Source organism: Salmo salar, chromosome 19 (genome assembly GCF_965601325.2).
Source record: "Salmo salar chromosome 19, fSalSal1, whole genome shotgun sequence".
NCBI lineage: Eukaryota > Metazoa > Chordata > Actinopteri > Salmoniformes > Salmonidae > Salmo > Salmo salar.
In genome coordinates, this window is record NC_138309.1 from 83,572,692 (window position 1) to 83,644,780 (window position 72,089).

The 72,089-nt window shown below is 41.5% G+C and overlaps 1 protein-coding gene across 1 annotated transcript; it reads right to left on the reverse strand.

The window, feature by feature from the left end:
* Window positions 1-7,925: 7,925 nt before the first annotated feature.
* On the reverse strand, window positions 7,926-40,387 carry LOC106579689 (V-set and transmembrane domain-containing protein 2A). The gene is made up of 5 exons (XM_014159822.3): window positions 39,764-40,387; window positions 37,091-37,260; window positions 17,812-17,862; window positions 17,167-17,497; window positions 7,926-12,101 (listed from the first exon to the last, which is right to left on the reverse strand). Exons 1-5 carry the CDS (start codon window positions 39,840-39,842, stop codon window positions 12,025-12,027), a joined length of 708 nt encoding a protein of 235 aa, XP_014015297.1. The 5' UTR covers window positions 39,843-40,387; the 3' UTR covers window positions 7,926-12,024.
* Window positions 40,388-72,089: the final 31,702 nt, after the last annotated feature.

The following is a 72,089-nucleotide window of genomic DNA, read 5'->3' on the forward strand; positions in this document are numbered from 1 at the left end:
AGTTTAAAACTTTCTGAGATGTAGCCATTATTTAGTATTTTCCCCCTACAATCAAAAGCTTTTTCAAAATCAGCTATGAAAACCAGGCCTGGTGTCGCCGATATTTCATAGTATTCTATGTAAGTAGATCTGGATAAGAGCGTCTGCTAAATGACGTAAATGTAAAAATATAAACGTTTCCAGTACTTGTCTCACATTATCTCCAATGTATCGCCCATGTAAAAAACCTGTCTGATTAGGATGAATAATATCTGACAATACTTTTTTAATTCTATGGGCCAAGCATTTTGCTAGGATTTTTACATCCCAACACTGAAGTGTAAGAGGTCTCCAATTTTTTAAATGGACTGGATCTTTATATATACCATTTGGGTCCTGTTTCAGTAATAATGATATCAGAGCTTCTTGTTGCGTGTCTGATAATCTACCATTTATATAGGAGTGGTTAAAACATGCTAATAATGGTCCTTTGAGTATATAAAAAAAAGTTTTGTATACTTCCACTGGTATGCCATCCAGCCCTGGAGTTTTACCATCCTTAAAGGCCCCAATTGCATCAAGCAGTTCCTCCTCTGTAATTGGGCCTTCACATGAGTCTTTCTGTACAGATGTTCATTTTACATTATTATTAGGAAAAAAATCCATACAATTAGTTTCAGTTAGTGGAGATGGAGGAGCCTGAAATGAAAACATATACCTAAAGTACTTTACTTCCTCTTTCAAAATATAATTTGGTGAATCATGCGTGACTCCATCATTGGGGTCTGCGCATTCACGAGACTTCTCAATTTTTTTCTTTCAGCCGTTGAATGAATACAACGTTGCCCGGTTGGAATATTATCGCTATTTTACGAGAAAAATAGCATAAAAATTGATTTTAAACAGCGTTTGACATGCTTCTAAGTACAGTAATGGAATATTTTGACATTTTTTGTCACGAAATGCGCTCGCACGTTACCCTTCGGATAGTGACCTGAACGCACGAACAAAACGGAGGTATTTGGATATAACTATGGATTATTTGGAACCAAAACAACATTTGTTGTTGAAGTAGAAGTCCTGGGAGTGCATTCTGACGAAGAACAGCAAAGGTAATCCAATTTTTCTAATAGTAATTCTGAGTTTTGTGAGCCCCAAACTTGGTGGGTGTCAAAATAGCTAGCCGTGATGGCCGAGCTATGTACTCAGAATATTGCAAAATGTGCTTTTGCCGAAAAGCTATTTTAAAATCTGACATAGCATTTGCATAAAGGATTTCTGTATCTATAATTCTTAAAATAATTGTTATATATTCTGTCAACGTTTATCATGAGTAATTTAGTAAATTCACCGGAAGATTTCGGTGGGTATGCTAGTTCTGAACATCACATGCTAATGTAAAAGCTGGTTTTTGATATAAATATGAACTTGATTGAACAAAACATGCATGTATTGTATAACATAATGTCCTAGGAGTGTCATCTGATGAAGATCATCCAAGGTTAGTGCTGCATTTAGCTGTGGTTTTGGTTTTTGCGACATATATGCTTGCTTTGAAAATGGCTATGTAATTATTTTTGGCAGGGTACTCTCCTGACATAATCTAATGTTTTGCTTTCGCTGCAAAGCCTTTTGAAATCGGACAGTGTGGATAGATTAACGAGAGTCTTGTCTTTAAAATGCTGTAAAATAGTCATATGTTTGAGAAATTGAAGTAATAGCATTTGAAAATCGCACCACGGGATTACACTGGCTGTTGCGTAGGTGGGACGATTTCGTCCCACCTAGCCCAGAGAGGTTAATCTAACCACACTGTCCGATAAAAAAAAAAAACATTGCTCGTCCCAGTATTTATATATTCTTATTTCCATTCCTATACTTTAGATTTGTGTGTATTGTATGTACTGTTGTGAATTGTTAGATTTTACTTGTTAGATATTACTGCACTGTTGGAGCTGGAAAAAGAAGCATTTCGCTACACACGCAATAACATCTGCTAAACACGTGTATGTGACCAATACAATTTCAAAAGATTTGATTTGATTTAACCTCTCTCGGGTATGTGGGACGAAATCGTCCCACCTAGTCAACAGCCAGTGGAATCCAGTGGCGCGAAATTCAAAAACCTTAAAAATGCTATAACTTCAATTTCTCAAATATATGACTATTTTACACCATTTTAAAGACAAGACTCTCGTTAACCTGTTAGGGCTAGGGGGCAGTATTGACACGGCTGGATAAAAAACATACCCGATTTAATCTGGTTACTACTCCTGCCCAGTAACTAGAATATGCATATAAATATTGGCTTTGGATAGAAAACACTCCAACGTTTCTAAAACTGTTTGAATGGTGTCTGTGAGTATAACAGAACTCAAATGGCAGGTCAAAACCTGAGAAGATTCTGTACAGGAAGTACCCTGTCTGACCATTTCTTGGCCTTCTTTGCCATCTCTATCCATTACAAAGGATCTCTGCTGTTACGTGACACTTCCTACGGCTCGCATGGGCTCTCAGAAGGCCGGGAAAAAGCTGAATCGTGGCTTTGCAGGCTCTGGCTGAAAAAAAGTAGCGCGTTTGGGTAGTGGCTGGTTACAGTACTGTGAGACTCAGGCGCATGCCCGCGTCGACCGAATGCTTTGTTTTCTTTCCTCTGTTTACCGAAACGCAGATTCCCGGTCGGAATATTATCGCTTTTTTACGAGAAAAATGGCATAAAAATTGATTTTAAACAGCGGTTGACATGCTTCGAAGTACGGTAATGGAATATTTAGATTTTTTTGTCACGAATTGCGCCATGCTCGTGACCCTGATTTACCATTTCGGAGAGTGTCTGGAACGCACGAACAAAACACCGCTATTTGGATATAACGATGGATTATTTTGGACAAAACCAACATTTGTTCTTGAAGTAGCAGTCCTGGGAGTGCATTCTCACGAAGACAACAAAGGCAATCAAACTTTTGTAATAGTAAATCTGACTTTGGTCAGGGCTAAACTTGGTGGGTGTCTAAATAGCTAGCCGTGATGGCTGGGCTATGTACTCAGAATATTGCAAAGTGTGCTTTCACCGAAAAGCTAATTTAAAATCGGACACCTCGATTGCACAAAGGAGTTCTGTATCTATAATTCTTAAAATAATTGTTATGTTTTTTGTGAACGTTTATCGTGAGTAATTTAGTAAATTCACCGGAAGTTTGCGGGGGGTATGCTAGTTCTGAACGTCACATGCTAATGTAAAAAGCTGGTTTTTGATATAAATATGAACTTGATTGAACAAAACATGCATGTATTATATAACATAATGTCCTAGGGTTGTCATCTGATGAAGATCATCAAAGGTTAGTGCTGCATTTAGCTGTCTTCTGGGTTTTTGTGACATTATATGCTAGCTTGAAAAATGGGTGTCTGATTATTTCTGGCTGGGTACTCTGCTGACATAATCTAATGTTTTGCTTTCGTTGTAAAGCCTTTTTGAAATCGGACAGTGTGGTTAGATTAACGAGAGTCTTGTCTTTAAAATGGTGTAAAATAGTCATATGTTTGAGAAATTGAAGTAATAGCATTTCTAAGGTATTTGAATAACGCGCCACGGGATTTCACTGGCTGTTACGTAGGTGGGACAAAATCGTCCCACTGGCCCTAGAGAAGTTAAACAACACAATGTAACTCCAAGTCAATCACACTTCTGTGAAATCAAACTGTCCACTTAGGAAGCAACATTGATTGACAATAAATTTCACATGCTGTTGTGCAAATGGAATATACAACAGGTGGAAATTATAGGCAATTAGCAAGACACCCCCAATAAAGGAGTGGTTCTGCAGGTGGGGACCACAGACCACTTCTCAGTTCCTATGCTTCCTGGCTGATGTTTTGGTCACTTTTGAATGCTGGCGGTGCTTTCACTCTAGTGGTAGCATGAGACAGAGTCTACAACCCACACAAGTGGCTCAGGTAGTGCAGCTCATCCAGGATGGCACATCAATGCGAGCTGTGGCAAGAAGGTTTTCTGTGTCTGTCAGCGTAGTGTCCAGAGCATGGAGGCGCTACCAGGAGACAGGCCAGTACATCAGGAGACGTGGAGGAGGCCGTAGGAGGGCAACAACCCAGCAGCAGGACCGCTACCTCCTCCTTTGTGCAAGAAGGAGCAGGAGAAGCACTGCCAGAGCACTGCAAAATGACCTCCAGCAGGCCACAAATGTGCATGTGTCTGCTCAAACGGTCAGAAACAGACTCCATGAGGGTGGTATGAGGGCCCGACGTCCACAGGTGGGGGTTGTGCTTACAGCCCAACACCGTGCAGGACGTTTGGCATTTGCCAGAGAACACCAAGATTGGCCAATTCGCCACTGGCGCCCTGTGCTCTTCACAGATGAAAGCAGGTTCACACTGAGCACATGTGACAGACGTGACAGAGTCTGGAGACGCCGTGGAGAACGTTCTGCTGCCTGGAACATCCTCCAGCATGACCGGTTTGGCGGTGGGTCAGTCATGGTGTGGGGTGGCATTTCTTTGGGGGGCCGCACAGCCCTCCATGTGCTCGCCAGAGGTAGCCTGACTGCAATTAGGTACCGAGATGAGATCCTCAGACCCCTTGTGACACCATATGCTGGTGCGGTTGGCCCTGGGTTCCTCCTAATTCAAGACAATGCTAGACCTCATGTGGCTGGAGTGTGTAAGCAGTTCCTGCAAGAGGAAGGCATTGATGCTATGAACTGGCCCGCCCGTTCCCCAGACCTGAATCCAATTGAGCACATCTGGGACATCATGTCTCGCTCCATCCACCAACGCCACGTTGCACCACAGACTGTCCAGGAGTTGGCGGATGCTTTAGTCCAGGTCTGGGAGGAGGTCCCTCAGGAGACCTTCCGCCACCTCATCAGGAGCATGCCCAGGCATTGTAGGGAGGTCATACAGACACGTGGAGGCCACACACACTACTGAGCCTCATTTTGACTTGTTTTAAGGACATTACATCAAAGTTGGATCAGCCTGTAGTTTGGTTTTGCACTTTAATTTTGAGTGTGACTCCAAATCCAGACCTACATGGGTTGATAAATTGGATTTCCAATGATTATTTTTGTGTGATTTTGTTGTCAGCACATTCAACTATGTAAAGAAAAAAGTATTTAATAAGATTATTTATTTCATTCAGATCTAGGATGTGTTGTTTAAGTGTTCCCTTTATTTTTTTGAGCAGTATATATAGCTGTGGATCATCCTCTATTATGCCTAACATCTTTTACTCCTTCGCAACAGTTGTGGAGTACACACATACACCCACACACACTCAACCCTTTCCCCCCACACAACCATAAGCTCACATTCTCAACAGTTACACCATCCCAGAGCTCAACTGAAGAAAGGTCTTGATTTACAAATGCATTTACAGTTGCAGCTGCGTTAGAAGATCGCGCAAAAAAATGGGCAGACATTGAGAGATTTTATTTACCATTGTCACATCCTAGATGATGGAGATCAAATGTACACCTTTTCCCTGAAACATCCACAATACGGTCACCCGTATTGACCATATTGCCTAGCATCTCCATGCAGTCAGACTTTTGATTTTGTGCCACCAGGGTCACAATAATATACCCCCTCTCTGAATGTCTGAGTGTGACCCCCTCCCCATGGGTTACTGCAGCTAGTGTTGCCAGCACTGCCACTGCCTAGGTGGGGGAGGAACTCTCTAACTACAGATTCAGCAACTTCTCCTTCTTTCTCCTGGATACCTGTAAGTACCAGATTCTCTCTCATGGATCTAGTTTGTATGTCCAGTAAGGCTTCTCTCAGAACGGTGTTCTCCTTTTTAATTTCATTCACTTCGGTTTCAATCTTATTGACTGTCCCTTTTAGCTTGTGTGTTTCCTTCTCCAATGTCGCAGCTTTTTCGTCACTCATCTCGAGGCTTGCCTTCAACTCTTTTATATCCTTATAACCCTTTATACCCAGTTTGTCATTTATTGATTTTAACAGATCAGTTTCGACCTATACCATTCCCGGTGGTGAAAATATTAAATCGTCTGTGTCTGTAGAAGAGTCACGTTTTCGTTTTGAAGTCGGTTCCCGTCTTACTCTCCGTCATGTTTGGGTGTTGCTTGTTTTCGTAATATTTGTCGATAAATGTCTCTAGTCTTAAGATTTGTTTTGTGTTATTATCCAGATTCAAGGTTATCACCCACCAGATTGTGAAGTGCTAATATTTTAGTCTAACTTACCAATATTGAATATTATGTTTTTATCTTGAGGTGCTCTACATAACTTCGTTCAGTCCGCCATCTTCCTTCCTCCTTCCTCCCTAGCACTAACTTACTTGTTTCAGTGTCATTGCTTAGCCTCCTTCACATGATTGGAAGGAATTGATGCAAAGAAACACGAATGCATTGAGGACCCTAAATGGTCAATATCCTGACCAATGAAAAGCATGGATACTGTATAGCACACACGTTCCACATGCATCCATTTATTGTTGTCAATTGGAAATTTAAAAATGTGATTGGCAGGCACACCTCAAGATAGGTTTTGGATCCTGAGTATCTTCTTTTAGTGGGAGAAGATATGAAATTCTGTTTCCATGTCACCCTAATATGGAACAGACGGACAGAAACCATGGGCTTCTGCAATACATGTGGAATGATCACGTCTCTGTAATATAGCATATTTGTTATCAGATTAATACACTTTGGAATCCAGTGGCTGGATTGGGAATGTGCTGCCTATGATTTATTCATATAATAATTTCCCCAGCCATATATCCCTATGGAGATGTAGCAAGCCTGAACCAAAGTGCTGGAGGCTGGGTTGCACTCATTTCCACATAAATAACAGACTTGGTGCTGACGAAATTAACAAACACAATCCAGGCATCATTTTACAATGTTGCTCATCTGGCGTTCCCACCCGTGGGGCCAATGGTTGGCCCCGTCCTTCCTAAATGTCCTTCTTTTCCCATTCCGAATCTTCTGATTAAACAAACCTGATTACACACATAGTTGTACATTTCAAATTTGAATTTAAAAGAGGTTTTTTATCTCGCCACTCAAAATAATGATTGGATGAAATGTGACAAGCTAATTTTTCCGGCAGTGAAGTTGTTATTAGAGCCATTTCCTGCGACAAACAGTGTACCGAGGCGGAGACCAACTTCAAATCAACACGTACAGTTACAGCCCTCCAGTAATAACAAGTTGTTACACTGCATCTCTGCTTGCTCAGTTCTCCAATCAACAACAAATCACACAAATACCTGTGTCTTCTCTGGCTAGGTGCCATGCATCCACCATTGTCAAATTCAAATTTAAGTAAAACTTTAACAATAAGTAACACATAGTATCTGTATTTTCTAACTAAATACATAATAAACAAGTTCTTTATCATGTGTTTAATGCCTGATCCCTCAGAGTGTCAGAAACGGAATTGGATATTAGTATTTGATAACAACCTGACATGAGTTTTCAAAATGTAAACCCGGCTTAGTTATTCAGAATTCAGATAGCTGCTCGTCATATTTGCATGTCAAATTGTCAAGCGGTGTCATTAGCAGCAACCAGGAATCTATGCTTGATCACACCCTCATACAGTATCTCTGATGACTATTATTTTAACTCAGTTACCTTCCTACGATACAGGGGTGAACACAAACTTTCAACTCAATTACCTTCCTACGATACAGGGGTGAACACAAACTATTAACTCAGTTACCTTCCTATACGATACAGGGGTGAACACAAACTATTAACTCAATTACCTTCCTACAATAGAAAAGTGAAGGCAAACGTGCAAACAGCAACTACAGATAGATATGTTATATCAAAACAATGGCAGAAAGAAAGTTAATCTCCATGCTAGTTTTGTAAGTATGGTGTCTATATTAGGACATATCAAGTCACAGTATATTACAGACTTAACAAATGGACTCATCAATGGAAGCAGTGTTTGAATCCAGTCTGTGAAAATGATTTATTTAAATATTATTCTGATATCATCATTACAATACAAACTGTGTCAACGTTCCAGTACAGAAGCTTCACACACACTACCAAATCAAAATAAAATTACAGTTCATAACATTTTCGACGGCTCAACAAACAGACAAGACTGCATGGAGATGAATCATGATAAGGAGACAATACATCTATGTGGAGCTGAAACAATGGATCAGAAAAAAAGAACAGAAACTGATAGTGCTACTCAATTGTCATTGCATTGTACGGAAAATTCCCCGATAACGGAATGACACTGAGACTCAGATTTTTTTTACTTAAAAAATCTATGCCAAACAAAATCCAATTGATTTCAAAGTTTAACACACCATACAACTCCCAAAGTGGGCTCCCGAGTGGCGTGGCGGTGCTAGAAGCATCACTACAGACCCTGGTTCGATCCCGGGCTGTATCACAACCGGCCGTGATCGGGAGTGCCATAGGGCGGCGCACAATTAGAGGAGGGTTTGACCGGGGTAGGCCGTCATTGAAAATTTGAATTTGTTCTTAACTGACTTGCCTATTAAAACAAAAACAACTCTATGCACAATGACTTCTTTTAACAATTTACACAGAAAATTGACAAAAACACATTTACTTGAAGAACAGTGCAGATGCAAAGTTTGGTTACAGAATAACGGCACCAACAGAACAAACCATCATTCAGTTACCATACTTTGCATCAGCACTGTTCTTCAAGTAAATATATTAAGGTCAAGTTTTGAATGTAAATTGTTAAAAGTAGTCATTGTGGTTTCTTAAACTTTGATATCAATTGGACTTTGTTTGGCAAACATTTTAAAGTAAAAAATCTGAGTGTCAGAGTTATTCCTTCATGTGGGATTGCCCGTATCTTGTTTGATGGCTGAGACTTTGTTGCTTGTAAGCCACCACAATTGTCAGACTTTGCAATTACCTTAATAAATGACTTTTGTCGATCCTTCAAATGATATATATTCACTTTGCTTGACCCATAATTCTCTGAAGTGGTTCCATTTCTTGTTGATAAAATCCAGTGAGTTAAAGTACTGTAGGCCGTGCAACAGGTAAGTTGCCATTGGAAGAGGTCCTCCGTAACTGATGGCGAATCCAACTGTCAATAAAGTTTTTTTTAAAGAATTGCGTAATTCCATTTCCTGTTGTTAGCAAATGAATAAATGACAACATTGTTACAAATACAGAACATCACTTGTCTCTGCTTTTAGACATTTTGATTAAAAAAGGTTACATGCTGATTATTTACTTTACAAGTTTTACAGATTTTTTTAATTTAAATTCTATACAGGGATTTGACAAACTGAAGGCATTCATTTAAAGATGCAGTTCGGGATCTTAAGCACTTACAAATTCGTAACATATCATCTGATTTGCAAAACAAAATTAAATATTTTTGCATGACGTAGCATCGTACGAAATGGATGACATAGTACACAACTGTGCACAGTTTTCGGGGACCCGTTTTGGCTCGTGAACACTACTTTCAAAAATGACTGTCTGAAATTATACAAAAGCTCTGGAGCATCACTAACTGTGCACACAAATATGCTATCCATTTCACCAGCCCCTGGCTAGAGAACTTGTACGGTATAAACATTCTACTAGAGATGTCAACTCTTCTTTTACAAAACTGAACATTTAGGATTAATTTAAATAGTTATGATGTTACTTTACTCAATGGACTTTAGCCTAGTATTGATTTGAGGTTGAGTGGCATGACACAGCCTTGCTAGACTGAGTTTTGTCATCCTAGCACCACTGGAACAGTGCAGATTAAATATATCGCCCACACATCTTGTACCCTGACAATACTTTCTGATCAGGATATGTCTCTCGGTGGATCCTGCGGTATGTTCTGTCAGCTAACTCCAATTGCTGAATCAACAGGTTTAGATCAGCCTTTCCCAAACTTGTTCCTCGGCACCCCCCCAGTACTACACACACAGCTGATTACAATTATCAAAGCTTGATGATTAGTTGATTATTCGAATCAGCTGTGTAGTGCTAGGGACAAAAATCTAAATGTGCACCCAGTTTGGGAAACCCTAGTTTAGATCCTCTCACTGATCTCAGCAGTGCTGTGTACAGCAGACTGGACTATGTTAACTGTGGAAAAAGCCTATTGAGACTTTCAGCAAAATGGTGCTTCTTTGTTGCCCCTGGAATTTGTAGGTACTTCCAATACCTAGAATTATTCCATCCCAGTAAATCCAAAATGCTGTTATTTTAAACAGGATTTGAAGAAATTGACAGATGTTGCGTTGTGAATCTGGGTAAGCCCAGATTGGAAATAGATTGGAACAATATGTGAGAGCACTAGGCTACAGTATGAGCAAAGAGATCAATGTTTGTGAACACCATATTGTATGGCCATAGCCAATGTCTTTGGTTGCATGATACATTTTTACAATGGAGACTCTCTTCAGTCTTTGGCTACCCTCTTCAACTCAACTGAATGGCAGATCTGAAGCATTGTTACTGCATCAATGAACAATTCCACCCATTCAAACAGTACAGATGTATGATCTTAATGTGATCACCCCGTAGCAGGGGAACTTACTACTTGTAGTGTATTTGAGGTTTTAAAAAGATTCAGAAATGTATATTTTACACTTTGAAAATGTCCATTAACTATAATCCACATAATAATTCAAATTTCCTGTTGCTGAAGGATTATTTTCCTGCTGTAGCAAACTGGCTCAAATTAAGATCTGTCATCTGTATTTATGGGGGAATATGTCCAGTGGTCAATTTACTTAACAATAATGCGACATAACATCGATGCATCCATTGAGTTAATGGAAATTATTCAAAGTGGTGAATGTCTATGGAACAATGCAGAGATACTTAGAAAGCTCCTATTTCTATTAACAGTTTTGTATAACGGTAAAATACATGACGTCTGCTAACGGGTTCTGAATCAAGAGGTCAGATTGTCAAAGCGTTGTGTCAATGAACATTGTGAAGGGATAAGAGCGAGAGCAATTTAAAACCGTTTCCTTTAATCACAAGACCTATAGAGTCTTTCCTCGTCCTTACGTTTGTGTTACAGATAAGAAACGTATCTTCTAGATATCATTGGGGGGAATCATTGCACCATCAAAACGGTATAAGATGTCTTCTTGGCTAATGTAAGATTCTTACATAAAGATAGTGTCCCTGAACAATAGGCTACAGCAGTACCTTGATACTCAGTCCTTTTTTTTCAGTGATGGTAGAACATTTAAATAGGGGAGCTGTACTGTACGTGAAGCATGACTATTAATGGCTTTGTACAATATTAATGCAGGCCAATTTAGATGAATAGTCTGCTGGCACGGTCATATTATGAACATTTGACATGTTCGTGAATCATAATAGGAAATGATAAGGGTCGGAAAAGTAGTATAATTGTAAACAGAAGAAATACCATGTAAAAAAGTAAAGTAGGTGAGCATTAATGAGAAGTGATCTGTAATAACAACGTTCAAGAACTGTATTTGCAGGTTACACACAATATGGACGATAAAATAATTCATTGTCGAGTTGCCTTCATTTAGCAATCCGACTAGGCCCTAACATCATGTTGTTGTATTTGACTAGCTCTTTTGTTCTAAGAGGACTATGAATAGCCTTGCACGATGTAGTTTCATAATAGTGAAAACATAGCGAATGTAAGCTATATACAGTTCCAGGTGTTTGAAATAAAACAATTATATATACTGATATTATATATACACAAATATAGATATATTTTTTTTACTTTAAGCAATGACACGATAGATTCACTGCAGGAAACTCAAAATAAAGGTCTGTGAAAGATATTCCAAGGAGCCAATGTCAGTTTCCATTTTGTTTCGATTGTTGGGTGCATTGAAGAAACGTCGGCACAACAGGTAATCCCGCCGCTGGCCTTTGAGAAGGTGCCTCTTGTGTACAATGGGTAATAAGAATGCATTGGGTGCAGAGTAGTGGAAAATTAGGGCCAACTGTGTCGTCCGCTTGGTGGTAATAACAGGCCATTTTCTCCTTCGCTTCGAGAAGAGGGAGTGATACTCGGAGGAAAAGTCAGTCCTTGAAACTATAGCAAGTTATCCCTCATGAAGCCACAGGCAAGAATCAGGATGGCAAGTCCAAAGCTTGTAGCTATCCTCGTGCCTGTGAAACAAGGAATACGGTCAACACATATACAGCGTTTATCTTGAATTAATTTTTTAGCACTGACAAAAACACTTATTGTTGCAATGTATGTATTTTGTACTTATAAAGCTGTACATTGGGTGTGAGGTTGGTACTCATCCGTCGTTATATAGATTATGCATTCATTTCACACAAAATATGTGCACAGTTGTTATCTTTCACAATTATGAACTGCTGAGGAGAAATGTATGCAAAAGCTATGACACTAGTCTGAAACATTATATACATTAGGCACATATAGAATGATCTGCTTCTGAAATGAAATATGAAGGCTGGATAAGGCCACTAGCTTCCAAATGTGAGTAAATTAATTTAAATGTATTCAAATGAACACTCACTACACCAAACACCCACAACAACAAAAATTAGGATAGAATCTTTACCCTAAAGTACAGGAAGTACAAATAGTATTTGAACTGACGTGAAAGGATTTACATGGACAGCTACCATTGGCTGAACTTGTCAAGCTGCTGTCTGTTCTGAAGTCAGTTTCCACTGCATTTTGAGCAACCCACACTGTCTGACAACTGTGTGATATTGAATAGCCTGGCAGTCTTATGCAAATTTGGTTCATTTGTGTCTCGGGGACATTGTCCTTGAATTGATAAAAGCAAGAGCTAGAGCACAGAAAAAAGGCATCGAGGCATTTCTGTACTAAGGATAATGATGCAGAACTTAGAGTACAGAAGGGAGAGATGGGAAGATATTCTGAATGGCAATGGTACATGCTCTAGCGTATATTAAGCTTTTATTCTGTTAAATCATCCTGGAACACACAAACTAAAACTGGATCCAAGGTCCAAAAAGCATAAAAAGAAACAAGATGAACTTGTTCTTGTACCTGCCGAGACTGAAAAAGTGTCCGGGAGGGAAAAGAGCAAGAATGTAATCCTCCCGATACAAGGCAGCATTCAGGAAATGGAAAATGAAATATTCCCTAAATCATGATGACATTTACTGGATTTGTCTGTCAGACCAAGCACAGCAATGTTCTAAGAGGAGAATTGTCAGGGGACTTTTTGGTTCGGCTCAATATCAGGAGGAGGAAAAAGACGGAGGCCTGTGACCCGCTGTTCTTCCCTGCCAGATTTAATTTGGCCTGGGGTGATCAAGTGGACAGGAGTGCCACAGAGGAGCTAGGCCAAAACATCCTCCGCATGGAGAATCATTAATCAGCTCACAGCCTGGGAGGGTGGGCTACGCTGCACTGCCGATGGAGACTGCACTGATGATGTGCAGTGAATATCTCACACCATCCACGCTAGCCCCACCTGAAAACATACTCACACCACGGAATATAGCCTAAATGTCATTCTTAGATAAACAATAAAAAGTGCATCACAGGAAAAGCTTAAAAAAAACATGAATTGTCACAACCACTAGTTGATATTTAATACAACCACTAGTCTTATTTAATAAATAAGACTAAAACAGGAGTGAGCACAAGGAAAATACTACACCCAAGGACTGTTAGTTTTACCCTAACAGGACTCAAATGGCTTTAACCTGTTAGGGCTAGGGGGTAGCATTTGCACAGTCTGGATAAAAAAATGTACCCGATTTAATCTGGTTACTAATCCTACCCAGTAACTAGAATATGCATATACTTATTATATATGGATAGAAAACACTCTAAAGTTTCTAAAACTGTTTGAATGGTGTCTGTGAGTATAACAGAACTCATTTGGCAGGCAAAACCCTGAGACATTTTCTGACAGGAAGTGGATACCTGATGTGTTGTATTACCTTTAAACCTATCCCATTGAAAAACACAGGGGCTGAGGAATATTTTGGCACTTCCTATTGCTTCCACTAGATGTCACCAGCCTTTACAAAGTGTTTTGAGTCTTCTGGAGGGAGATCTGACCGAACAAGAGCCATGGAACGATGATGTCCCATTAGACACCTGGCGCGCGAGTTCATGTTGGGTACCCTCGTTCCAATACGTTATAAAAGAGTATGCATTCGTCCACCTTGAATATTATTCATGTTCTGGTTAAAAAAGGCCCTAATGATTTATGCTATACAACGTTTGACATGTTTGAACGAACGGAAATATATTTTTTCCCCTCGTTCATGACGAGAAGTCCGGCTGGCTTAGATCATGTGCTAACAAGACGGAGATTTTTGGACATAAATGATGAGCTTTTTTGAACAAAACTACATTCGTTATGGACCTGTGATACCTGGAAGTGACATCTGATGAAGAGAATCAAAGGTAATGGATTATTTACATAGTATTTTCGATTTTAGATCTCCCCAACATGACGTCTAGTCTGTATCGCAACGCGTATTTTTCTGGGCGCAGTGCTCAGATTATTGCAAAGTGTGATTTCCCAGTAAGGTTATTTTTAAATCTGGCAAGTTGATTGCGTTCAAGAGATGTAAATCTATCATTCTTTAAATGACAATATAATATTTTACCAATGTTTTCTAATTTTAATTATTTAATTTGTGACGCTGACTTGACTTATTGGAGGGAAACGATTTCCTCAACATCAATGCCATAGTAAAACGCTGTTTTTGGATATAAATATGAACTTGATAGAACTAAAAATGCATGCATTGTCTAACATAATGTCCTAGGAGTGTCATCTGATGGAGATTGTAAAAGGTTAGTGCATCATTTTAGCTGGTTTTATGGTTTTGGTGACCCTGTCTTTGAATTGACAAAACATTACACACAACTCTTGTAAATGTACTGTCCTAACTTACTCTAAATTTATGCTTTCGCCGTAAAACCTTTTTGAAATCGTAAAACGTGGTTAGATTAAGGAGATGTTTATCTTTCAAAGGGTGTAAAATAGTTGTATGTTTGAAAAATTTGAATTTTGACATTTATTTGGATTCAAATTTGCCGCTCTTGAAATGCACCTGCTGTTGATGGAGTGCACCACGGGTGGCACGCTAGCGTCCCACCTAGCCCATAGAGGTTAAGTTGCACAGAGTAAAGTCACCTGGTCCACTAGCAATCATTACAGTCTAACTGAGTCTCCAGTTGAATCAATATTTAGTCTAATGGAATGCAGGGCAGAGTGACCTCCCCACTGAGGGAGAGTGCATCACCCTGAGGAAGGGTGCATCACCCTGGCCTTATGCTGCTACCATAGGGAGACAGCTAATCTCCCATGGGCAGATTCTGCATGTAGACCGAAGAATCTGAACGGGACTGAATAGGATGCGTGAGATAAGGAGCAGCATTAGCTCCGGACTTTGGGTTTTCGTCACTGATTATATGGACCTATCGGGATTGGGAGGAGGTAGTGTTTTAACTGACTTTTGGGGAGGGGGGGGGGGGGGGCGACTTTGGCTGAGAGTTTCCTTTTGTGAGGGTGGAGAGTTCGCAAACCGATAGAAATCTCAATTTCTTAAAAAGTATAGACCTAGAAGTTAATCACAAAACTGATCAATCTCCCAGAGATTAAAATTCTGGGTTAACTGAGATTAGGAGAGAGCTGGCCTTGCGCCATCTATCTGCCAACATGATGGCGCTAGCTGTGGATGTGGCCTACTGAAAAAAATGCAATAACAGTCTGATTTGTCTAGTAAATCCCTGCTGGGATTTGGTGATACCAGATGGCACTGCATCTAGGTGTCATTCACCCATTTCACAAATGTTCCCAGTTCTCTGTATAGTTCAACGCTCAGCCATGTCAGATAGGACACAGGGGTATTCGATCTTATGAAAGGATACTGAACAAAAATATAAACGCATGCTGGTCCCGTTTTTAATGAGCTGAAATAAAAGATCCCAGAAATTGTCCATGTGCACAAAAAGCTTGTTTCTCTCAAATGTGTTTACATCCCTATTAGTGAGCTTTTCTCCTTGTGCTGGGGACAATAAAACTCCACTCTAAAATGTGCAGTTTTGTCACACAATGCCACAAATGTCTCAAGTTGAGGGAGAGTGCAATTGGAATGCTGACTGCAGGAATATCCACCAGAGCGGGTTGCCAAAGAATTGAATGTTCATTTCTTTACCACAAGCCGCCTCCTATGTCATTTTAGAGAGTTTGACAGAACATCCTACTGGCCTCACAACCACGGTCCACGTGTAACCACACCAGCCCAGGACCTCCACATCCAGTATGTCTGTCTGTAATAAAGCCCTTTTGTGGGGAAAAACTCACTCTGATTGGCTGGGCCTAGCTCCCCAGTGGGTGGACCTATCTCCTTAGTGGGTGGTTCTATGCCCTCCCAGGCCCGCCCCTGCCAGTCATTTGAAATAAATAAATTAGGGCCTAATGAATTTATTTCAATTGACTTATTTCCTTCTATGAACTGTATCTCTAGAAAATATTTGAAATTGTTGCATGTTGCATTTATATTTTTGTTCAGCATAGTTCTTTTCCCACAACGGGTTGGCGACTTGCCACATAGTTTAAACAAAGTTGTGAAGGCCTTTTGGTACATCTCACTTCTGGGACATTCGTTGTATTTTAATTAAGTGATCCAATAGCTTTGAAAAACCAACAATGCCAAAACAAATGTATGCAAATTGTGAGGTAACGAGACCTGACACATTAGCCTTCTCTGCACAGGCACATAATGCAGACAACACCATGCACTGAATTCCTACTCGGCTAACAATTGCCATGGTTTACAGGTACGGCAATGTGTAAAATCTTTGCAGCCTGGACTGAAAGGCATACAGACAAGAAGACAAGCTGATAGACAGGTAGACAAACAGACAGACTGACATACAGGCAGAAAAAAAAGGATTAAAAAAAAGATACAAAATAGATAGATGGATTGGCTAATGATCAAGTCCACTGAAATTCCATGAAACATGAAACAGCGAGTACCGGAACCCGACGTAGCGTTATCTCACCTGAACTCTGTTTGATTGTCTCACCTGAACTCTGTTTGATTGTCTCACCTGAACTCTGTTTGATTGTCTCACCTGAACTCTGTTTGATTGTCTCACCTGAACTCTGTTTGATTGTCTCACCTGAACTCTGTTTGATTATCTCACCTGAACTATGTTTGATTGTCTCACCTGAACTCTGTTTGATTGTCTCACCTGAACTCTGTTTGATTGTCTTGGCTGATGATGTCTGAGAGCTGGAGGTAGAGCGAACCCTCAGGTCGGGGCTCATGCTGTCTTGTGCTGCTGTGGCGCCTGTCTTGCGTGGCTTCTTATCTGCTGTCAGGTGGGACAAGGGGGATGTCTTCTTGGCCAGCCTGATGCGGGGCCGTGTGCTGTTCACCTTCAGGTAGGCCTGGACCTTGTACTCCAGCAGCTCTCCGTAGTTGGCGTTGGTGACTCTGCACTCGTACAGGCCCTCGTCACTCTTTCCCACCCGGGAGATCTGCAGTTTGTGGGAGATGTCGTTTCCCTGTACCTTCACCGTCTGTAGGGAGATATAGAGATGTTCAACAAACAATGCAGGATCAACCTACATCACAAAGCCACATGACTAGTGGTGCAGTACAGAGAACCATGTAATGACACAACAGTAACACATAGTGATTGTTTTATGTGTCCATACTTATGGAGTCACATACTTATGGTGTCCATATTCTACATCTGCATTGCTTGCTGTTTGGGGTTTTAGACTGGGCTTCTGTTTAAGCACTTTGTGACATCTGCTTATGTAAATACATTTTATTTAATTTGATGTCTTAATATGGACACCATACACATTCTGTACATGCAGTAACTTACACTTATTTTAGTCCCTTCATCGTCTGGATCCGGCTCTGGTATCACTTCCATCTAAGAAAACAGAGAAAGCAAATATACACCTAAAAAACAGGAACAAAGCTGAAAAGACATTTGAAAAGTGGACAGCAATGCATTATGGGTCTCTAAGAGTGTGCCACTCTAACAAATGTTCAAGGAGAAATATTTATATAGCAGTTTAGTCTTTGCAGACACTCAAATATAACTAGTCAGAAAGTCTCTGGCATTCCTTTAGTACAGTGCACTCAAAAGTATATTTGGGTGTAAATGCAGCATCGTTGTCATCCATGGACGACTATAAATGTTTGATAGCTACATCGATAAGTAGTTAATCACACATGGAAGCAGCAAAAACATACCAATAATCACCACAAAAGATCGGCTAAAATGAAGGAAAACCTTATTTTTTTCCCCCCATTCTGTACATTTAGAATGGGGACAAAGCTTTCAGAAAAGAATCAATGAAATACAGTTACTTCGATATTCAGTCAAAAGAAACAGTATGAAACAGAATGTTAATACTCTTTGACAAATTGACAACTGACTGCAACAAACTATTACTCATAAATGACATTGAACTGGCAAAGAACTCTGCATTATCATCATCTAAGAAAAGCCATTGTTTTCTCTACCTGCTGATGAGACATAATGAACTGTCTGGTGTCTTTATACCCACAACAAACCTTCCAATAGGAGACTCTCAAATGAAGTGAAAACACAGAGACATCAAAAAAAGGGACCCAGCTTCAGGTTGAACATGCCCACATTCTGGCTCTGGTGGCTGTATTCTGGCACCACAGCAAACACTCAGCCCAAAGCCTACATCATGGACTGGGCATTGATTTTAGAGGGTATAATTTATTTAATCTTCATCGAAGGCCAAATGGACTTATTTCCGGGAAAGAGTGCTGATGACAGGCTTGAGCAGAGCAGCAGAGCCTCTTTCAAACCAGTCCATGAAAGAAACACCTTCAGAGGTTGAAATATGTCAGCTCCACGAGAGACTTTTAAGGTCGAAAAGGTACAGGAGCTACATAAGAAAATCTGAACTAGCGAGTTTTCTGTCAAGTATATAATGACTTTTGAGAAGCAACTACTTACAATAGAATACTTTCTGTCAACTGTGATCAAAACTATTAATAATAGACAGTTGCGGACGATGATGTCAAGAGAATTGGTGGGGCTTCGGCATGGATTTGACCAAAGTCACCAATCTCAATATTTTCTTTACAAACTGTCCCTTGATTAAACTATAGACTCCATGTAGTGTCCATATAAATCACCTGGGATGGATAATCTTCTGAAAGATAGACATCTATTCTGGGATGGATAATCTTCTAAAAGATAGATATCCACTCACATCTGTCTTCCTGGTTTCCCTCTACATTCAGAATAATTTTGTAGAGTGGATGTACTGTAGAATGTGAACGAGTCTAACAATCATCTAACCATCAATGACCAAAGACTAGGTCCAGCAGAAAGAGATTGGAGCCTGTCTCGCTAGTTCAGTCCTGGATCACAGTTTTATAGGGTACTTTATCCCAATTGGGTCTAGTCAATTTACAGTGGCTTTGCGAACCATAAAAAAATGCTGGGCATTTAATTGTGGAACTCCATTAGTCATTTAGCCTTGTACAAATGCAATTAACTTAATTGTGACATAATGAATTTTTCGATATTCATTCAGGATCCAGGGATTTATCATGAAGCGAAATAGACATTTATAGGCCACTTGCAGACTGGCGTTGTGTGTCATCAGACATTTAACTGTCACGGAAATGTGTTGATTTCATGATGAGAGAAATCTATTAAAATGTACACAAGTGTTAGCCTATCCGTAACTGGAGCGTAACAGAACAGCTTGTTTCCTCAAATGGGAAATAGGCTCCCAGTCTTAGAACGCCTGTTTTCATCAATAATGATACCCTTTTGTCTAAAAATGTGTTCTGTTTAATTTACAAGTGTTCTTTAGAGTGAATTAACGTCTTTTGACTGTGATACAAAAGTTTGCAGTGACACTAAGAAACAAAAGCTCCATTATTTTCTCATTTATTTTTCATTTTTCTACGCCTGGCTGCCTCTGAGCTCCACACACTCTCAGTTTCAATCTCTTGTCTCTTTATTACAAAAACCCTCCACCATCACACACTGCCATTCTTCATGCGAACTGAAATTGACTTCTTGTAAAATGTGTCCCGCAATTACTGTGCATAAAGCAAGGGGCCGCCCAGGTCCCTGCAACCAAATGAATGTCAAAAGAGAAAAATTGAATCATTTACATTGAGATATAGACCTAACTGTACTTCCACCCTTCATTACGATCGTCTGACATATTTCATTATAATGAACTACAGGCTGTTATAATTCTTAGGTTATTGTCTATAGGCCCCCTGTGTTACATTTCATTAATTAGAGGCAATCAATAAGCAGCCTTGATTTAAAAACCAATCAAATCATAAGATCAGCTGCAACAACAAGACTCACGCTTTCATCCTTCAAGAGCTGGGCTAAGGCTCTTGAGCTCAACACGTTATTCCCCTCTCACTGTCTGGAGAAGTGAGGAACAACACAATACACTTCCATTACTAAAGGCTGCCCAGGCCAACAACCAGATGAACGACAGTCAACTTGGATGTAGATTCACTTTCTGTAACACTTGACAAAGTCAACCGGTTAGGGTTTAATAGCAGCCATTTGGTAACACTTCACTTAAAGGCCAGTAAGTGTTTTGCTATAGCATTTACAGCTGCTTTGTCCTGTGCACGTGACAGATTAATTTTGATTTGATTTGATTTGAAAAGTAGAAGCCCTGTGCACAGCAGTACGTCTTCTTCAAGTTGGTTAGGAACAACTTGGGAATCCAAATCAAATGCAAAAACCACACACTTGGAAAGACAACAGTTGATCTTGATGCATTGTCTGAGGCTGTCCTAATATGGAAGTGTGCCAGTTTCACATTTGTTTTGGGAACTGCAAGTGAACTTCCTCTACAAAATCTCTGCCCTTTTAACAAGTCCTTCGTCATAACATCAAGTACCCAATAATAACGTTTGAGTGTGTTAAGCTGGAGTACATAAAATGCCATGCAGCCTTGTAAGTGCTCGCTAATTACAAAGCTCACTGACTCTTGAGTGGGCGCTCAAGACGTTATCTGTTGTTAATGTTAATTATGGCCACTGCAATCATGTTCTTGAGTTCTTCTCAAAATGGAAAAAGCTGGAAATGCTCCACTGCCATTGGTCAAGTGTCAGATGCTGCAATGGTAATTACATGTACAATAGATGAACTGCAGCATCTCCCAATATGAAAGAAAGTGTAGGACTCGGCTTCAGTCGGCTAAACAGCCCTCCAAGTGTACATAGGTTTTAACTGACAGAACAAAATGTAATTTAAAATGAGTTTTTGAAAATACTGCTGTACGTGATCGCATTTCATACATTTTTGGTGTACTGTTTGCATTAAATCTGTATAAGTTATCACCTCTTTCCATTTGAGACAAACTCAAGGGTTGGCAGGTAGCCTAGTGGTTAGAGCATTGGGCCAGGAACCAAAAGGTTGCTGAATCAAATCCCTGAGCTGACAAGGTAAAAAATATGTTGTTCCTCCCCTAAACAAGGCAGTTAGCCCACTGTTCCCAGTAGGCTGCCATTGTAAATAAGATGTTGTTTTTATCTGACTTGCCTGGTTAAATATGTAAAATATCACTGCACAGGACTTGTGAAATGAGTAACTTTGAGATAAATAGTGTAAAGTAACAATCTGAGCATTTCAGGGCTGTTTACAGGGCACACAAGTAAATGTGATAAAAACAAACAAGAGGAGGAAACTCCTACTCAGCCCTTCAGACGCTCCCAGTGTGGAAACAGAAGACAAGATTCCGTTTAAAGAGTTTCTAAAAATGGCTTCAAAGCCACTTGTGGCTCCCTAGTCTCCTCTAGCTCCACACCACCTTGGCAACTATATAAGTGAAGCATGAGACCATGGTGGTGTTTCAAGTATATCATCAAACCTCTCAGTCCAATCAGCAATGCCATCATATAGAAGTCCAATCAGTTCCCATACAAGTGGAGGTACAGAGAAATTTCTCCAATCTTTGATGATCCCCACAGATGTTGAGTTATCCTCTTGTTAGTGCCATCATAGATCACTCCCCACACACACACCCAACACACAACAAACTACTGACAAGGAACATGTCAACGTACGAACAGAGAATGGGACACAATGTCTCAAAAAGAGATAGCTGTAGGTTAACTTAAACAAATGTTTACTGGAGAATATTGGAAGTCAATTGATTGGGCAGTTTTATTTTCAGGCTGACAGTCCTATCCCTCTCTGACACAGAGGAAAGGAAGAGCTGGCATGTTACAAATGAGGAGACTGAGACAGAGGCAGACAATATGAAATGTCAATGTAAAGTAGGCTATTATGAAAAATGGTGAAGTGCTGTGGAAAACAACTGAAGCATGTTTAATACAGTAGAATCATTATGAGAATTGAATGAAAAAGTACCATGGGAATACATTAATTAATCAAGGTTCATGAAGGGGGTTTGACAATCACATCTGATGCACATCACATCCTATTTTCAACGTGAAACTGGTTCACAGTAAATTAAATATTTCAAATCCCTTTTTGCAAAAAACAATCGGTTTTTTTGCATTCTTTCGCTGAATAAATAGTTTAATTGTGACTTCCTTCCCCTCTTTTCCTCTTCTTGTTCATCAGAGATATTCTGAGAAACATGGTGAAGGTGAGACACAACAGTACAGTTCCAAGGACGCAGCACGAACATCCTCTACCATCAATGCCATCTCTGTTGAAATGTTTAGGAAAAATGCATGTTGTAGAAAAGCATTGGCCTTTCAGAATCGGCAGAGGCTGTGAGTTATGACTCACAGTGGAGTAAAAGACAGGAAATGAAAGTAAGCAATCAGAAAGATAGTTCAAGGAACTAATATCAGGAAGACCAACAACTTACAAAATAACTTACAGAACACCTCCATATTTCCATGGAGAGATGTTGAAAGAAAACTTTTTCTACCTTTTCTATATACTATAGATCTCTTCACTGATGTTGTTAATGTCTCTGGGCAAGAAGTGGCTACGCATGGAAACGCACTTAGTGTTTATAAAACAAAACAATACATTATTCACATTCATGTTGAATAATCACTGTAATTATGAAGCTAACTTTAATATGCACAGTCTAATAAGAATCACTTTATCCAATTGGATGGAAGTAAATTAGCACATCAATCAACCATTAAAAACATCTTGAGGTATTTAAGTCAAAATCATTGGCGGATGACAGATCTTGTGATAACATAATATCGTTGTTTTTTTTAGGATTCATTTTTTTAGGATTCATTTTTTTAGGATTCATTTGATTCTCAATGCAACAGACCCCTTTTAGGCAAGAGAGGAGAGAGAGAGAGACAGAGAGAGAGAGAGAGAATCCCAGCAGCATTACAGTTCTCGACACACTCAAACCGGTGCAGGTGCTCCCATGTTGTGTACACTCAGTGAATACATGGTCATAACATACCAGTAAAAAAAAGGCTGTTGCCTCAAACATCCAATAATAACAGAGCCTTACCAATGATGAGAAACAAGCAATCCAATATAATAAAAGTACACTAATTACTAAAGTATATTTCCTGGACTGATAATAATCATTTTCATTACAAACTCCCCTCGAAGGGATTGATACAATCATATTGAATGTAATCAAATTGAAGAGATTCCAGCTGGAAACAAATACACCCATTTCCCTCAACGATACCAATAACACATGCTGTATCCTGTCACTTCCACTGTTTTGTTTCATGTAAAGCCAACCAATGAGTGGGGTATATCCACATATAAACTCAGCAAAAAAACAAACGTCCCTTTTTCAGGACACTGTCTTTCAAAGATAATTTGTAAAAATCCAAATAGCTTCACAGATCTTCATTGTAAAGGGTTTAAACACTGTTTCCCATGCTTGTTCAATGAACCATAAACAATTAATGAACATGCACCTGTGGAACGGTCGTTAAGACACTAACACCTTACAGACGGTAGGCAATTAAGGTCACAGTTATGAAAACTTAGGACACTAAAGAGGCCTTTCTACTGACTCTGAAAAACACCAAAAGAAAGATGCCCAGAGTCCCTGCTCATCTGCGTGAACGTGCCTTAGGCATGCTGCAAGGAGACATGAGGACTGCAGATGTGGCCAGGGCAATAAATTGCAATGTCCGTACTGTGAGACGCCTAAGACAGCACTACAGGGAGACAGGACGGACAGCTGATCGTCCTTGTAGTGGCAGACCATGTGTAACAACACCTGCACAGGATTGGTACATCCGAACATCACACCTGCGGGGCAGGTACAGGATGGCAACAACAACTGCCCGAGTTACACCAGGAACGCACAATCCCTCCATCAGTGCTCAGACTGTCCGCAATAGGCTGAGAGAGGCTGGACTGAGGGCTTGTAGGCCTGTTGTAAGGCAGGTCCTCACCAGACATCACCGGCAACAACGGGGCTATGGGCACAAATCCACCATCGCTGGACCAGACAGGACTGGCAAAAATTGCTCTTCACTGACGAGTTGCGGTTTTGTCTCACCAGGGGTGATGGTCGGATTCGCGTTTATCGCCGAAGGAATGAGCGTTACACCGAGGCCTGTACTCTGGAGCGAGATCGATTTGGAGGTGGAGGGTCCGTCATGGTCTGGGGTGGTGAGTAACAGCATCATCGGACTGAGCTTGTTGTCATTGCAGGCAATCTCAACGCTGTGCGTAACAGGGAAGACATCCTCCTCCCTCATGTGGTACCCTTCCTGCAGGCTCATCCTGCCATGACCCTCCAGCATGCCATTCCCCCCTGAAAGGTCCGGTAACTTGCAGGTGCCTTGGTGGAAGAGTGGGGTAACATCTCACAGCAAGAACTGGCAAATCTGGTGCAGTCCATGAGGAGGAGATGCACTGCAGTACTTAATGCAGCGGGTGGCCACATTAGATACTGACTGTTGCTTTTGATTTTGACCCCCCCTTTGTTCAGGGACACATTATTCTATTTCTGTTAGTCACATGTCTGTGGAACTTGTTCAGTTTATGTCTCAGTTATTGAATGTTGTTATGTTCATAGAAATATTTACACATGTTAATTTTCCTGAAAATAGAAGCAGCTGACAGCGAGAGGATGTTTCTTTTTTTGCTGAGTTTAGAATGTGTAAAAATCCATTACACAACAACATGCCATAACCTGTCACCATATCTCTCAACGTAATGGTCTTGAGGCAACATATTGTCAGTAAGAGCAGCAGGGGTGCATGGATGATTGATACCTCTAGCCCTCAAATATATAGATAGCTGGTCTGCTCTATGATAGACAGCCTGAAATGACTTGTTTCACTCACCGAAAGTGGTTTCTCTCTTCTCTCACCTGAGAGCAAGGAAACCCAAGATTTCTTCTCCAAAGTAGATATTTATTTTGCTCTGACATTGACCCTGCATTTCAGACAGCTAAGAAAACCCCAATTGTGTCCTTGTGAACAGATACAGTATGGTCTTGATGTATGTCTGTTGAGCAAACAAAAACACTACAACTTCCCAAGGCAGAGAAAATTTAAGTGACGAAGCAGCAGCGGTGGAAATTAGGCTAGCACAGGGCCGACGTGAGTAAGACATTTAAGAGTGTTAACCCTCGCAAGGCTACCGGCCCAGACTGCATCCCAAGCCGCATCCTCAGAGCATGCGCAGACCAGCTGATTGGAGTGTTTGAACACCTGAGCCACTGCCTGTTCACCCCGCTATCAAATCAAATCATCCAGAAGGTGAGGTCAGTACAGGTACATTAAAGCTGGGACCGAGAGACTGAAAAACAGCTTCTATCTCAAGGCCATCAGACTGTTAAATAGCCATCACTAGCTGGCTTCCACCTGGTTACTCCACCCTGCACCTTAGAGGCTGCTGCCCTATATACATGGAAATGGGATCACTGGCCACTTTAATAATGGAACACTAGTCACTTTAATATTGTTTACATACTACTTTACTCATCTCATATGTATATACTGTATTCTATTCTACTGTATTCTAGTCAATGCCTCTCCGACATTGCTCATCGTAATATTTATATATTTCTTAATTCCATTGTTCTACTTTTAGATTTGTGTGTATTGTTGTGAATTGTTATATACTACTGCAATGTTGGAGCTAGGAACAAATGCAAAAAAATGTGTATGTGACCAATAACATTTGATTTGATGTTAAAAATTGGTAAAGTTAGATTTTTATATCAAACAAATAACCTTCAATTCATTTCATTGCATTTTCATATTTTATGAACATAAATAAATTAAAAATACACTTAATCAATAACATTTTATTTTTCTAATTATCTTTCTGAAAAAGGTTTGTATATTATCCCATACCAAAATCATTACTCTTCACTGTTAGTTCCCAATATTTTACAGTTACCCTGTGACCCCACTAGGGGTCGTGACCCCGACTTTGAATACCACTGCACTAGCCCAAGGATAGTAATTTTCAGTTACAAGAAAATGTGCCAAACTAGTCCGAGATGCCTTTTCCATTTTCGTGTAGCAGACCTGGGCTAGTAGAAATTGTAGTCTACTAGCCCGGACGGCCAGTGTCAAAAATAATTAAAGTACTACTTAATAAGTCGTTTTTTGAGGTATCTGTACTTTAGTTTACTATTTATAGTTTAGAAAATGTTTACTTTTACTTCACTACATTCCTAAAGAAAATAATATACGTTTTACTCCATATACTTTCCCTGAAACCCAAAGTACTTGTTACATTTTGAATGCTTAGCAGGACAGGAAAAGGGTACAATTCACACACTTATCAACAGAACATCCCTGGTCCTCCCTACTGCTTCTGATCTGGAGGACTCACTAAACAGAGAACATCCCTGGTCCTCCCATTCTACTGCCTCTGATCTGGAGGACTCACTAAACAGAGAACATCCCTGGTCATCCCCTGTCTCTGATCTGGAGGACTCACTAAACAGAGAACATCCCTGATCATCCCTACTGCCTCTGATCTGGAGGACTCACTAAACAGAGAACATCCCTGGTCCTCCCTACTGCCTCTGATCTGGAGGACTCACTAAACAGAGAACATCCCTGGTCATCCCTACTGTCTCTGATCTGGAGGACTCACTAAACAGAGAACATCCCTGGTCATCCCTACTGTCTCTGATCTGGAGGACTCACTAAACAGAGAACATCCCTGGTCCTCCCTACTGCCTCTGATCTGGAGGACTCACTAAACAGAGAACATCCCTGGTCCTCCCTACTGCCTCTGATCTGGAGGACTCTCTAAACAGAGAACATCCCTGGTCATCCCTACTGCCTCTGATCTGGTAGACTCACTAAACAGAGAACATCCCTGGTCATTCCTACTGCCTCTGATATTGAGGACTCACTAAACAGAGATCATCCCTGGTCATCCCTACTGCATCTGATCTGGCGGACTCAGTAAACACAAATGCTTTGTTCGTAAATTATGTATGAGTGTTGGAGTGTGCCCCTGGCTATCTGTAAAAAAAATAAAAATTAAAGAACAATCGTGCTTTCTGGTTTGCTTAATATAAGGAATATTAAATTATTAATACTTTTACTTTTGATACTTAAGTATATTTTAGCAATTACATTTACTTTTGACACTTAAAGAAAAATGAGTCTATTGTTGACACAGTCCCAAAATGTTTTGCTTGCGAGCAATCAAGTTTTCAAGATATGTAACTTTCAAAATACAGAAATCCTCCCCTTATGATGCATTTTACATCATATGATGCAAAATGCATCATAAACGGATGATTTCTATTTTTTTAAAGTTACATGAAAAGTTGATTGTCAATAATGGAGGAATGAAACAAACACCACAACATACTAGTATGTGGTAGAATTTTTCTTTCAGTATAATTAAAACCAAATACTTTTAGACTTTTACTCAAGTAGTATTTTACTGGGTGTCTTTTAACTTTTACTTGAGTAATTTTCTATTAAGGTATCTTTACTTTTACTCAAGTATGAATTTGGGTACTTTATCCACCACTGCTACGTTCCATCACTGAGAAACTTTTTCTGCTGAATACGTTTTTTTTTACCCTTTTTCTCTGTCAGACTTAAAATGCTTGTCACAAAACGAGGCCGCGTACCCTTGAAATGCTTGATATCAAAATTGGTGTCTCGGTCATGATCCGTCAGTAAATACATTTTCCCTGGGAGTCCTAATTAGACGCTTAATTCCAAACTCTTGTTGCTCGCTCATCTCCAAAGCCACCATGGAAAATTGCACTCAATATGAGTCCAACTGTTAAGCAGGAAGCTCATAACAACTAACTGCAGTTTCATCTAGGCGATTTCTGACTACATTTACCATGGTAACCTGGTTGGCAGCGTGGTTACAGGTGCGTAGCAACACAGTACAGTCTGATGTGAGTCAGTCAAGGTGGAGGGACTGTCAGAGGGGATGTGAATTGAGTTTTGACCTGTGTAACCCTCCAGTCCAAGCTCAGCTAAGTATTTATTATCTTGGACGTTTCCTGTTCATCACAAAGGACACAATGATCCAGTCGCTGATAGCTGTTATGTTCAGCGTGTGCCCTGCATCCTGTCCATTAGAGTTAAGTCAGTACAGGTGTGAGTCATACGCATTAACAAGGCACAGACAATCACATTTTTGACTTAACAAAGTATACCAAGGAAGTCAGGAAATGGGCGTTTGTTGAGATCTGACCTAAACAATTGAGGGCACAACTAATACGAGGATTATTGGCAGCGACAACATATGATTACATATCACAGTGTGATCAGTGCCATACTGTTCCGCTAGACCATACATTACTGTGATATCCCCCAAACCAATATCCGCTAAGCAATTAAAGAATGAATCGATGCTCTGAATCAAAACTGTGTGACAGCTGCATTATCTCAGAATACAGGAGCCCCCTCTCTCTCTCTCTCTATCTCTCTCTCTCTCACTCTCCCTGCTTCCCTCCCTCTCTGTCTTGCTCTCCCTTGCTTCCTGCCTCCCTCTCCCTCCCTCTTTTTCTCCCTCCCTCCATCCCTCCATCCTTCCCTGCATCCTTCCCCCCAGAGAGAGAGACAGAGTGAGAGAGCGAGATATATATATATATAGAGAGAGAGAGAGAGAGAGAGAGAGAGGGGTCTGGGAGTGTTGAAGAGGGAGGCTGGCACAGTGGCAAGGTCAATGTCGTCCCACACATCAAGGGGATTGGTCACGTTTAATCTAATCAACCACTTTCATATGCAGACACTCACCTATTTGACGCTTCTGTCAGACGTCCACGAGATTCATCTGGAAAACTCCACAATGGGCTCTTCATTTATCCCATTACAGTTGTGGAGCAGCCAGCCTGATACCACTGGACCACAGTGGGTCACACCTTGAAGTGGAGATATCACTACAATCTCTCAGTAGGGGGACAACTGCTGGGCCGTATTCCTGAAGCATCTCAGAGTAGGAGAGCTGATCTAGGATCAGGTCCCCCTTGTGAATGTTATAGGACTCATTATAATCTAAAAAGACAAACTGATCTTAGAACACCACTCAAAGGGGTACTTACCCCTACTTCACTTTTAGATCTCCTACTGCAGAAAGGCCTCATGATTAATAACTTCCCCCCCCAATAATGTCATTGCAATAAAACTGGACTAATCCCTTTAGATTTTCCTCTCGGCACGAGGTAACAAATACATTTAGGTCAGGTGCCTACAACACTTTCCTCAAGTAAGGAGACCGCCGGTTGTTATAGGCTAAAGGCTACTGCTCAGTGTTTAATCTACATAATTCAATTTAATACTATTCTTAGAAATGTTCCACAAGACTTTTAATATATTATTAAAAGTTACAATAAAGACCAGCAAAAGGGCACTTACGTAGGAACACCTGCACTTTCCATGACAGAATGACCAGGTGAATCCAGGTTTAAAAAAAATTATGACCCCTTATTGATGTCACTTTGTTAAATCCACTTCAATCAGTGTAGATGAAGGGGGAGGAGACAGGTTAAAGAAGGATTTTTAAACCTTCAGACAATTGAGACATGGATTCTGTATGTGTACCATTCAGAGAATGTATGGGCAAGATTTAAGTGCTTTTGAACAGGGTATGGTAGTAGGTGCCAGGCACACCGGTTTGTGTCAAGAACTGCAACACTGCTGGGTTTTCACACTCAGTTTCCCGTATGTGTCAAGAATGGTCCCCCACCCAAAGGACATCCAGCCAACTTGACACAACTGTGGGAAGCGTTGAAGTCAACATGGGTCAGCATCTCTGTGGAACGCTTTCGACACCTTGCAGAGTCCAAGCCCCGATGAATTCAGGCTGAGGGGGGGATGCAAGTCAATATTGCAAAGGTGTTCTTAATATTTTGTACATTCAGTGTATATCAAGATGTCCTTTCGAAGCAGACTTATGACTGACATCTCAAAGCCGTATGAATGTACAGAACTAGCCATTTGAAAAAGCATGTCATATCAGAAGGATACTTGCTTAAATATTGATCAATGCAGTGGACAAAAAAACACATCTCCTCGCGCATCGATTCTCATTGTGATTCTGTCACACTGCAGTTCTGGAACCTATATAACTGTAAACCTCCATTTTTTCCTTCTCCCTGTAATCCTCCCTGGAACCCAGTATCCTGGGCAGCCAATCATCTAAATCCGTGTTTAATTTCCTGTCCCTATGCGATACATATAAGCCCATTCCTGCCTGTGCTTTCTATCCCTGTAGACAATCTGGATCTGAGGGAGAAACATAGTTCGAGTGTCGCTGATGTTTCAAATGGCCATAAGGGGGTCACGAGCAGAATGTCACATAACTGCAGGGGTTCTTGTCTTTGTCGGATTAAATCATCTCTGGAACTCAAAAGGATAAGGCGTTTGTGTTGTCCCTTGAACAATATGTGTTGTAGTGATGCTTGCAACTTTGCGTCACTTGTCATGTCAGATCCAACGGCTCAACAACATCAGTTAGTCACGTATGAGTGTACACACACACAAACACACACGCACACACACACACACACACACATGAATACACCTGCAGCCAATGTTTCCCCCTTCCTTTCGTCTCCCGTTGAGTTGGTGGATCAATTGCTAGTCATTCTCTGACTGTGCCCAATCTCTTCCAAAAAAGTGAGATTGTGTTTTGATCCAGTACATTGAATTGGAGGATGCTGGCTGTGCATGCCAGACAACGCCTTCTCTCTCGAGCTCATGTTTAGACAGAGGTGCCTCGTGCTTGGAAAATTGTCTTTCTCCTTTCTGACCAAATATGTCCGTAAAGCCAGGAGACATCCCTCTCTGTGCTGCTCTACAAGCTTGTCTTAGTTATATTTCTTCCTACAAATCACCTCTGTTTGGCGTCTTTGGACCAAAGCCCCTAGGACACTGCTCAGAGCCATGCAACCAATGCATATGGCACTCAATAAGCATACCCATTGATATGAGCACTGAGTTTCTGCAGGGGATTTTCTGAAGGGATGTTGAAAACAAGATGGCTGTTATATCCTCTAACTTGCCCAATGGCACCTCTAGGTGGTCTAATTAATCTGGCCTAACACATGGCAGGTTTACACAGGAGACGTCCTCACACTCTTGGACTGTCTGTCACACTAGTTAGTTCCTGTGATCCCCCCAGTGGCTCACAAGGCCCGCCCGAGGGGCCCTGAGTGAAAGATGAAATTGTGTCATGTTGACAACAAAAAAAGTACTGAGAGGAAATGATTACAGTACAATAGTTGTAGCAAAGTATTTTTAAAGTATCCGTAAGCTTCGCAACACCAATTGGGACCACACTAGCCATGAGGATAAGTATCTAATGGAACTCTGTGTTGAAAGCCTCTGTTTAGATTAATCTTTTGGAGGACATTTTGCAATGATTACCTGCAATGCCCCCCCCCCCCCATCATTGACTCATTGGTCGAATAATGATTATACTTAGCAAGAACCATCCCACAGCGTGTGGCTCTTGTTATTTCCCAGGAGCCCTTGCAAACTTATCGCTCCATAACGTCTCCATGTTCTCTCACCCATCTCTTTATCAAGCTTCCCTTCAAATTAATTGTCTCCTACCAAAGTCACTCATGGCCCAATAATTGAGTCATTCCAAATGAGAAATCAGTAATGTTATTGGCACACTGTAATAAGGGCTTTCCATTAGGTTGAAGTAACAGGAAAAAAAGACAAGCTGATGGAATACAGGACATTAGGTTGAAGTAACAGGGAAAAAGACAAGCTGATGGAATACAGGACATTAGGTTGAAGTAACAGGGAAAAAGACAAGCTGATGGAATACAGGACATTAGGTTGAAGTAACATGAAAAAAGACAAGCTGATGGAATACAGGACATTAGATTGAAGCAGCAGGGAAAAAGACAAGCTGATGGAATACAGGACATTAGGTTGAAGCAGCAGGGAAAAAGACAAGCTGATGGAATACAGAACATTAGGTTGAAGCAGCAGGGAAAAAGACAAGCTGATGGAATACAGGACATTAGGTTGAAGCAGCAGGGAAAAAGACAAGCGGCTTGAATACAGGACATTAGGTTGAAGCAGCAGGGAAAAAGACAAGCTGATGGAATACAGGACATTAGATTGAAGCAGCAGGGAAAAAGACAAGCGGATTGAATACAGGACATTAGGTTGAAGCAGCCGGTGAAAAAGACAAGCTGATGGAATACAGGACATTAGGTTGAAGCAGCAGGGAAAAAGACAAGCTGATGGAATACAGAACATTAGGTTGAAGCAGCAGGGAAAAAGACAAGCTGATGGAATACAGAACATTAGGTTGAAGCAGCAGGGAAAAAGACAAGATGATGGAATACAGAACATTAGGTTGAAGCAGCAGGGAAAAAGACAAGCTGATGGAATACAGAACATTAGGTTGAAGCAGCAGGGAAAAAGACAAGCTGATGGAATACAGAACATTAGGTTGAAGCAGCAGGGAAAAAGACAAGCTGATGGAATACAGAACATTAGGTTGAAGCAGCAGGGAAAAAGACAAGCTGATGGAATACAGAACATTAGGTTGAAGCAGCAGGGAAAAAGACAAGCTGATGGAATACAGAACATTAGGTTGAAGCAGCAGGGAAAAAGACAAGCTGATGGAATACAGAACATTAGGTTGAAGCAGCAGGGAAAAAGACAAGCCACAAGCGGATAGAAAGCAGGACATAACCTATATGCACTATGGCCAGGCAGGCAGCCTAGCGGTTAGAACATTGGGCCAGTAATGTCACGCCCTGACCATAGAGAGCCCTTGGTTCTCTATGGTGTAGTAGGTCAGGGCGTGACTAGGGGGTGTTCTAGTTTATATTTTCTATACACAGCTTCCCTGTGGCTCAGTTGGTAGAGCATGGTGTTTGCAATGCCAGCATGGTGTGTGCAACGCCAGGGTTGTGGGTTTGATTCCCACGGGGGGCCAGTGCAAAAAATGCATGAAATGAAATGTATGCATTCACTACTGTAAGTTGCTCTGGATAAGAGCGTCTGCTAAATGCCTAAAATGTAATGTAAATGTTCTATGTTGGTGTTTTGTATGGTTCCCAATTAGAGGCAGCTGGTAATCGTTGCCTCTAATTGGGGATCATATTTAGGTAGCTGTTTTTCCACCTGTGTTTGTGGGATATTGTTTTGAGTTAGTGCACGTAGCACCTCTGATGTCACGGTTCGTTGTTTGTTTCTTGTTTTGTTTGGAAGTTTCGCTTTATTAAAAGATGTGGAACTTTAATCACGCTGCACCTTGGTCCGTCTCTCCACACGACCGTGACAAGTAACCCGAAAGCTGCTAGTTTGAATCGCCGAGCCGACAAAGTGAAAAATCTGTCGATGTGCCCTTAAAGCAAAGCACTTCATCCTAATTGCTCCACAGTTGCAACTGATAAAGGCTGGCCATGACCCCATTCTCAGTGGGAGTTGGGATATGGAAAGAAGCACATTTTCAAACAGGACAAATATAAAAACTCACCAAATGATTACTTTATAATACTACATGTTCCCCACCACTGACATCTTGGTCATGTGATCCTGGAAACATTCTATCCATTAGAGCTGTGTGTCTGTCTCATAATGAGACCGGCGTCGATGGGAGGCTGTGCATTGTATTGCCTCTGAATGTTATCACATTATGTGGACAACCCTTCAAACTAGTGGATTCTGCTATTTCAACCACACCTTTTGCTGACAGGTTTATAAAATCAAGCACACAGCCATGTAATCTCCATACACGCACATTGGCAGTAGAATGACCTTAATGAAATGCTCAGTGACATTCATTGTGGCACCGTCATAGGATGCCACCTTTCCAACAATTAAGATTGTAAAATGTCTGCCCTGCTATTGCTGTCCCAGTCAACTGTAAGCGCTGTTATTGTGAAATGGAAACGTCTAGGAGCAACAACGGCTCAGCCGCTAAGTGGTAGGCCACACAAGCGCACAGAAAGGGAGTGTTGAAGCAAATAGCTCGCAAAAATCATCGGTCATCGGTTGCAACACACACTACCGAGTTCTAAACTGCCTCTGGAAGCAACGTCTGCACAAGAACTGTTCGTCGGGAGCTTCATGAAATGGGTTTCCATGGCCAAACAGCAGCACACAAGCTGAAGATCACCATGTGCAATGCCAAGCGTCGGCTGGAGTGGTGTAAAGCTCATGGCCATTGGACTCTGGAGCAATGAAAATGCGTTCTTTGGAGTGATGAATCGCGCTTCACCATCTGGCAGTCCAACGGACAAATCTGGGTTTGGCGGATGCCAGGAGAACGCTACTTGCCCGAATGCATCAAGTTTTGCGGAGGAGGAATAATGGTCTCGGGCAATTTTTCATGGTTCAGGCTAGGCCCCTTAGTTCCAGTGAAAGGAAATCGTAATGCTTCAGCATACAATGACAATCTCTACTCACTAATGCTCTTGTGGCTGAATGGTAGCAAGCTTGCACAGCAGTGTGGAGGCTGATAAAGCAGTAAAGGGGGGACCAACTCCATACTAATGCCCATGATTTTGGAATGAGATGTTAGACAAGTAGGTGTCCAAATACTTTGTGTATTAAGGACAGAGGGCCAGACAGGCTACAAGGTTCATGGGGCAGTAGGACAGAGAGCCAGACAGGGTAGAAGGCTCATGGGGCAGTAGGACAGAGAGCCAGACAGGGTACAAGGCTCATGGGGCAGTAGGACAGAGAGCCAGACAGGGTACAAGGCTCATGGGGCAGTAGGACAGAGAGCCAGACAGGGTACAAGGCTCATGGGGCAGTAGGACAGCGGGCCGGACAGGGTACAAGGCTTATGGGGCAGTAGGACAGAGGGCCAGACAGGGTACAAGGCTTATGGGGCAGTAGGACAGAGGGCCAGACAGGGTACAAGGCTCATGGGGCAGTAGGACAGAGGGCCAGACAGGGTACAAGGCTCATGGGGCAGTAGGACAGAGGGCCAGACAGGGTACAAGGCTCATGGGGCAGTAGGACAGAGGGGCAGTAGGAGCGATGGCCGGTGAAGGAGATAGTAGCTTCAGGTCAAGAGGCTGGAGTACAGCTATGGATTGTATGTTTCCTTTTGAAACAGGAAATAAGTGCTTTCATTACTCGATCCAAGCCTGACAAGCTGACAGGTCTCACTGAGGACACGTTCTGTATGTCTGTGACTTTCACACTTTGTCTTTAACAGAGAGGAAAACAGAAAAGTATCTTATCTCGTTGAGAGAGGCCGTGGCACACAATGGCAATCAATGGGTTTAGGCTTTTTCAATGACCCAGGAAGACACGGCTGTTACCTTGAGAGAGAAATCACATTTTCCTTTGCTTATATTAACCCTTAATCCCACACCAAATAGAATTACGAGCGAAGAGGATTGTAAAGATTTACTCTGCGGACGTGTGGATTAAACAGATAGCGATAGATCCAGCCTTGAGGAGAGATGAATCCCCTCTTCAGCATGAGTAGAGGGATAGACCACCATTTTAGCCCTGTCAAACAAAGCAGAGAGCTTCCAACAATGTCAACCACTACACGTGATAGTGTCACTGGGACTCTATCTCACGGGACAGCTACAGAACGAACACTGTGATGCCACTGTGATATAGTGGACGTGCCCGCCCTTTAAAGCGGGATTCAGTTGTTGTGTTGTTGTCATGGACTGAACCCTGCAGCACCCTGTGCATGTCTGTTTCACTATGAATCCTATTCCACTCTTTTTCTCAGCTCTACTTTTTTTCCCCCTCAGCATCTTTTCATAGTCCTCCTCACGAATCCTTGGCTTGTTTTTTTGTCGAAACCCTTTCCTCTCAGGACAAAACTACTGCTTGTCATTTCAAACAAATACCATGAAAATAACTAGTTCACATGAGCAGCAATGGCGTGGTGAGCACCAACAGCTCCTTCAGCCGACATCTAAGAGTCATAGATCAAACGGATCAAAGCCTTGGCAATGCCAGCATGATGGGTGACAACAATGGACAAGTAATAACTGTTTTAAAGCCATGTGGATATCCAAGAACAAGCCTCTCTCTCTGCATTGTGGTTTCACTGCGAGGAAGACGAGCATTTAACAAAGGAAACATTTCCTTGTTTGATGTCTGTGATGACAAACTGACAAACTCCCCTAAAATGTACCAGCCATTTCAATAGAGGGAGCAAAATAATACACAAACACAAAGTAACCGATCATTATTTGTAAGGAAAAACTGTCATAAGTAGCTATCCAGTGTAGAAATACATTACAAATGCCAGTTGAGGAGGGTCTCGGTACACTGTTCAGGCTTTAATGAGCCAATTTGCAAGAATGTGTCAGCAAAGTTTTTTCCTGCATGGCCTCTGAGGGCCCTATAATGATAAATGATGATCAGTTCTCTTAACTCTGGCAGAATGGCGCTACATTCATACCTCAGACTACATACGCAAGTCACTTAAATTAGCCCTTGGTTAAATCAACTTGGTAAAGACAGGCTGAGATTAAACAGACCAGTATTATTTTACCACTGCATGTTGTGGCAATCTGTTATCAAAGTTTATTACAGTAAGTTTTACAGGATAATCTAGGGATTTTAAAAAGGCTATGGGGCGCTATGCTCTTGGTAATGATAATCCAATCATGCGAGAATTCACTGAGGTTTCTGTGCGGAATGGGATTATACAAAACTGCACCACTATGAAGTCATGATTGCAATGTGCAGGGCCGAGACTTTCCCCTTTTATTTGGAACAAGTGAAGTGCATACCTCTTCGTCATCATCCTCCTCCTCGCTGTTGCTGGGTTCTTCTGGTGCTCTTATAAACCACCATTGAATCTCCAAGTAAACTGACGTGGTTCCACTCTGGAAGGCGCACGCCATTTCAATGTTTTGACCTTCTTTTACCGTTAGATTGGAGGGGATATCCGTAAACTTTCCTGAAAGATAGACAAACAGAGAAAAACAATCAGTATAATCGCTATCTCTCAACAACTACAGCCTACATATAACAAACCTGTCATAGTGTAAGGCACTTCTTTCAGCACATGGTAGTTCAGTAAATAAACCCTTACAACAACAACAACAAAAAACATGAAAAAAAAATCAGATCAAGAGAACACGTGATAAACCTCTGTGAAGAATCACGTGAAAATTTTCAAAAAGGAAAGGAAATATATATATTTTCACAGTCAGACACGTGGTTTTCGTAGATGTGACATTTCACATACGTTTCACATGTTAACAAATCAAATGGGAAATAAAACGTCACATGGGTAAAACAGACACGTATTCACGACTAAGACACGTGGTTTCCCAACATTTCTCGTATTATATTTTACATGAGTGCTTTTGTAACTGGCAGGATTAGAAGCCAGGTCTCCCACTGGAAAATCTGATGTCTTGACCATTAGACCAAGAGGGCCAACACAAACTCTGACCTTGCATGCAGGGCCACATGATCACATGACCATGAGCGACTCATGTCCTCTACACTTTCACATGTGCATTTTCACACTATCAAACAATGAAAAAATGTTTATCCAATTCATGGCAGGATTTCCTCCTGTGATTAATCACGATTTATCGGAATTTCCTAATTTGCTCATATTGAGCTGCAATTTACGATTTTTTTTATACAAAAAATCATTACAAGAAAATTGACGTCTTGATTTTGTTCAAAGTAACAGTTAGCAAAATTAGATAAATTGATAAATACACTTTTGTTTAACCTCAAAGTCAACTTGTTTTGATATGGCATTGTTGCAGCAGTATAGCTGTATAGATCATGTATTTAGGATGCTTTCAGTATATTAACTGGAGTTCACTGATTAACTCTGAGAGCACTAATTCTAACATGTTAAACAGGTGTAATAAAGAGACACGGAACTCTAGCTTCTCTGTTCTTTTCACTGGGCTTCTTTTCACTGGTCACTGACCAACAATTTTTCAATGCACTTGAATTATTATACTCAGGTAGGCTAAGTGACCTTTTTACAGAATGACATTACAGAATTTGCAATTCCATATGTTGAAACATTACTACTGCAACATGTCACGTGTGAGAAGAATAACACTATTTCACCACCACAATTTCACATGTGAAAGTTAAGATTTTCACGTGAATGTTTCCTTACATGTGAAACTGGAAATTTTACTTTGAAATGTGATTGATTTTCACATGTGAAATTGCAATTGAACATGTGAAAGTGACATTTTCACATGAGAAAGATTTTCACACGTGAAACTGCATATCTGATTTTCATGCGAACGTTTTTAGCATGTGGAACTGCAAATTTCACATGTGCAACTGTACGTTTTTTTTTCCTCGAATGTCAAAAGGTGGTTTAATTTAATATGGTTTCACGTGAAATTTAAGCTCAACATGTACAAACAGTTATTTCACATATGGTAATGCGATTTTGTAAGGGAACTGTAGGTTAATCGAATTAGTGAACTATATCATCTGAAATTAAGGGGCTTCCTATGTGTCTAGAACTGTCACTGAGATGGGTATCATACCTTGATCATAACATAATTCCTTATAACATATATCAGCCCCTTCTCAAAGCACGGACATATGAGATAAACGTGATTTAACCTCAACACATTTGCCAGATTCACTCTCCAATAACTACAATTCAAATGAATGTGCATAGTGTAATTTAAATAAGACAAGTATAGTATAGCCTATAGAGCATAGCCTATCTGAATATATATTTAAGTGTGGAACATGTTACACTCTGAGCATCACAATAACTGTCGTTCAATGTAGCCTACAGTTTCCCCCGCAAAACACACTGCGCTTAAAAAAAAAAAAAAAAACATTTTCTGATCATTTTCAAGGGATACAGGCTAGGGAGGCAGTGGCAATACCAATGCAGATGTGTCAGATTTCGTGTGATGAGATCCAAAGGTAGAGAGAAACCACAAAGGGACAGATGCAAACTCTCACCGATATGTCAACAGGGTAACCGTCCATGGTGCTGAAAAAACAACTACTGCTCGTTCTACGCCAATCCAACACTGTTTCTGCATATCCGTTACTTTAAATGCATGTCGCGCTCAGTTTTTCTTCAAAGTTATTCTTACAACGATATTAACCTGTGCCTGGTAGTCCAACATTTACGTTCTACTAATTATAATAGTATTATAAACTACTAAATTATATCCAGGTGTCATTTTATGCAATCAACAGTTGCGTTTTGTTCATTTGGACAACATTGGATCAAAACTAGGTACTTTTTCTGCATTTATTTTATAGCCCAGAAGTATGTTGCATTTGTTACGTCAATCGTAATATATTTATTATTTAATGTCTGCATCTTGAAGTTATACGCACTTTTAACATGAATTCAAATGCGATATATATTGTTTTTAACCCAGAAGCCCAGAGAGACTAACATTGATAGAAGTGTTGTAGGGCGATATGTCTCAGCTTACCTTCAAAGCAGAATCCAAATTGTATACATAAACTAGACAATACAACGAATCCAATAAAGTCCTGAGAGGTCCACATCATCACAGATGGATAATGTCACATCAGCCGAGAGAGAAAAAAAAAACGATCTTCCAAAACTGCTCAGCAAATTAAACTGTTGCCAGGCCGATATGCTTGGACACAGAATGGCGAATGTGTAACATGCTGGAACAATAGCAAGGCTACTGAAGTTGTCAGCTTTGCAGAGAGAGAGAGACTGGTGACTGCGCGCTCTGCACAAGGTGTTGTAAAATAATAGTCTCTGTTCTCTGCTCTCCGTACAGTACGTGGCTGTTCATGCAACGTCAGTGTGCAGTTCCCCTATTGTGTGCTTGGTGTACACACCTCTACACTTTTGCAAAGCCCGTTTTCCACATTCTTTCAAATTGCACTAGTCTAGACTTAAAAATATGTAATATAGAAAAGTCATTATCAAGCATAGCAGCGGGAGTAGCCTACAGACGATTTTGAAAGCTAGTAATAATTTTAGCATTCATGACAAGATTGGTGTGAGAGATTTGTGTGAGAAGAGAGCAAAATAGCTCCTCACTTTTCTCAGCAACCAAAACATGCCAAATCATTTAAGAGACTGTGTGGGTTGTCACTCAAAACCACATCAAAATGGTATCTGATTCTGAAGTGGTATGTGGCATGAAGAATTTACATATGGAATGTAGGTGTGTCCATCTCATTGAGGGTCGGCTCTAGCCTTTTGAGGGCCCTAAGCGAGATTTGGTTGCCCCCCCCCCCCCCCCCCCCTCGCGAGCAAAAATTTGTTTGTGGCCCCCTCTGATGAAGGCAGAGAAATAAATGTACATTTTACAGCTAATTTCCTGGAATTCTACCCATTTTACCATGAGGTGTAGATAAAAAAATAAATAAATCTGTTTTAAAGCTAATTTCCTGCAAATCTACAAATGTTGCCATGACATATTATGTTAATGATTTCTGAGTGAGAGTGACTAACAACATCAATGGGGGCCCCCTGGAGTTTGGGGCCCCCTGGGCACTTGCCCTGTGTGCTCGGTCAGTATTCAGCCATGATTACTACAAGTTCAGATAGCTGGCTAGACTAACTCACCAATCTAAAAAAGTGTTAGCTGACGTGACTAATTGAGTGACTGTCAAGGACTGACATAATAAGAAAGAAAACTGCTGATGCACAACCAAATGTTGAACTTGCACCTATTCTAACTAGACCCAGACTATTTTTTATAAGTGGCTGGGGGCCCTAAGCAAATGCTTATGTCGCTTAAGTTTGGAGCAGGTCCTGATCATGTTTATTAATAGCTATGCAGTCGGACCTCTGAAACAGGCACAGATCAGACCCACTGGTACAGAGGCTATAAAACAATATTGTAGCCATTGAGGGGGAGACAGCTGAGACAGGGCTTGAACCAGAGACCCTGCAAGTACAGGTAAATCACAAAAGGCTACTTCCTAAGCCATTAAAAACTTCTAGGGATAGCACCCTTTTTAAAATTTTCGCCTAAAATGACATACCCAAATCTAACTGCCTGTAGCTCAGGATATGCATATTCTTGGTACCATTTGAATGGAAACACTTTGAAGTTTGTGGAAATGTGAATTGAATGTAGGAGAATATAACACAATAGATCTGGTAGAAGAAAAAAAAAGTTCTACCACCATCTTTGAAATTCAACAGAAAGGTCCCACATCCAGCCATCACTCTGGTTGTAATTCCGATGGTGTCCACAAGATGGAGGCAGTGTATGTTCAAAGTTTCCGACGGATAAATTAAAATATGAGCAAACTACATGACATTTAGTGTGAAGTCACCCAGGTACATTTGGGCAAATCGTGAAGGAGACATTTACATTCACATTATATTTTTCAGCAAGAATATCCTCAAATCTGTATACTTGGACTTTGATTTAGCTTTTCCAGTATTAGTAGCCATATTATAAGTTCAACATTTGCAAAACAACCAGTTTTCATAACTTCATAACTCTCTATATTCTTATATTTTTTGTCCAAAAGGAAAAGGCTTGCTGTCGCACAAGGTTAGCAGCTACATTTTGCGACAGATATGGAGTTTCTAGATACTCCCGTAAAGCCCAGCTCATTTGCTATCTAGCTATCTTTGTTCGACCCCGATTAGTGCTTATTTGACAAAGTTACAGTCGATCAAGTGAAGACCGCCCGTGTCATCGGCGTGCCATGAAGGCGTCGCTCTCTGACCAAATTTGGTGTCCTATAGGATATACTACACCCTTAATGATATAGTGAAGTCTGGTTACGTTCTAGGATCTCAGAGGAATAAATACAAATGTGATTTGACTGGTTGAAACAACGTTTAGGGTGAGATTTTCACAGATTCCTTTCTTTGCAAATTGAATGAGTGGAAATACAAAATCGATCGTGCATGCTATATGCTATATGGACCTTTTTAGGAAATGAAAAATGATTTTTATCTCACAAAACACCACTTCATATTATGTCGGGGACCCTTTGAATGATAAATCAGAGCAAGATTTCAGAATGTAAGTACACATTTCACCTTCAGAGGTGAATTTATCAAACCTATCGCAGTGAAGAAAGTGGTTTGCTGTTAGGAGCTCTCTTCAAACAATAGCATGGCATTTTTTTCGCAGTAATAGCTACTGTAATTTGGATAGTGCAGTTATATTAACAAGAATTTAAGCTTTCAGCCAATATAAGACACATATATGTTCCGACATTTGTTGTTTCTCTAAAATCTGTGATGCTGACACAAGGTGCTGCATGATTTACAACTGTCCCGTTGACAGGACACCTATCCCTATCAAGACAAGCGAGGCTGTCCCGAATCATCCGAAGAGGCTCCACTATTCCTTATATCCTGACAAGCAGGCCAGCACACAAGCCTCAGTACAGACAAGGGCACACTTGCATTGTACACTCTTAGAAAAAGGGTTCCAAAAGAGTTATGTGGCTGTCCCTATAGGAGAATCATTTTTGGTTCCATGTAGAACCCTCTGTGGAAAGGGTTCTACATGGAACCCAAAAGGGTTTGTAAAAGGGTTCTCCCACGGGACACTGAAGAAACATTTTTGGTTCTAGATAGCACCTTTTTTTCTAAGAGTGTAGGCCTGAGAGATTATCACATTGCTGCCACCAGTGTAGTGACTGAGAGGGAACCCGCCAGAGAAGTGCTTTCCTTGTAACCACAAGGTCAGTGGTTCAAGCTCTACTCCGGCTGTTCTCCCTTAACAATAGACAATCAAGGTTACATAAAATCAGGCTAAATCCAGTTATGTACTATACTGTTGCTGTTGTTGATGATCAGCACTATCTAAGCAATAGTCAGTGTGGGGCAGTGAATGGTACTCAAAGGGACTTGTCCAGCGCTGGTTTCTTGCCAGTATCCATTTTCTCAACTGGAGCATTCTGCACGGGCCACTTTGAGTGAAGCAGAGTGCATCTGAAAATTAAACACTTTTCCAGGGCAATGATGTTTGCAATAATTAATGACATTCACATCCAGCCACGTTCATAAGTGCGTGCTCAACGACAACAATACTTTCTCCCAACTCTCTCTCTCTCTCTCTCTCTCTCTCTCTCTCTCTCTCTCTCTCCTCTCTCTCTCTCTCTCTCTCTCTCTCTCTCTCTCTCTCTCTCTCTCTCTCTCTCTCTCTCTCTCTCTCTCTCTCTCTCTCTCTCCATGCATAACATGCTGTGAGCATGTAAAGGCCTACTAGGCATTGAGCACCATAGACACTAGTAATGTTGGTGACTGAGCACCATAGATACTGATAATGTTGGTGACTGAGCACCATAGATACTGGTAATGTTGGTGACAGCACCATAGATACTGATAATGTTGGTGACTGAGCACCATAGATACTGGTAATGTTGGTGACTGAGCACCATAGATACTGGTAATGTTGGTGACTGAGCACCATAGATACTGGTAATGTTGGTGACTGAGCACCATAGATACTGGTAATGTTGGTGACTGAGCACCATAAATACTGATAATGTTGGTGACTGAGCACCATAGATACTGGTAATGTTGGTGACTGAGCACCATAGATACTGGTAATGTTGGTGACTGAGCACCATAGATACTGATAATGTTGGTGACTGAGCACCATAGATACTGGTAATGTTGGTGACTGAGCACCATAGATACTGATAATGTTGGTGACTGAGCACCATAGATACTGGTAATGTTGGTGACTGAGCACCATAGATACTGGTAATGTTGGTGACTGAGCACCATAGATACTGATAATGTTGGTGACTGAGCACCATAGATACTGGTAATGTTGGTGACTGAGCACCATAGATACTGGTAATGTTGGTGACTGAGCACCATAGATACTGATAATGTTGGTGACTGAGCACCATAGATACTGGTAATGTTGGTGACTCCAATTTGAGCAGCAGCAGCTGAAAAATGAGCTCCTACAAATATTGAAATTTACATGGTTTTTAGAGTGAAGTACATCGGAAAAAAGCAAAAGAAAACTGCAAGACTGAATAGGAGAAAAAACAAGCAACAAACAAAGAAGATAGGCTTTTGAAAAATAACTATTTTTCATAAAATTGTAGTTATCTTAGCAAGCTGAATTGTTTACCAGTTGCTAAGCAGTTGCTAGGGACTCTTTTGGAAGAAGCTAGCTAGCTAACGAAGAACAACAAAGAATATCTAGTTAACAGAAGAAAAGAAAGAGAAAATCAGGACAGAAGAAAAAGGATATCAAAGTGAAACAGTTCTCTAAAGACACAGGAGACAATAATACAAGAAACAACACTTCTGTAGCTTGTCAACTATGTGTCTGTCTATCCCTGTTCTCTCCTCTCTGCACAGGCCATACAAACGCTTCACACCGCGTGGCCGCTGCCACTCTAACCTGGTGGTCCCAGCGCGCACGACCCACGTGGAGTTCCAGGTCTCCGGCAGCCTCTGGAACTGCCGGTCTGCAGCCAACAAGGCTGAGTTCATCTCAGCCTATGCTACCCTCCAGTCCCTAGACTTCCTGGCGCTGACGGAAACATGGATTACCACAGATAACACTGCTACTCCTACTGCTCTCTCTTCGTCTGCCCACGTGTTCTCGCATACCCCTAGAGCATCGAGCCAGCGGGGTGGTGGCACTGGAATCCGCATCTCTCCCAAGTGGACATTCTCTCTTTCTCCCCTGACCCATCTGTCTATCTCCTCATTTGAATTCCATGCTGTCACAGTTACCAGCCCTTTCAAGCTTAACATCCTTATCATTTATCGCCCTCCAGGTTCCCTTGGAGAGTTCATCAATGAGCTTGACGCCTTGATAAGTTCCTTTCCTGAGGATGGCTCACCTCTCACAGTTCTGGGTGACTTTAACCTCCCCACGTCTACCTTTGACTCATTCCTCTCTGCCTCCTTCTTTCCACTCCTCTCCTCTTTTGACCTCACCCTCTCACCTTCCCCCCCTACTCACAAGGCAGGCAATACGCTTGACCTCATCTTTACTAGATGCTGTTCTTCCACTAATCTCATTGCAACTCCCCTCCAAATCTCCGACCACTACCTTGTATCCTTTTCCCTCTTGCTCTCATCCAACACTTCTCACTCTGCCCCTACTCGGATGGTATTGCGCCGTCCCAACCTTCGCTCTCTCTCTCCCGCTACTCTCTCCTCTTCCATCCTATCATCTCTTCCCTCTGCTCAAACCTTCTCCAACCTATCTCCTGATTCTGCCTCCTCAACCCTCCTCTCCTCCCTTTCTGCATCCTTTGATTTTCTCTGTCCCCTATCCTCCAGGCCGGCTCGGTCCTCCCCTCCTGCTCCGTGGCTCGACGACTCACTACGAGCTCACAGAACAAGGCTCCGGGCAGCCGAGCGGAAATGGAGGAAAACTCGCCTCCCTGCGGACCTGGCATCCTTTCACTCACTCCTCTCTACATTCTCCTCTTCTGTCTCTGCTGCTAAAGCCACTTTCTACCACTCTAAATTCCAAGCATCTGCCTCTAACCCTAGGAAGCTCTTTGCTACCTTCTCCTCCCTCCTGAATCCTCCTCCCCCTCCCCCCCTCCTCCCTCTCTGCGGATGACTTCGTCAACCATTTTGAAAAGAAGGTTGACGATATCCAATCCTCGTTTGCTAAGTCAAACGACACCGCTGGTCCTGCTCACACTGCCCTACCCTGTGCTTTGACCTCATTCTCCCCTCTCTCTCCAGATGAAATCTCGCGTCTTGTGACGGCCGGCCGCCCAACAACCTGCCCACTTGACCCTATCCCCTCCTCTCTTCTCCAGACCATTTCCGGAGACCTTCTCCCCTTCCTCACCTCGCTCATCAACTCATCCTTGACCGCTGGCTACGTCCCTTCCGTCTTCAAGAGAGCGAGAGTTGCACCCCTTCTGAAAAAACCTACACTCGATCCCTCCGATGTCAACAACTACAGACCATTATCCCTTCTTTCTTTTCTCTCCAAAACTCTTGAACGTGCCGTCCTTGGCCAGCTCTCCTGTTATCTCTCTCAGAATGACCTTCTTGATCCTAATCAGTCAGGTTTCAAGACTGGGCATTCAACTGAGACTGCTCTTCTCTGTGTCACGGAGGCTCTCCTCACTGCTAAAGCTAACTCTCTCTCCTCTGCTCTCATCCTTCTAGACCTATCTGCTGCCTTTGATACTGTGAACCATCAGATCCTCCTCTCCACCCTCTCTGAGTTGGGCATCTCCGGCGCGGCCCACGCTTGGATTGCGTCCTACCTGACAGGTCGCTCCTACCAGGTGGCGTGGCGAGAATCTGTCTCCGCACCATGCGCTCTCACCACTGGTGTCCCCCAGGGCTCTGTTCTAGGCCCTCTCCTATTCTCGCTATACACCAAGTCACTTGGCTCTGTCATATCCTCACATGGTCTCTCCTATCATTGCTATGCAGACGACACACAATTAATCTTCTCCTTTCCCCCTTCTGATAACCAGGCGGCGAATCGCATCTCTGCATGTCTGTCAGACATATCAGTGTGGATGACGGATCACCAGCTCAAGCTGAACCTCGGCAAGACGGAGCTGCTCTTCCTCCCGGGGAAGGACTGCCCGTTCCATGATCTCGCCATCATGGTTGACAACTCCCTTGTGTCCTCCTCCCAGAGTGCTAAGAACCTTGGCGTGATCCTGGACAACACCCTGTCGTTCTCCACTAACATCAAGGCGGTGACCCGATCCTGTAGGTTCATGCTCTACAACATTCGCAGAATACGACCCTGCCTCACACAGGAAGCGGCGCAGGTCCTAATCCAGGCACTTGTCATCTCCCGTCTGGATTACTGCAACTCGCTGTTGGCTGGGCTCCCTGCCTGTGCCATTAAACCCCTACAACTCATCCAGAACGCCGCAGCCCGTCTGGTGTTCAACCTTCCCAAGTTCTCTCACGTCACCCCGCTCCTCCGCTCTCTCCACTGGCTTCCAGTTGAAGCTCGCATCCGCTACAAGACCATGGTGATTGCCTACGGAGCTGTGAAGGGAAAGGCACCTCCATACCTTCAGGCTCTGATCAGGCCCTACACCCAAACAAGGGCACTGCGTTCATCCACCACTGGCCTGCTGGCCCCCCTACCTCTGAGGAAGCACAGTTCCCGCTCAGCCCAGTCAAAACTGTTCGCTGCTCTGGCACCCCAATGGTGGAACAAGCTCCCTCACGACGCCAGGACAGCGGAGTCAATCACCACCTTCCGGAGACACCTGAAACCCCACCTCTTTAAGGAATACCTAGGATAGGATAAAGTAATCCTTCTAACCCCCCCCCCCCCCCTTAAAAGATTTAGATGCACTATTGTAAAGTGGTTGTTCCACTGGATATCATAAGGTGAATGCACCATTTTGTAAGTCGCTCTGGATAAGAGCGTCTGCTAAATGACTTAAATGTAAAATGTAAATGTGACTGAGCACCATAGATACTGGTAATGTTGGTGACTGAGCACCATAGATACTGGTAATGTTGGTGACTGAGCACCATAGATACTGATAATGTTGGTGACTGAGCACCATAGATACTGGTAATGTTGGTGATTGAGCACCATAGATACTGGTAATGTTGGTGACTGAGCACCATAGATACTGGTAATGTTGGTGACTGAGCACCATAGATACTGGTAATGTTGGTGACTGAGCACCATAGATACTGGTAATGTTGGTGACTGAGCACCATAGATACTGGTAATGTTGGTGACTGAGCACCATAGATACTGGTAATGTTGGTGACTGAGCACCATAGATACTGGTAATGTTGGTGACTGAGCACCATAGATACTGGTAATGTTGGTGATTGAGCACCATAGATACTGGTAATGTTGGTGACTGAGCACCATAGATACTGGTAATGTTGGTGACTGAGCACCATAGATACTGGTAATGTTGGTGATTGAGCACCATAGATACTGGTAATGTTGGTGACTGAGCACCATAGATACTGGTAATGTTGGTGACTGAGCACCATAGATACTGGTAATGTTGGTGACTGAGCACCATAGATACTGGTAATGTTGGTGACTGAGCACCATAGATACTGGTAATGTTGGTGACTGAGCACCATAGATACTGGTAATGTTGGTGACTGAGCACCATAGATACTGGTAATGTTGGTGACTGAGCACCATAGATACTGGTAATGTTGGTGACTGAGCACCATAGATACTGGTAATGTTGGTGATTGAGCACTATCAACACTGATAATGTTGGTGGGAGTCTATGACAAAGGGTTTGCTGTGTCACCATCATGATCAAGGATAACAGAGTGTGGCCTGAGCACTGTCTGCACACAAAGACCACCTCTATCCACCATTAAATGGGCAAGTCAGACGTGGTGTGTCATACTGAAATAGCATGTTGGAAGACTTGATCTTATTTTCCTTTTTCCCTAAGGGACAACTTTCATAAAATATGGGATCTGTTTATCTCTGTAAATCAATGTCTAGGTTTTTATTTATTTATTTTTACTGGCCCATCCAGCCTCTTCGAAGGACAACATTGACTTTGTGTTACATTGTTGTTTCTTGCAGCTATTTAGATACATCATTCATGCGTTTCACATACATGATACTTCTATATAGTTTAATTTCCTCAGACATGTACGGTATACATGATATATGGTGTTTTTTAGTCCTAACTGTTACAGATCATGAGGTTTAAACTCCACCCCTCAGCTACTCTCAGCCAATCCTACCTATCACCCTAACCCCACCCCTCAGCTACTCTCAGCCAATCCCAGCTATCTCCGAAGATCAACCCTCTCTAGATTTCAATGTGCCATATATATCTTTCTACTGTGCTGTGATGTCTCGCATGAATTTCGAACCGTTCTAATCTCATAGTACCCACAGATTGTAAATTAAAGATGCCATTTTTTTACTAAGAGTATTATTATACTGTTAACTGATTGACTATGGCTTTCCAAAGCTCCCAACAGTGCTATTTGTAGGGTTAGTTTTAGGTGAATGTTGTGATTTTTCAGCCACTCCAGAACCTGTGACCAGAAATACCAGAATAAATGATCTAATGATTCTGTCTCTTCACAGCTAAATCTGCAGAGCTGAGATGGTTGTATGTCTAGGGGTTTGTGTCAAGAGAAACGGCAGGAGGAAATACATCATTTTATTTGGATACAAACTCTTCATTACAGAGCCCTGTGAAATTACAATGAGTCAAGAGAGGAAGAGGTGCCAACTTGCTACTGGCATCCTGTGGATGGCATGGCGCCATCACCTGGGCAAAAGCAGATTGGCATTTATTGGAATGAATCTTGTCCTGGAGGCATCTCTGCAGGGTGGTCACTAGTTGGCCTAGCTTCAAAGTCATAACATTTTAAACCTAAACCTAACCACACTACTAACCTTATGTTGACCCTAAACTGTTTTCGTGACTTTTTTACGATATAGACAAATTTGACTGTGCGTCTGGCCCATCTAGCGGAAACCGATCAGCTCTGCCTCCAGGACAAGATTCATCCCAATAAACGTCAACCTGCTGGGTAAAATGCTGAGAGAACTGAAAAGCTAATGCTTCTTCTGGCAAAGACATTAAACTGAACGCAAAAACCAACTTCCTCAATCAAAGTAAAGGAGAGATTGACTGCATCACTACGGGTCTTTGAAAGTACCAAACTGGCTGTGCAATCACACAGCTCAGACACCCATACATACCCCACAAGACATGCTACATGGGGTCTCTTCACTGTCCCCAATGTACAAAACAATATAGAGCAATGACTAGATGGAACTCTCTCCCACCTCAGGTATGGTTTGTTTAGCACCCTCAGCACCCTACTTCCCACGACTACACCTGTCGCACACAACAAGGTTCCATTCCCCTGTCACAAGGGGATCTATTGCTGATTTACGATGAAATCGTCAACCCTTTTACTTTATTTGGCATTTAAAAGGCACTATAAACATGTATTTTTATTTAACCTCGAGATGTGACATATTTTTTTTGAAAAAAATTTATGAAGTTGAAAATGTGCTTTTTTATGACAAAATGTTAAAATGTAAAAGTTTTTTTTGACCAAGTTACACTTCTTAAAGAATTGGTGGAATTACCCCAACTATATTCCAAAACAGAGTTTTTTTGAGATTTATGTAACTGAGGTCGTCACGATTTACACGAGGGTTGGATTTGGATTACAATAATGCCCACTTGTCCACTAACAGAACTGTCATGGGGGAGAAATAGCTGCACTGATTGTGCTCTATCCAATCAAAGCAGCAGAACCTCCAGACAGTGAGACAGACCTGCACATTATGCATCACCTCCAACTCAGACTTGTTAACATAAGACAATAATACGTCACCAATGTGGAAAGAACACTTGGCAACTAAGCCCTTTATGGGACTTGTTGATGTGTTTCTATTTGATAGAGATCACTAGAGTATGAACACTGTTTTGGGCAAAATTAAAATTGAGATGATGCGCACTTGCATCCCAACTGCCACTTGTCAATATTCCAAAATTCAAAAGCAATTCCTGCTGTGACCTGTTTAGTAACATGATTCTCTATGAAACACTGCCAAACAGATCCACACTCTGGTAATAAATAGTTAGAGACAGTTGTCAAAACTAAACAGCAACGAAGCACCAGTGACTTAATAAGATGATTTATCTAACGTGGTCTGTCCGCTCAATGTGTCTGCTAGCTACTAGTACTAGCTACAGAGATGGAACTTAGCTTGCTAGCTAGTGATTTTGGGCACTGATAAACATTGTGTAGCAGCTTGTGCTGTATTTATGATAGTTTGACAGCTTGCTGATAATGAAGCTGTAGACATGTTCTCAGAAATCAGTTCTGAGCACAGCTAGCAGCAGCTGACTTGATACTGTCTACAGTGCACTGACTTGGTTTTCATGCACATTTTTTAACTAGAGAAATACTGCACCAAACATCTTAGCTAGATGTAAAATTGCGCAACAAAAACCTTGGCAAAAAATATAAAAATGAATTACAAATTGCATGATTTATCTTATATTAATATGGACTATTTTGAGGAAGTGGCTATGTTGTTGCTACCGTGCCTCAAGAGGGACAAACAACAATAATTGCCATAACACACCCAAGACTCAAATGTTGTTTTTCTAAATGAGCAGCAGAAAAACGCAGTGAGTTCCGCCACTCTTTAAGACTACAGATAGTGTTCTACTGTAGTTTGCTATTTAAGACATGATTAGAGAGAAACAAACTTCTCTCCCCTTTTGTTTACCAGACCCTGTTGATCTTTGTCTCTCTGCGTTGTGTACAATGTGAAGGTTTAACTACCACCACCGCAGTGGTAACAACGGAACCTGTGAAACACAATACATGCACGTCAATCACAACACAGGAGAGTTTAACAGGATCCTTGGATCTTTTGTATCATCCATGAAGAGGTGTAATTGTATATTCCGGAACAATTCCTTTATAGAGTTGGGACAACTTTTAGAATTCTGAATATTGTTCTAATATACGTGCTAAAAGAGTCAATGGAACGCAGACGTTCAACATTCAACAAATCTGATCTAACAAAGTGGATATTCGTCAAATCAGTCATGATTGGTGAATTGTAACAGGTCCACAATATGGTTACTAAAGTATGATTTGGAGATATATTATATATTTCGCTGTTTTCTCTGCACGACATGTAGAAGTTGTCCCTTTTCAGGTTCAGAAGAAGTGACTGCTAAATGCAAACTCCCATTTGTATAAGCTGGTTAGCATAGCTAGCAACATACAATGCAGTATATCGGTGGTGGTAGTCAAATTCCTTTTTAACTGTACTTTTTACCTCAACATAGTGTGAAATGCACATCTAAATATAGGCTCATTTTGCTGGGGGGCAATAAGGAGACTCAAGATCTTTCCCCCGTGGCTCTTTCCCCCATGCGTTTCCATGGCAATTCCATTGTTTTGGTCGAGTTCCATTGACCTCTTTACCGCATCTATTTCAGACATTCAATTGCATAGCATTTTTAAAATATTCCCCATGTAATGTTAATGGGGTGCTAACATGGCCGCCATATAATGTTGTAGTGTCATGTAAATGCATCATAATGCAAAAACCTGTAAATACATTGCCTTGGTATATTCTATGACAGAGCATCCCCAGGTTCATTCAAATATGTTGTGATTAATAAATGGCCGCCGTAAAGTTAAGGGACGCATTAATGTGTTGTTTTACCCACTTGTGGCTCAGGTGACGCAGTAATTAATGTACAAATGGCTAATTAATGGTAATGACCTGTTTTACGGTGGGGATTAGCCCGCTATGTTGTGTCTGGAGGAGAAAATAGATTTGCACCCAGATAAATGCAATTATGAAAACCCTAGGCACTGGATGTGTGCTTAAAATTAAATTAATAATACTTTTTGGAAAATAGAATGCCTGATAAGACATAATTACATCATATGTCTCAGCTTAAATTAAACTAATTTAGTATTGCGACTGGGGAGGCGGCGATGGAGAAAGGCCATGACCCGTGATTCTTTGCGTGAACGAGAATGGCCACTGACCTTGTGATCCTGAGAATGGCCATTTCATCAGTGCCATAAACCCAGTTTGCTGTAAGGACAGAGCTGCTATTTACATTTTACATTTTAGTCATTTAGCAGACGCTCTTATCCAGAGAGACTTACAGTAGTGAATGCATACATTTAAAACATTTCTTTTTTTTCTTCCCCCGTACTGGTCCCCCGTGGGAATCAAACCCACAACCCTGGTGTTGCAAACACCATGCTCTACCAACTGAGCCACACGGGACTACGGAAGCCCGTACAATGTTTTTTGCAAACAGTGTTATCTCTGTAGAGATGGGGAAACTAATTAGAGGGACCACAATAGGTGGGATTATCGCACGCTATCCATCAGCTTACACAACTGAATCGACCTCCATGCTACTGAATCACAATACTGTACATACGGACATTTACATTGACATTTTAGTCATTTAGCAGACACTCTTATCCAGAGTGACTTACATTAGTGAATGCATACATTTCATACAATTTCATATATTTTTTTTTTCTGTGCAGTGACGCTGTTGTACAGCAAGTTCCTCTCTTTTAAAGTGTCTTGTACTGTAACAGTAGTGACTGTGCTAATATGGACACAATATAATAAAATATTTGCGTCATAAGAGTCAATCAGCAATTATTACTATAATGACATAGGTTCTGTCAGTATTATGACGCAGTGCAGGCCTTGATTAATACTTCAAGTTTTTCATAGCGATCATAGATGATTTATTTTATTTTTATTTATTTAACCTTTATTTAATGTCCGTGAATAATCCTAATATGTTTACAGATAGGTAATCAATGTTGCGGCCTCCAGATCTGCAGCCTATTTGGACATGATTGTTTATCGGGTGCTGATAATTACCCCTGGTGAGACACTCGTAAAGCCCAATCACTTGTCACAGCTTCAACATTGCCGATTGAGGCTTTACATGGTGTTTGAATGCTGGCACATCTTAAAGCAAAATGCCTGGCAAGATAACACAATAATATGCACATGGGGGACGAAAGTGTGGATTTCAAAAACTTGGCTCTGCTCTTAAAGGAAATGTGTAAATAAGCATAGGAGTATACTTTAAAGTCCACATCAGTGGGAAAAGATGAACATTTATTCAGATCTGCAATGGGAGAGTACTGCACTGCCCAATTAACAGTAACTTAGTAACAAATTGCCAATAACTTAAAATCTATTATTTTGGGGCCAGAAACAACACACATTGACAATATTATAATTTACGTAATTTAGTTTTGAATCCTTATACTGTAACTTGGTCTAAGAGTAAACCATCTTTCATTGTCAATTAATCTGTGTAGTATATATAATTAGTTAGTTATAGGGTACCTGGATTCTGTCTTACAAAAGCCTACTTACACTTTCAAACTTCACGCACCAAATCAGTCTACCATCAAATCTACCATTCAAATAGAATCAATCTTTATTTGTCACTTGCGCCGAATACAAGTGTAGACCTGACCGTGAAATGCTTACTTACAAGCCCTTAACCAAGTAAGCATTTCACGGTAAGGTCTACACTTCTTGTATTCAGCGCATGTGACAAATAAAGTTTGATTCTATTTGAACGTTATGAAATCATCTATTACTTTGGTGTGTTACTTGGCAGACATACCAAGCCCAGTAACACAGGTCCGACTCTACACTTGATTACTGCTGCATTGTGGCTACACTCGTGTGAAATAAAACATAATTATTCTACTCTTCCGTGGTGCAGTATTTACATCTAATTTACAGACAGGTATAATTCAGTCCTATTTCAATTGGCCCAAATAATAAATTCCCAATTTTACTGTGGTAACATTTGCAGTTCTATTATGCGACCACATTGCTTTAGTACCACAAGGTGAACCTTGAATAATTAATGGCTTTAGCCTCTGAAAAGGTATAGCCATCAAGCATTTTTCCACTTAATAGAATCATAAAGAGTGTCAAAATTTGAGGCTGTTTTTTATTAGTCGTGAAGGGCGTTTATTTTTAGTAGACCCAATTTACATTTGGACGGACTGTGAAACGTCATTTAGAACACAGAGACCAAAGGCATCAATTAAAATGCTCTCTTGACCAATTACAACTGAATGTAACTCACAGCTGAATGATATGTTGCTCTCAGCACGATGCAATTCATTACCACAATTCAATGTGCTTTTTGCTGAGATAAAAGGCTAAATCCAGAAGTGTCAAGGTAAAATCAGACACGGTATAGAAAGTTAGACATCTCATAAGCTTGTTTTTTTTCTGGTTTGGGCAGGGCAGGCAGGGTTGAGAGGGATGGGAAGAATGAAGTAGACCAGATCCAGCTGCTATTGCACTGGTGTCTATGAGAGAGGCATAGGATTTGACAGAATGTTGCAGATTTTCCCCACACACAGTAATTGGAGTATATTTTGGGCGATTTTATGAGCGTTCTGAGCCCAAATCAACATCTGAGGAGCTTAGGAGAAAAACAACTTTGTTTGAGGTCTGAAGCAGTCGTCTGGCTGGTTGCTAGGCAGGAGGGATGGGGGGGAGCTTAGCAACCACCCTTGCCAGACTGGAACTGTGATAATAGATTTTTATATGGAAAGGGGCATACCTAGTCAGTTGTACAACTGAATGCCTTCAACTGAATTATTATTTTCTATTTAACCTTTATTTAACCTTTATTTAACTAGGCAAGTCAGTTAAGAACAAGTTCTTATTTACAATGATGGCCTACCGGGGAACAGTGGGTTAACTGCCTTGTTCAGGGACAGAATGACAGATTTTTACCTTGTCAGCTCGGGGATTCCATCCAGTAACCTTTCGCTTACCATCACAACCCTCTAACCACTAGTGTTCCGCATTTATGCCAACCCCTCTGAATCGGAGATGTGCAGGGGGCTGCCTTAATCGACATCCACGTCTTCATCGCCCAGGGAACAGTGGGTTAACTGCCTTGCTCAGGAAGAAGGCTTCCTTGTGACGTCTTCATTCTTAACCATATTTGGTAAAGTATCACCATTAACGTACATCTCTGCACCCCTTTGTATACTTGGAATTGGCTTGTATTGACACATCACACACACACACACACACACACACACACACACACACACACACACACACACACACACACACACACACACACACACACACACACACACACACACACACACACACACACACACACATTCAAAGGGCTGACACCACAGACAGAACTGAGTTACAGTTATGTAATGGAACATTTGTGTTTCACTCTAGAGAATGGCATTGATATATCACTGATAATACATATCAATACAAGTGCAGGCCAAGAGGACATTTTTCATCCTGGACCACATAGCAGACGTGTTTAATAATATATTTTTCTATATCCACTGGCCAGAACCTGGTCTTCAAGTCGAAAGGCTAGCAAGAAATAATGAAATAATGTTTTATTTTTTTTGAAAGATACACTTGGAATGGGCATGGTCTAATTGATCCAACAACACATACATACTGTATGGTTAGATTTCCTAATAAACCAGAAAAGCAGCAGTTATTTTGGGTTGTTAATAACAAAGTTAGCTGGCTAACGCATTAAGTTTACATGCACACTAATCATTTGATATTGTCACGTCCTGACCAGTAAAAGGGGTTATTTGTTATTGTAGTTTGGTCAGGGCGTGGCAGGGGGTGTTTGTTTTGTGTGTTTTGGGGTTTTTGTGTTATGTTCTATTTTAGTCTATTTCTATGTTTAGTCTAGGTTGTCTATGTCTAGGTTGGAAGTGTTTGGGATTGGTCTCTAATTGGAGGCAGCTGTATCTCGTTGCCTCTGATTAGAGACTATATTTAAGTAGGGTTTTTTCTCATTGTGTTTGTAGGTGGTTATTTTCTGTTCAGTGTTTCGTGTACCTGACAGTACTGTTTGGCTGTCGTGTTTTTTTTCTTGTTTTGTTTAATGTTCCAAATAAAGTTAATTATGAGCACTCAACCCGCTGCGCCTTGGTCTACTCCCTTCGACGGCCGTTAGATATTTAACTGATTTTATTGTAAATAACCTAATGTACAGCACCAGTCAAAAGTTTGGACACACCTACTTATTCTGGGGTTTTTCTTTATTTTTACTATTTTCTACATTATAGAATAATAGGGAAGACATAAAAACTATGAAATAACACATGTGGAATCATGTAGTATTCAAAAAACAGTTGTGGTCGACTGCACTTTAAGAAACTTTCAAAGTTCTTGAAATTTTCTGGATTGACTGACCTTCATGTCTTAAAGTAATGATGGACTATCATTTACCTTTGCTTATCTGAGCTGTTCTTGCCATAATCAGGACTTGGTCTTTTACCAAATAGGGCTATCTTTTGTATACCACCCCTTCCTAGTGACAACAGAACTGATTGGTTCAAACTCATTAAGAAGAAAAGCAATTCCACAAATGAACATTTAACAAGACACACATTTTAATTGAAATGCATTCCAGGTGACTAGCTCATGAAGTTGGTTGAGAGAATGCCAAGAGTGTGCAAAGCTGTCATTAAGGCAAAGGGTGGCTAATTTGAAGAATTTAAAACATATTTTTTAACACTTTTTTGGTTACTAGATGTGTGTTATTTCATAGTTTTGATGACTTCACTATTATTCTACAATATAGAAAATAGTACAAATAAGGAAAAACCCTTGAATGAGTAGGTGTGTCCAAACTTTTAACTGTTACTGTATGTCCATCTTACTGCCCGAAATGCCTCTGCTGATTCTACAGCTATTGTATGCAGTAATCATATGCCTATGAACCAGAGTAATACTGTTAGTACTGAGGTGGTGTGGGAAGTCCACAGTGGGAAGTCCACTGTGTGCAGCTCACCCTGCACTAATAAAAATGTTTACCTCTGTTAAGCTTCCCAGTAAGGCAAGAAAAATAATCAAGCATCCCAGAAAAGTGTTAAAACTAGCCCACGTTATCATAAGTATCTTAAGAAACAAGGTTCATGAAATCAATAATTTGCTAGTAACAGATGACATTCATATTCTGACGATGTCTGAAACTCACTTAGATAATACATTTGACGATACAGTGGTAGCAATACATGGTTATAAAATCTACAGAAAAGACAAATGCAAAAAGTGGAGGTGTGGCTGTTTATATTCAGAACCACATTGCTGTAATGATTAGAGATGATCTAATGTTAAATACTGTTGAAGTAATATGGCTACAGGATCATCTGCTTCACCTAAAGCCCATTCTGGTGGGAAGCTGCTACCAAGAGACCACCAAGTGCTAACTGTCAGTATCTGGATAACATGTGTGAAATGCTTGATAATGTATGTGATATCAGAGAGGTATATTTTCTGGGTGATTTAAATATTGACTGGCTTTCATCAGGCTGTCCACTCAAGAGAAAGCTTCAAACTGTAACTAGTGCCTGCAACCTGGTTTAGGTTATCAATCAACCTACCAAGGTAGTTACAAACAGCATGGTAATGAAATCATCAATATGTATTGATCATATCTTTAATAATGCTTCAGAAATTTGTTTGCAAGCAGTATCCAAATCCATAGGATGTAGTGATCAGAGTATAGTAGCCATATCTAGGAAAACCAAAGTTCCAAAGGCTGTACCTAATAGTGTATAAGAGGTAATATAATATGTTTTGTAGTGATTCCTATGTTGTTGATGTAAAGAATATTTGTTAATCTGTGGTGTGTAATGAGGAGCAACCAGACGCTGCACTTGACACATTTATGAAATTTCTTATCCCAGTTACTAATAAGCACCCATTAAGAAAATGACTGTAAAAACTGTTAGATCCCTGTGGATTGATGAGGAATTGTATGGTTGAAAGCGATGAGGCAAAAGAGATGGCAAATAGGTCTGGCTGTACAACCAATTGGCAAACGTACTGCAAATTGAGAAATCATGTGACTGGACTGAATAAAAAAAGAAGAAGAAACTGCACTATGAAACCAAGATAAATGACATAAAGAATGATAGAAAAAAGCTATGGAGCACCTAACATTTTGGGGAAAAAACTCAGCTCCAACATTCATTGAATCAGATGGCTCATTCATCCCAAAACCCACTGATATTGCCAACTACTTTAATGACTTTTTTTCATTGGCAAGATTAGCAAATTTAGGCATGAGATGCCAGCAGCAAACGCTGAAACTAATATCCATATGCTGAAACTAATATCTTATGAAAGATAAGCATTGTAATTTTGAATTTCTTAAAGTTAGTGTGGAAGAGGTGGAAAAAAAGTATTGTTGTCTATCAACAATGACAAGCCACGGGGGTCTGACCACTTGAATGGAAAATTACTGAGGATGATTGCGAACGATATTGCCTCTCCTATTTGCCATATCTTCAATTTAAGCCTACTAGAAAGTGTGTTCCCTCAGACCTGGAGGAAAGCAAAAGTTATAGCCGACCAATCAGTGTGTTAACAAACCCTAGTAAACTTTTGGAAAAAAAATGTGTTTGACCAGATACAATACTATTTTACAGACTTTCTGCATGCATATAGGGAAGGACATGCAACATGCACAGCACATTCACAAATGCATGATGATTTGCTGAGAGAAATTGATGATAAAAATTATTGTGGGGGCTGTTTTGTTAGACTGCAGTGCGACCTTTGACATTATCGATCATAGTCTGACGCTGGAAAAACATATGCGTAATAACTTTACACCTCCTGCTATATTGTGGATAAAGAGTTACCTGTCTAACAGAACACAGAGCGTGTTCTTTAATGGAAGCCTCTTCAACATAATCCAGGTAGAATCAGGAATTCCCCAGGGCAGCTGTCTACGCCCCTTAGTTTTTTCAATCTATACTAACGACATGCCACTGGCTTTGAGTAAAGCCAGTGTGTGTATGTATGCAGATGACTCAACACTATACACGTCAGCTACTACAGTGACTGAAATGACTGCAACACTTAACAAAGACTTGCAGTTAATTTCAGAATGGGTGGCATGAAATAAATGCATTGATTTTGGGACCAGAAATCATTCACTAAGCCCTACTAAATCTTCTTATTAATAATGTGTAAATTGAGCAAGTTGAGGAGACTAAACTTCTTGGAGTAACGCTGGATTTTAAACTGCCATGGTCAAAACATGTTGATTCAACAGTAGCTAAGATGGGGAGAAGTCGGTCTATAATAAAGAACTGCTGTCCAGTCACGACACCTACGGAAGGTGGCGCCCCTCCTCGGCCGGGCGGCGCTCGGCGGTCGTCGTCGCCGGCCTACTAGCTGCCACTGATCTCTGTTTCACGTTCTCTTAGTTAGGTCTAGGTTAGTTACGCACCTGTTTTGTATTAGTTGTTAGTGGGGAGGGGTATTTAGGCTAGCTAGTTAGGTTTGTGGGTTGTGCGGGATTGTTTATTGTCTGGGCTGATGTTGCTTGTGAGGGTCTGTGTTTTTCCACGGAATTATTGGTGGGCTGCGTCCCTAGTTTTCTTTCGTAGTGGGTGGTGCCTTTGATTTTGCACACCCTGCACTCCGTGCTTGTATTTTCCGTGCGAATATTTATTAAAAGTATTATTCCCGGAATCATCTGTCTCCTGCACCTGACTCCACCTCTCCTGCTTCCTCAAGCCACCCATTGTGACATGTCCATTCTTAATAGCACAATCAACAAGGCAGGTCCTACTAGTTTTGTTGCACCTGGACTAATGTTCAGTCGTGTCGTCAGGTGTCACAAAAAGGAAGTAACTCATGCAAGCAGTAGAATCGGATTTAAAAAAAATAAAAAAGATAAAAATACACCTTATGGAACACCGGGGACTGTGAAGCAACACATGCATACAAACACACGATAACATATGCACTATACACACATGTACACATGGATTTTGTGTTGTAGATATGCGGTAGTACTGTAGAGTAGAGGCCTGAGGACACACACTTAATATGTTGTGAAATATGTTATGAATGTATTGTAATGTTTTTAAAATTCTATAAACTGCCTTAATATTGCTGGAACCCAGGAAGAGTCGCTGCTGCCTTGACAGCAGCTAATGGGGATCCATAATAAATACAAATACAAATTATAGCAGAAGGCAGAGTATGGCATTAGTCATGTAAACACCATACTCTGCTTATCTTAATTGGCGTAAGGTCCTGGGGTGTAGTGCTGCCGGAGAGTGGGGGGGGGGGAGCGGTGCTCACTAACTTTTTTCATTTTGAGAGTACACTAAGCTGGTAAAACTATTTCTGGTAATTTTATTCTGATAAATTCTAAATAAAATACATTTAATTACCACTAAAATTCCATGAAAGATGATAGACTGACAAGCCTAATAAATATGTATAGTAGCCTAGAGGTAAATGGTGGTTTCTCCCCTGTCTTCTCTATGATGTTGACCAGAACGAACAACTGTAGGCTACGTGTCTGCACTGCGGAGGACTGTCAGAGGCTTGACCACTTTGGCCAATCAGAACGTTGAACATACATATCTAATTTCCTGCAGCTCGGCAGAGTGTGAGAGAGGGTTAGCCACATGAACCTTATCATCACACCAACGAGATCTAGGATCCAAGTTCACTGTGTGCCTGCCTTGACTTATCATCACACCAACGAGATCTAGGATCCAAGTTCACCGAGTGTCTGCCTTGATGTTCATAAAACTCCACAGACCCCCTCTTGCGCAGTGGAACCCAGAACAATATGTAACCTCTTGGTTATAGCAACACAGTTCTGCTGAGGACACCCAAAGCCCAAGAGCCTGACCCTCTCTGGAAGTTCCTGCAGCCCTTCTTGGGATATTTAGCTTATATTGGCTATTGGTTGAGACGCAGGGCCCGTTCTAAGTTGTTATGTCAGGGTGGAAAATTGGAAATGTGAATTGGGTCAAGTTGGAGGTAATAATGCATTTAGATTATAGTTTATTGAGATGCATGAATACACCACATCAACATATTGATTTTATGACTGTTTTAAAACTAATTTCCTCAAATTCTACGTAGTAATGATTCATGTTTACGACTTGGTCAATTTATTTGATGGCATGTTTACTTAATCAATGAATTGCTAGTTCACCTCTGTTTTCTTTTACTCTGTAATATGATCATGAACCCGCTTCCGGTTTGGAGCGAGCAGCCGCACCACGCTTCGCTCCACAGGCCATACAAACGCTCCACACCGCGTGGCCGCTACCACTCTAACCTGGTGGTCCCAGCGCGCACGACCCACGTGGAGTTCCAGGTCTCCGGCAGCCTCTGGAACTGCCGGTCTGCGGCCAACAAGGCTGAGTTCATCTCAGCCTATGCTACCCTCGAGTCCCTAGACTTCCTGGCGCTGACGGAAACATGGATTACCACAGATAACACTGCTACTCCTACTGCTCTCTCCTCGTCTGACTACGTGTTCTCGCATACCCCTAGAGCATCGAGCCAGCGGGGTGGTGGCACTGGAATCCTCATCTCTCCCAAGTGGACATTCTCTCTTTCTCCCCTGACCCATCTGTCTATCTCCTCATTTGAATTCCATGCTGTCACAGTTACCAGCCCTTTCAAGCTTAACATCCTTATCATTTATCGCCCTCCAGGTTCCCTTGGAGAGTTCATCAACGAGCTTGACGCCTTGATAAGTTCCTTTCCTGAGGATGGCTCACCTCTCACAGTTCTGGGTGACTTTAACCTCCCCACGTCTACCTTCGACTCATTCCTCTCTGCCTCCTTCTTTCCACTCCTCTCCTCTTTCGACCTCACCCTCTCACCTTCCCCCCCTACTCACAAGGCAGGCAATACGCTTGACCTCATCTTTACTAGATGCTGTTCTTCCACTAATCTCATTGCAACTCCCCTCCAAGTCTCTGACCACTACCTTGTATCCTTTTCCCTCTCGCTCTCATCCAACACTTCTCACTCTGCCCCTACTCGGATGGTATTGCGCCGTCCCAACCTTCGCTCTCTCTCTCCCGCTACTCTCTCCTCTTCCATCCTATCATCTCTTCCCTCTGCTCAAACCTTCTCCAACCTATCTCCTGATTCTGCCTCCTCAACCCTCCTCTCCTCCCTCTCTGCATCCTTTGATTTCCTCTGTCCCCTATCCTCCAGGCCGGCTCGGTCCTCCCCTCCTGCTCCGTGGCTCGACGACTCACTGCGAGCTCACAGAACAGGGCTCCGGGCAGCCGAGCGGAAATGGAGGAAAACTCGCCTCCCTGCGGACCTGGCATCCTTTCACTCACTCCTCTCTACATTTTCCTCTTCTGTCTCTGCTGCTAAAGCCACTTTCTACCACTCTAAACTCCAAGCATCTGCCTCTAACCCTAGGAAGCTCTTTGCTACCTTCTCCTCCCTCCTGAATCCTCCTCCCCCTCCCCCCCCCTCCTCCCTCTCTGCGGATGACTTCGTCAACCATTTTGAAAAGAAGGTTGACGACATCCGATCCTCGTTTGCTAAGTCAAACGACACTGCTGGTCCTGCTCACACTGCCCTACCCTGTGCTTTGACCTCTTTCTCCCCTCTCTCTCCAGATGAAATATCGCGTCTTGTGACGGCCGGCCGCCCAACAACCTGCCCACTTGACCCTATCCCCTCCTCTCTTCTCCAGACCATTTCCGGAGACCTTCTCCCCTACCTCACCTCGCTCATCAACTCATCCTTGACCGCTGGCTACGTCCCCTCCGTCTTCAAGAGAGCGAGAGTTGCACCCCTTCTGAAAAAACCTACACTCGATCCCTCCGATGTCAACAACTACAGACCAGTATCCCTTCTTTCCTTTCTCTCCAAAACTCTTGAACGCGCCGTCCTTGGCCAGCTCTCTTGCTATCTCTCTCAGAATGACCTTCTTGATCCTAATCAGTCAGGTTTCAAGACTGGGCATTCAACTGAGACTGCTCTTCTCTGTGTCACAGAGGCTCTCCGCACTGCTAAAGCTAACTCTCTCTCCTCTGCTCTCATCCTTCTAGACCTATCTGCTGCCTTTGATACCGTGAACCATCAGATCCTCCTCTCCACCCTCTCCGAGCTGGGCATCTCCGGCGCCGCCCACGCTTGGATTGCGTCCTACCTGACAGGTCGCTCCTACCAGGTGGCGTGGCGAGAATCTGTCTCCGCACCACGTGCTCTCACCACTGGTGTCCCCCAGGGCTCTGTTCTTGGCCCACTCCTATTCTCGCTATACACCAAGTCACTTGGCTCTGTCATATCCTCACATGGTCTCTCATATCATTGCTATGCAGATGACACACAATTAATCTTCTCCTTTCCCCCTTCTGACAACCAGGTGGCGAATCGCATCCCTGCATGTCTGGCAGACATATCAGTGTGGATGACGGATCACCACCTCAAGCTGAACCTCGGCAAGACGGAGCTGCTCTTCCTCCCGGGGAAGGACTGCCCGTTCCATGATCTCGCCATCACGGTTGACAACTCCCTTGTGTCCTCCTCCCAGAGTGCTAAGAGCCTTGGCGTGACCCTGGACAACACCCTGTCGTTCTCCACCAACATCAAGGCGGTGACCCGATCCTGTAGGTTCATGCTCTACAACATTCGCAGAGTACGACCCTGCCTCACACAGGAAGCGGCGCAGGTCCTAATCCAGGCACTTGTCATCTCCCGTCTGGATTATTGCAACTCGCTGTTGGCTGGGCTCCCTGCCTGTGCCATTAAACCCCTACAACTCATCCAGAACGCCGCAGCCCGTCTGGTGTTCAACCTTCCCAAGTTCTCTCACGTCACCCCGCTCCTCCGCTCTCTCCACTGGCTTCCAGTCGAAGCTCGCATCCGCTACAAGACCATGGTGCTTGCCTACGGAGCTGTGAGGGGAACGGCACCTCCGTACCTTCAGGCTCTGATCAGGCCCTACACCCAAACAAGGGCACTCCGTTCATCCACCTCTGGCCTGCTCGCCTCCCTACCTCTGAGGAAGCACAGTTCCCGCTCAGCCCAGTCAAAACTGTTCGGTGCTCTGGCACCCCAATGGTGGAACAAGCTCCCTCACGACGCCAGGACAGCGTAGTCAATCACCACCTTCCGGAGACGCCTGAAACCCCACCTCTTTAAGGAATACCTGGGATAGGATAAAGTAATCCTTCTAACCCCCCCTTAAAAGATTTAGATGCACTATTGTAAAGTGGTTGTTCCACTGGATATTATAAGGTGAATGCACCAATTTGTAAGTCGCTCTGGATAAGAGCGTCTGCTAAATGACTTAAATGTAAATGTAAATGTAAATGTAATAGGGTAGCCTATATTATAACCATGTATTCAAGCTTATCAACGTTTATTTATGATACAGCGCAGTGTAAGCTAGACAATGCAATGAAATGCCTCACAACTAAAGCTCTCCTCGCAAACAGTGCAATGATATTATCCCTTGGCCAACAACGTCCTAAGCTATGTGTATTTCTATTTACATTAGGCTATAACCTACGAATAACTAAATCACATAGTCACAGACCTATTAGGCTATATTGCAAATTATTGTTGTTTTTTCCAGAACTGGCCGAATGGCAGAGCTATCCTACAGGACCACAAGTTGGTTCAACATCATTGAGTGATCCTGTCGCTGTCCTTTCAGCACCATAAAAGGGCATTCCCCCCGCAGAAATCGAATTAATAAAATCCAGAAATCTGAATCAAAATCAGTCTATTAAAGCTACAGTAAATGTATTTGTATTGACATTAGGCTAAAGCCTACGAATAGACTATTCAATAGGTCTGTCCTTGGTTCAGAAATACAAAGATCTTCTCTGTACACTCACAAGCCTTTCAAGTTGAGTGCGTCATTATTTTAAGAAGCCAATATGTAAAGAGTTCAATGTAACGCAGACCGTGGGGGTTAGAAGAAAGACGGCTGATTGGTGCACATTCAACAAATCTGATATAACAAATCTGATTGGTGCATATTCAACAAATCTGATCTAACAAATCTGATTGGTGCACATTCAACAAATCTAATCTAACAAAGTGGATATTCGTTAAATACAACATGATTGGTGTATTGTAGCAGGCCCACAATGTGGTAACTAAAGTCCAATTTGGATATATATATGTCTGTTTTCGCTGATTAATATTTAGAATCGGTGGTGGTAGTCAAAGTTGTTTTTAACTGTAATGCAGTTTATTGGTGACGATGACATGAACATGCATTAGGGTTGACATCCATATAAGTATTATACTCCGATTTTTACATCAACATAGTGTCATGACTTTACTTTCTGATGACTGTTATTTATTTAGTCCACTAACTATGTTTAATTGTTACTCGATTAAATTATTCATGTAACAATTACCTCATTAGGATTTAGGGCACCACGAAATAAGTTGTTTAGAGAGTTACCATCTCCTGAATTAAACTCTAAAGATACATAAGTTATATATTGATAACAGACACGTATTAACCATTACTTCATATCAGTCTCATTCTGAACAGTCGTGACCTTCTTGGATCTGCAAGAATCCCCAACCTTGAGCCTTATTCAGTACTACACAAATTGGTTTAACTATTTATTTACTAACTAAATAATAACACAGAATACACATAGACACTTACATGAGACAAAGGTTCCTAGTGGACTGATAAGATATGACGGCTTATTACACAGAGCTGGAGACGGGGGTGGGGGAAATAGAGAGATACAGAAAAGGGGATGTTTATTATGGATACATTCTATAACTATTCTCACATTAAGGAAAATGTTTTTATATACACTACCGTTCAAAAGTTTGTGGTCACTTAGAAATGTCCTTGTTTTTGAAAGAAAGCTATTTTTTTTGTCCATTAAGGGATAGGGTCTAGTTTACTGAATTTCCGCCTGACTGAGGTGCCCAAAGTAAACTGCCAGAAGCCAGGATATGCATACATATTGGTAGCATTGGATAGGAAACACTTTGAAGTTTTTAAAACTGTTAAAATAATGTCTGAGTCTATAACAGAATTAGTATGGCAGGCAAAAATCTGAAGAAAATCCAACCAGAATTTATTTTTTTGAGGTCCAAGGCTCTTATTATGGAAACCTATTGTTTCTATGTAAGTCCGTCTTCCAGATTGCAATTCCTATGGCTTCCACTAGATGTCAACAGTCTTTATTCAAGGTTTCAGGCTTATTTTATGAAAAACGAACAGGTATTTGGAGTTAGAGGAGACTTGGACAAAATCAGTCTTTCGGCCTGCGCTTACGAATTTTCCTTCCCTATTGAACATACAACCTTCCGTATGAAATATTATAGTTTATTTACATTTTAGAGTACCTGAGGATTAAATAGAAACATAATTTGACTTGTTTGTACAAAGTTTAGTGGTAGCTTTTTGGACTCCTTTGTCTACATGTTGAACGAGTGGATTACTGAAATCGATGGCGCAAACTAAACTGACTTTTTGGGATGTAAAAAAGGATTTTATCTAACAAAATGACCATTCATGTTGTAGCTGGGACCCATCAAATTGGTGAGAAATACAGTGTAGACATTGTTAATGTTGTAAATGACTATTGTAGCTGGGAACAGCTGATTTTTTATGGAATATCGACATAGGCTTACAGAGGCCCATTCCAATGTCACGTTGTGTCAGCTAATCCAAGTTTATCATTTATTAAAGGCTAATTGATCATTAGAAACCCTTTCGCAATTATGATAGCACAGCTGAAAACTTTAGTTCTGATTAAAGAAGCAATACAACTGGCCTTCTTTAGACAAGTTGAGTATCTGGAGCATCAGCATTTGTGGGTTCGATTACAGGCTCAAAATGGCCAGAAACAAAGAACTTTCTTCTGAAACTCGTCAGTCTATTCTTGTTCTGAGAAAATAATGCTGTTCCATGCGAGAAATTGCCAAGAAACTGAAGATCTCGTACAACGCTATGTACTACTCCCTTCACAGAACAGCGCATACTGGCTCTAATCAGAATAGAAAGAGGAGTGGGATGCCCCGGTGCACAACTGAGCAAGAGGACAAGTACATTAGAGTGTCTAGTTTGAGAAACAGATGCCTCACAAGTCCTCAACTGGCAGCTTCATTAAATAGTACCCGCAAAACACCAGTCTCATTGTCAACAGTGAAGAGGCAACTCCAGGATGATGGCCTTCTAGGCAGCATCCCAGAGGTGACTGTCATACATATCACTTCAAAAGGTAGGTTACCGCACGTTCATCCAAAATTATTCCAGCGTCCGAACTGTGCACCCACTAACTTTCTTTCAAAGTAGCATGTTATATAATTTAATCAATCAGAGACACAACACTAAGAACACCATCGTCTTCATGAGAGTCTCATCTTTTCATATTAGTGTGTAACCCAAACCGCTAGGACGTTTTTGTGAGAAGATGAGACCTTGGCGGATGCGATGGATTGAGATGCAGTCACCAGCAGATGGATTTTGAGGGAATGTTTTGGTTATGTATTTATTATGCCTCGAGCAGAGTATGGGGGGGCCTCAAGCAAATAAATGATTTACAAAAAAAATATATACAGTTGAAGTCGGAAGTTTACATACACTTAGGTTGGAGTCATTACAACTCGTTTTTCAACCACTACACAAATTTCTTGTTAACAAACTATAGTTTTGTCAAGTCGGTTAGGACATCTACGTTGTGCATGACACAAGTAATTTTTCCAACAATTGTTTACAGATAGATTATTTCACTTTACAATTCACTGTATCACAATTCCAGTGGGTCAGAAGTTTACATACACTAAGTTGACTGTGCTTTTAAACAGCCTGGAAAATTCCATAAAATGATGTTATGGCTTTAGAAGCTTCTGATAGGCTAATTGACATCTTTTGAGTCAATTGGAGGTGTACCTGTGACTGTATTTCAAGGCCTACCTTCAAACTCAGTGCCTCTTTGCTTGACATCAATGGAAAATCAAAAGAAATCAGCCAAGACCTCAGATTTGTTTTTTAGACCTCCACAAGTCTGGTTCATCCTTGGGAGAAATTTCCAAACGCCTGAAAGTACCACGTTCATCTGTACAAACAATAGTGCGCAAGTATAAACACCATGAGACCACGCAGCCGTCAGACCGCTCAGAAAGGAGACGCGTCTGTCTCCTAGAGATTAACGTACTTTGGTGCGAAAAGTGCAAATCAATGCCAGAACAACAGCAAAGGACCCTGTGAAGATGCTGGAGGAAACAGGTACAAAAGTATTTATATCCACAGTAAAACAAGTCCTATATCGACATAACCTGAAAGGTCGCTCAGCAAGGAAGAACCCACTGCTCCAAAACCACCATAAAAAAGCCAGACTACGGTTTGCAACTGCACATGGGGACAAAGATCGTACTGTTTGGAGAAATGTCCTCTGGTCTGATGAAACAAAAATAGAACTGTTTGGCCATAATGACCATCATTATGTTTGGAGGAAAAAGGGGGATGCTTGCAAGCCGAAGAACACCGTCCCAACCGTGAAGCATGGAGGTGGCAGCATCATGTTGTGGGGGTGCTTTGCTGCAGGAGGGACTGGTGCACTTCACAAAATAGATGGCATCATGAGGCTGGAAAATTATGTGGATATATTGAAGCAACATCTCAAGACATCAGTCAGGAAGTTAAAAATTGGTCGCAAATGGGTCTTCCAAATGGACAATAACCCCAAGCATACTTCCAAAGTTGTGGACAAATGGCTTAAGGACAACAAAGTCAAGGTATTGGAGTGGCCATCACAAGCCCTGACCTCAATCCTATAGAAACTTTGTGGGCAAAACTTAAAAAGTGTGTGCGAGCAAGGAGTCCTACAAACCTGTGTCAGTTACACTAGCTCTGTCAGGAGGAATGGGCCAAAATTAACCCAACTTATTGTGGGAAGCTTGTGGAAGGCTTCCTGAAACATTTGACCCAAGTTAAACAATTTAAAGGCAATGCTACCAAATACTAATTGAGTGTATGTAAACTTCTGACCCACTGGGAATGTGATGAAAGAAATAAAAGCTGAAAAAAATTATTCTCTCTACTATTATTCTGACATTTCACATTCTTAAAATAAAGTGGTGATCCTAACTGACCTAAGGCAGGGAATTTTTACTAGGATTAAATGTCAGGAATTGTGAAAAACTGAGTTTAAATGCATTTGGCTAAGGTGTATGTAAACATCCGACTTCTACTGTATATAGAATTTTTTCATGCCCAGCTCATGAGGCCCCTTTATGATGTGAATACTGAGGCTATTGCCTCATCTGCTTAGTTAATGATAAGTCCGCCAGTGCGTGGCTACTGGCTATAAGTCCAAAGATAGGCAGCTGTAACATTGCATTGCCTTTAATAAAATGGGATGAAGACATATTCTGGCGAATGTATTATGACGTTTTTGAGAAAAAACAGGGCTACCCGGCTGGCCATCGGGCACTCTGCAGGCATGCAGCCTTCCAACATGATGGTGTGGTGCAAACATAATGTGCTTTCCATCCAATTCTGGACCATATGATTCTGCTTTCTCTGGACTCCAGAGAAACAACATGATATATCCCATGTTGATATTGGCTGCCAACATTAATGACGTTCAGCTCCAAATGCAGGTGTAATATGTAGTTTATTGCTGTAGCTATCTTGTGTTTAGAAAATGCATCACCATTTATGGCTGTAATGACAGGCTATACATTTGCACAAGGATTGTGCGCACATGTTCACTTGTGTGTTTGCGTGCGCAGGGGGTCGGAAGATTTGTACCACTACTTTTTGGAAGTTGTCTGTCAAAAAGTTTTAAAACCACTGGGATACATGATTGTGCCAACAAATGGAGTTGGGTTGGTATAGTAATGGTAGGCTATAGTATCAGGAGTTGGGTTGGTATAGTAATGGTAGGCTATAGTATCAGGAGTTGGGTTGGTATAGTAATGGTAGGCTATAGTATCAGGAGTTGGGTTGGTATAGTAATGGTAGGCTATAGTATCAGGAGTTGGATTGGCATAGTAATGGTAGGCTATAGTATCAGGAGTTGGGTTGGTATAGTAATGGTAGGCTATAGTATCAGGAGTTGGGTTGGTATAGTAATGGTAGGCTACAGTATCAGGAGTTGGGTTGGTATAGTAATGGTAGGTTATAGTATCAGGAGTTGGATTGGCATAGTAATCGTAGGCTATAGTATCAGGGGTTGGGTTGGTATAGTAATGGTAGGTTATAGTATCAGGAGTTGGGTTGGTATAGTAATGGTAGGCTATAGTATCAGGGGTTGGGTTGGTATAGTAATGGTAGGCTACAGTATCAGGAGTTGGGTTGGTATAGTAATGGTCGGATATAGTATCTGGAGTTGGGTTGGATATAGTAATGGTAGGCTATAGTATCAGGAGTTGGATTGGCATAGTAATGGTAGGCTATAGTATCAGGATTTGGGTTGGTATAGTAATGGTAGGCTACAGTATCAGGAGTTGGGTTGGTATAGTAATGGTAGGCTACAGTATCAGGAGTTGGGTTGGATATAGTAATGGTAGGCTATAGTATCAGGAGTTGGATTGGTATAGTAATGGCAGGCTATAGTATCAGGAGTTGGGTTGGTATAGTAATGGCAGGCTATAGTATCAGGAGTTGGGTTGGATATAGTAATGGTAGGCAATGCTATTTCATACAACCTTCTATTTTGACTGGAATTGTGTTGGTCATTGTTAATAAGGGGATTATTTATTCCAGTTCCAAATAGTTTTGCAAAGTTCCTCATCAGATTGCGCTGCATTCCACTCCTCTAGACAGACAGACAGACAGACAGACAGACAGACAGACAGACAGACAGACAGACAGACAGAATATATATATATATATATATATATATATATATATATATATATATATATATATATATATATAAAATATATACTATTCAAACGGCCATGGCACATTGTCAGACTGGAGTTGTGTGCATCAGTCCCTGTCATGCTGCCCTTTGAATTCGCTACAATCCCCTGTGTAGACTATCCTAACACCTTGATTGTGTCGAGGGATCTGGGGAAGGGTACTAAAAAATGTCTACAGCACTGAAGGTCCCCAAGAACATAGTGGCCTCCATCTTTCTTAAATGGAAGAAGTTTGGAACCACCAAGACTCTTCCTAGACCTGGCCTGCCCGGTCAAACTGAGCAATCGGGGGAGAAGGGCCTTGGTCAGGTATTTGAACAAGAACCCAATGTTCACTCTGACAGAGCGCTAGAGTTCCTCTTTGAAAATGGGAGAGCCTTCCAGAAGGACAAGCATTTCTGCAGCACTTCACCAATCAGGCCTTTATGATAGTGGCCAGACGGAAGCCACTCCTCAGTAAAAGGCACATGACAGCCCGCTTGGAGTTTTTCAAAAGGCACCTAAAGACTCTCAGACCATAAGAAATAAGATTCTCTGGTCTGATGAAACCAATATTGAACTCTTTGTCCTGAATGCCAAGCGTCAGGTTTAGAGGAAACCTAGCACCGTCCCT

Bases quoted from the DNA above. Each gene is read 5' to 3' on its own strand.
- LOC106579689 (XM_014159822.3), bottom strand. From the start codon at position 39,842: ATGATGTGGACCTCTCAGGACTTTATTGGATTCGTTGTATTGTCTAGT. The intron at 17,498-17,811 runs GTAAGTTACTGC...ATCTCCCTACAG, and splicing joins ATGAAGGGACTAAAATAAGT to ACGGTGAAGGTACAGGGAAA. The intron at 12,102-17,166 runs GTGAGACAATCA...CTTGTTTCACAG, and splicing joins GACAATCAAACAGAGTTCAG to GCACGAGGATAGCTACAAGC.